This window comes from Mustela lutreola, chromosome 3 (assembly GCF_030435805.1).
Source record: "Mustela lutreola isolate mMusLut2 chromosome 3, mMusLut2.pri, whole genome shotgun sequence".
Lineage (NCBI taxonomy): Eukaryota > Metazoa > Chordata > Mammalia > Carnivora > Mustelidae > Mustela > Mustela lutreola.
This window is the reverse complement of record NC_081292.1, coordinates 193785729-193841768: the sequence shown is the minus strand read 5'-3', so window position 1 is coordinate 193841768 and position 56040 is coordinate 193785729. Positions and strand designations below refer to the sequence as shown.

Here is a 56040-nt window from a genome sequence, read left to right as displayed (position 1 = left end):
GGAGAGAAATATGGTTTTCATTATAGACTTTTGTGTGGAAACTCTGTGGCATATTTGAGGAAATATCTTTAAGTAGTCCCTCCCCCCATTATGTAGGTTATGATCAATTATACCATCTGCTCCTCTAGGTAACTTGGCAGCTGTTAATTGACTAACATTATTCCCTGAGTTTTGCTGTAGCCATGGATGGTTCTAGAACATAAAAACAAGAGATTTGTAAGAATGGCTTTTGTGGCGTGGGGGGTGAGGGGGATGGGTGAAATACGTGATGAGGATAAAGGAGTGCACCTGTTGCAATGAGCGCCGGGCGATGTACGGAAGTGATGAATCACTACATTGTACACCTGAAACTAATATTACACTGTATGTTAACTAACTGGAATTAAAATAAAAACTTCAAAAATAAATAAGTAAATGGGAAGAAAAAAGGATAAATATTGACTAACTGGGAAGAACAAAGTAAATATGTACGTAGTCATAAATCATTTTTGTTTTCCCAGAGGTTTTATGATGTTCTATATATCTGAATGTTTACATGTATTAATGTATACAGCAGAAGCAATTAAGTAATTTAATACCAACAGAATTTATACTTCAAATGACGAAAGAATGGATCATCTCAGTTTGTGGTGAGATACCCAGATGCTTCCTGCTACTCTGTCCAGAACGATGTTAACATTAACCTCAGAGGAGGCCGTTAAGCCAGTCTTGAGCTAGACATGGCAAGCATCATGTTTCTGTCTGTGGAGGAAGGAGGCAAGAATCGTGTGACCTAAAATGTACGAGCCGCAAAGTTAGCGTAGGTTATACAATAATCACTGATGATGTGATAAACTATCATTCAGTCCCCGCGGTCTATGTCCATTTCTCTGAAATAAAGCTAACGAGCAATTACCAGGACAGAGACTCCCGATACCATTCTTAGAACGTTCATGCAGAGACCCCGCAGGCCATTTGTCCGTTTCTTCTTCTTCTATTGGAAGAGGATTTCTATCTTTTCTGAATCAAACTCTTTGAATGGTGTGTTACTGAATTCTTTTTTGCTCCCCTCTCTTTAACCTGACTGGAGTTCAGAAAATTTCTGAAATGTTCATTCTTTTAAACTACAAAAGGGGCTTTTGTGTTATTTGTCGGTTATGCCAACTCCTTAATTCGAAGTAAAAGAAAAAAAGCAAACAGCAAAGCAGCAACCACAAAAAGCCTCCACAATGTACTAAGTTGTCCAGATTTTCATTTTTGGATTATATCCATTAATAGTATTTGGTTTCGGGGAGCCTGGGTGGCTCAGTTGGCTAAGGGTCTAACTCTTGATTTTGGTTCAGGTCATGATCTCAGGGTGGCGAGATGGAACCCCACTTCTGGCTCTGTGCTGGGCATGGAGCCTGCCTAAGATTCTCTTCCTCTCCCTCTCCCTCTGCCTCTCTCCCCATGCACTCCTCTGCAGGCACCCTCTCTTTCTCTTTAAGAAAAAAAAAAAAAATAGTATTTGCTTTCATTAATCTGTAACACTGCATCAAAATCATTACAATACTGAAATATACGGAGTCTTCCAAAACACACCAACTCTTCCAAAATGGAGCTATCTTAAAATAAAATGTGCTTTTTCATGTTACCCAACAATTAGAAAAACCAAGTCCTAGGCAAGTAAATTGCTTATAGTTACATAGACTAACCCAATTCTACAGGGAAATAGCTCCAGGTGTTTTGTCATATTTTTGTTGTTGTTGTTAACTATGGACTTTTTAGGTTTCATCGGTTTACCACTAATGTCCTTTTTCCACTCCAGACACTCAGTCTTTCCTTCTCTTTATGACCTCGACCTTTTAAAAGAGTACTGGTCAGTCATTTTGTAGAGTATCTCCCAATTTGGGTTTCATCTGGGTTTTCTCATGATTAGATGAGGTAATGTAGTTTTGGCAAGAAAATCTCAGACACAATGTGTCCTTTTCAGAGCATCCTATCGGGGCATGATATTGAGATGTGTTATGGCTAGTTGTATAATTTTCTTCCGCCACTGGAGTAAATCACCCTAGACCCATTTATTATTTTTCCATTTCTAGAGGTGAGAAGTCCAGGCAAAGGGCGGCTGGGCTCTCTGCTCAGGGTCTCCCAAGGGTGAAATCAGGGTGTTGGCTGGGCTGCATTCAGATTTGGATCTTGTAGTCCTCTTGTTGGTTCACTTGGGCTGTTGGCAAAATTCAGTTTCTTGGGGCGCCTGGGTGGCTCAGTGGGTTGAGGCCTCTGCTTTCGGCTCGGGTCATGATCCCAGGGTCCTGGGATCGAGCCCCACATCGGGCTCTCTGCTCGGCAGGGAGCCTGCTTCCTCCTCTCTCTCTGCCTGCCTCTCTGCCTACTTGTGGTCTCTGTCTGTCAAATAAATAAATCTTTAAAAAAAAAAAAAAATTCAGTTTCTTGGTTATAGGACAGAACTGTTTCCTGACTGTCTGGCAGCCAGGGATCACTCTCATCTCCTACAGGTTCCTCTCCAGTTCTAACTGATGGCACTTCCATCTATAAGGGCAGGTAAACCTCCTAGATAGTCCCTCTCATACCTCGAGTCTCTGATTTCCAGGCCCAGGTGTAAAAGGCCCTTATGGGACATCAGGGTGGCCTAGTCAGGTAAGCATCTGCCTTCAGTTCAGGTCATGATCCCAGGGTCCTGGGATTGAGTCTCACATCAGGCTCCCTGCTCAGCAGAAGCCTGCGCAGGGAGCTTGCTTCTCCCTCTTCCTGCTGCTCCCCCTGTCTGTGCTCTCCCTCTCTCTGTCAAATAAATAAAATCTTAAAAAAACAAAACAAAACAAAACAAAAAAAACAAAGGTAAGGAGGATGGAAGGAGTGAACAGGAATCTTAGAATTTTGCTCACCACACTAGTGATTATTAATCTTGATTACTTGGTTAAGCTGGTGTCTTCAGGGTTTCTCCACTGCAGAGTTACTATATTTCCACTTAAATTGCGAAGTATCCTGGGAGACATACTTTGAACTATGCAAATAATCTGCTTCTCCTCCAACTTTCCCATATTAATTTTTTAAAAAGTTTTATTTATTTGTTTGTTTATTTATTGACGAGAGTGAGCACGAGTGGTGGGGACGGGTAGAGGGAGAGGAAGAAGCAGACTCCCCGCTGAGCAGGGAGCCAGACTGGGGCTCGATCCCAGGACCCTGAGATCATGACCTGAGCTAAAGGCAGGCATTTTACCGACTGAACCACCCAGGCACCCCTTTCCCATATTGATTTTAACATTCTTCAGTGGAATCGTCCATTCTCCTCCGTGTATGTATGTATTTATGTATTAATTTATTTCTTCGTGGCCTCATGAGAATACATATTTTATTTGAGGGGTTATAATCCATCATTATTTTGTTGTTCAACTTGTTCCAGCTTTAGCCATTGGTAGCCTTTTCAGATTAGTGTCTGTGCCCTTTTGACATGCCCCCCCAACCCTTGAGCACTTACTTCTTCACTTTCTTTTTTTTTTTTTTTTAAAGATTTTATTTATTTATTTGACAGAGAGAAATCACAAGTAGATGGAGAGGCAGGCAGAGAGAGAGAGGGAAGCAGGCTTTCCGCTGAGCAGAGAGCCCGATGCGGGACTCGATCCCAGGACTCTGAGATCATGACCTGAGCCGAAGGCAGCGGCTCAACCCACTGAGCCACCCAGGCGCCCCGACTTCTTCACTTTCTAATACCAAAAGAAGCTGTGGATTCATCTTATCTTTTTTTCCTGCCCCAAACCCAAATAAATCGCTTTTCCAAGGATAACTCCAGTTGTAATCCAAGAGAAGTGGAGGTAAAGTTGCATTCGTATTGACTTCAGATTAGGGCCTCCATAGGTTTGGTGCAGATTAATGAACGTATTAATCGAAATTTGCTTCCAAACAAAGTACTACAAATTTAGTGACTCAACACAGTTTATTATGTTACTACAACTCTGCAGGTCAGAAGTCCGAAAGGGGTTTTACTGGGCTGAAATTAAGCCATCAGCAGGGTTGCATTCGTCTGGAGGCTTCAGGGGATAAATTTCCCTTGTCTTTTCCAGCTTCTAGAAGCTACTACCTGTGTATCTTGACTTGCGCTGATCCCTCCTACATCTTTAAAACCAGCGGGCGCAGTGTCTCCTAATCTCCTCTGACTCTGGTCCTCCCGCCTCGCTCTTATTAGGACACTGCTGATTACATTGTCCCCACCCAGATAATCCAGAATAATCTCCCCAACTCAAGATCCTTAACTTAATCCTATCTACAAAATCTGTTTTGCCATGTTGGGTAATGTGTTCAGGGAATTAAGACATGGACATATTTGGGGGCTACTATGTGGTCCACCACATGAATATATTTAGACTAATATATACGGATTAGTGGGACAACCAGTCCACATTAATCAGGCAAAAGGGGGGGGGAAAAAAGCATACAAACACACACACACATTTTTTTTTTTAAGAGAGGGAGAGAGAGAGAATCTCAATCAAGCTCCATACCCAGGGCGGAACCAACACCCCAGGTATCCAGCACGGGGCTTGATCTCACAACCCCGAGACCATGACCTGAGCTGAAATCAAGAGTCAGACGCTTAACTGACTGAGCCACCCAGGAGCCCCAAGGGAAATATCTTTTATTTTTCTAAATTTTTTTTAAGATTTATTTACTGGACAGAGAGAGACCACAAGTAGGCAGAGAGGCCAAGCGGGGCTGGGGTGAGGGGCGGAACAGGCTCTCTGTGGAGCAGAGAGCCTGATGCGGGGCTTGATCCCAGGACCCTGAGATCATGACCTGAGCCAAAGGCAGAAGCTTTAACCCACTGAGTCACCCAGGCGCCCTGGGAAATAGCTTTTTTTTTTTTTTTGGCCCATATGTTAATAATGATTTTATTTAACTTGTTATTAATGAGGGAACTTAGTAGGTTTTTTAAAATTTTTTTTATTTTTTATAAACATATGATGTATTATTAGCCCCAGGGTACAGGTCTGTGAATCGCCAGGTTTACACACTTGACAGCACTCACCATAGCACATACCCTCCCCAATGTCCATAATCCCACCCCCTTCTCCCAAACCCCCTCCCCCCAGCAACCCTCAGTTTGTTTTGTGAGATTAAGAGTCACTTATGGTTTGTCTCCCTCCCAATCCCATCTTGTTTCATTGATTTTTCTCCTGCCCCCCTATCCCCCCATGATGCATCTCCACCTCCTCATATCAGGGAGATCATATGATAGTTGTCTTTCTCTGATGGACTTATTTCACTAAGCATAATACCCTCTAGTTCCATCCATGTCGTCGCAATTGGCAAGATTTCATTTCTTTTGATGGCTGCATATTATCCCCATTTCAACTGGTAATAATTATAGAGATGACATAGCTGGTAGGTGGTAGAGTCAGGATTTAAATCTGGGGAATTGATTCCAGAACTTTCTCCCTTAACACACAAAGCAGCGTGTACATTGTCACATGGTGTTGCCACTCAGTAAATAGTGTTGGATATAATGATTGCCCCAATCCTTCTCATAGCTTGATCATTTTTCCCAAATTTGGAATATAGTTAAAAAATTATAATCTCGGGGCGCCTGGATGGCTCAGTGGGTTAAAGCCTTTGCCTTCAGCTCAGGTCATGTTCCCAGGGTCCTGGGATCAAGCCCTGCATTAGGCTCTCTGCTCAGCTGGGAGCCTACTTCCCTTCCTCTCTCTCTGCCTATCTTTCTGCCTGTTTGTGATCTCTGTCTGTCAAATAAATAAATAAAATCTTTTAAAAAATTATTATCTCAATGGATTGTAATACGCACAGTGAACAGAACTTTTAGGAACAGCCTCAATGGTGCAAAGACAGTAAATCAAAGTCCTGTTGGGTGCACATACATTAACTAGAACCTGGGATCTCGCCAGCTTAAGTTCATCACTGAGTTCATTGTCTCTTTTATAGCATGACTCAGAAACAGTGTATCTCCCAGCACGGTTGCTCAGAGTCAAGTAGAACTATATACTAGTATCTGGCGATTGCCCCTTGCCACTGGTGATTACTTTCCCGTAACTGAGGAGGACTGCTGTCGATTTAAGTATTTGTTATGATTTGAATGTTTGTGTCCCTTCAAAATTCATATGTTGACATCCTCACACCCAATGTGATGATTTTAGGAGGTAGGGCCTTTGGGAGGTGCTTTATAGGAGGATGGGGCTTTTCATGAATGGGATGAATGCTTCTATGACAGCAAGAGACAGCAGTGTGCAACCTAGAAAGGGCCTTCACCAGACCTGACCACGCTGGCACCTTGACCGTGGATTTCCAGGCTCTGGAGTTGTCAAAAACAAATTCATTTATTAGCTCCCCAGTCTGTGGTATTTTGTGATAGCAACCCAAATGGACTGAAACAACATTATTTTTCCAGTTCTTGGAAGAATCCTGAAAGGAAACTCTTCACTAAGTAAATTTCGGCTGTTGACAAATTCTTAAAAATATATACTATTCATACCTAATCAGAAAGAATGTTTTTGGGGCACCTGGATAGCTCATTCTTTAAGCCTGCCTTTGGCTTGGGTCGTGATCCCAGCGTCCTGGGATCGAGTCCCGCACTGGGCTCGCTGCTCAGTGAGAGGCCTGCTTCTCCTTCTCCCACTGCCCCTGCTTGTGTTCCCTCTCTTGCTGTGTCTTTCTCTGTCAAATTAATAAATAAAATATTTTAAATTAAAAAAAGGATGGGGCGCCTGGGTGGCTCAGTGGGTTAAAGCCTCTGCTTTCGGCTCGGGTCATGATCCCAGGGTCTTGGGATCGAGACCCGCGTCGGGCTCTCTACTTGGCGGGGAGCCTGCTTCCTCCTCTCTCTCTCTCTCTCTGCCTGCTTCTCTGCCTACTTGTGATCTCTGTCTGTCAAATAAATAAATTTTTTTTTTAAAGATTTTATTTATTTATTTGACAGAGAGAAATCACAAGTAGATGGAGAGGCAGGCAGAGAGAGAGAGGGAAGCAGGCTCCCTGCTGAGCAGAGAGCCTGATGCGGGACTCGATCCCAGGACCCTGAGATCATGACCCAAGCCGAAGGCAGCAGCTTAACCCACTGAGCCAGCCAGGCGCCCCTAAATAAATATTTTTTTACAAAAAGAATGTTTTTCACGTTTATGTTATTTGTACATTTGACTGTGTACATGTGTCATTCACAGAAATGTGTAGTTATTCTATTTCAGGACACCCAAGAATAAAACATATGCATATATTTTTTAATATTTTATTTATTTGCCAGAGAGAGGGAGTTCCCACAAGCAGGGGAGCAGCAGGCAGAGGGAGAAGCAGTCTCCCCACTAAGCAGGAAGCCTGATGTGAGGCTTGATCCTGACTCTGGGATCATGACCTGAGCCAAAGGCAGGCGCTTAATGACCAAGCCACCCAGGTGCCCAAGACTCAAATATTTTCATGTTGAAATTTGTAGATATTTCTCAATCAAGTTTACAAAACATATAAATCTAGGGGCACCTGTCTGGCTGAGTCAGTAGAGCATGTGACTCTAGATCTCAGGGTCATGAGTTTGAGTCCCATTTGGGTGTAGAGATTACTTAAAAAAAAACAACATCAAGGGGGAAAAAAAAAAAAATATATATATATATATATATATATATATACTTTATATATATGGAGAAAAATGGATTTAATTTATATCCACATTTGTGCAAGTCTGAAATATAGCTATATTCAACAAGAAGGAACATTATTCAAGATAATTGAAAGTTTTAGGGGCACCTGGGTGGCTCAGTGGGTTAAAGCCTCTGCCTTCGGCTCAGATCATGATCCCAGGGTCCTGGGATCGAGCCCCACATCGGGCTCTCTGCTCAGCAGGGAGCCTGCTTCCCTCCTCTCCTTCTGCCTGCCTCTCTGCCTACTTGTGGTCTCTGTCTGTCAAATAAGTAAACAAAATCTTTAAAAAAAAAAAAAAGATAATTGAAAGTTTTAGAAGATGAAATTTATGAAATGTGACTTATATAGTCCGATAAAATGTACATAGTCTAAAATATAATTTGGAAGTTTTTGTCAGCAAATATATGACTACATGACTAATTTCTACTAAACTGCTAATCGCTTGGAAGTGATTCAGAAATACCAATGTCTATCAATAATTTTAAAGAAATAGAAGATAGTATCTGAAAGGACCAATAAATTATACAGCATTAGGGCTACTAATCAATAAGTGGATTATTTTCTACATTTCTGTATTTTCCAAATTAGTAGAGAGGCAGTTACTCAGCATATGACAAACTAGATAACTTCGGACTCTGCTCTGCATGACTTGCTTATTAGTTTACCCAAGATCAAATTTTAAGACCTTAAGCCATGTTATGAACATAGTTCTAAAGAAGACATAGATATTCATTATTTAGGGGAAAGACAAAGTGCAAAAAATTATCTTTCTCGGGGGGGCGTCTGGGTGGCTCAGTCGGTTCAGCGTCTGCCTTCGGCTTGGGTCATGATCCCAGGATCCTGGGGTAGAGTCCTTTGGCTCCTATGCTGCAAGGAATCTGCTTCTCCCTCTGCCTCTGCACCTGTCCCTGCTCATGCTTGCTTTCTCTCTCTCTCTCTCTCTCTCTCTCAAATAAATAAATACAACCTTTAATTAAAAAAAAAAAAAAAAAGAATTAGCTAGATTCAAATCCCATCTCCACAATTTACTCGCTGTGTGATCCTAAAGAAATTACCCCACTGTGCTTTTGGTTTGCCCATCTGTAATGTGGAGCTAATAACGGAATTTATTTCACTGGGCTGTGATACTTAGAACTGCACCTAATCCATGATGTAGGCTCAGTATATTTTAGTTATCGTTATTGATAGGGGATTGGGATACATTTTGGCAGAGGTGCACAGTGGAACACTAGGTAACTATTTTAAACAGAGCACTCTGTGTACTCTACTTAACCAGAAAGCAATCTCTGCCAACTCAGTGTCTCCTTCCCTCGGGCACCCAAGACAAAATTTGGCTAAACTTAACTTGGCTAAACTTGGTGCATATATATTGAAGGAAAAAGAGCAAATTCTCTGAATTCTGGTAGAAAACGCATTTAGGGGTCTTGGGGAAGGAAGGTAAAAGGCTTTGGAGCATCTGGAGTGCGAGAGCAGAGGAGGACGGCCAACACTTCTGACGTATTAGCTTTGTGAGTGCGTTCAGGGAAGGAACGATGGCCCCAATGGGGAACAGATCTGGTATCTTTTTAGTCACTAACTGCATCCATGTGCTTTCCTGCATCACACAGACAATAATTTCTCAACCATTTATTGTGTGTAATCCTGCTGAGTCAGAGAGTGAGTCAATGCAGCTCTCTGGGAGAGAGGTACTCCCACAGGGACAGGAATGACCTCTTCTGGGCAAACGGGCCAACCTAGGAAAACCTTGCCCAGTGTCCTAATCATAGTATCTTGGAGCCCGGAAAAAATTACTTGTTATTCCCAAGGATGAGCAGTTGACTTGATCTACTCAACCCTGAGTATCAGACCTAATAACTCGAGTTAACATCAGAATGTTCAAATATATAGAGCATGGGGCACCGGGGTGGCTCAGTCTTCCACTCGGGTCATGAATCCAGCCAGGGTCCTGGGATGGAGCCCCACATCAGGCTCCCTGCTTGGTGGGGAACCTGCCTCTCCCTCTCCTTCTGCAGCTCCCCTGTTTGTGTTCTCTTTCGCAAATAAATAAAATCTTAAAATATATAGAGAGGTAGAGCAGGTTGGGTACTGCCCCGGGAATAAAATTGAATCGGCATAGCCCTTGCCTAGTAGCCTTAATCATAAAGCTACTAAGGATATTAGGAGGTGGCTGTTAAAAGCATACAAGCTCCTAATAATCTCTTTGGTGGTTCACCTAGCAGAAAGGTTTCCTACCGTCTTAGAGTGTTTTTCATTTTCCTTCTTAAAACTGCTTTTCTTGTACAGGGACTTAATGAATTAAACCATAAAATATGAATGGAAGAACAAATTCCAATCAGAACGTTCACAGTGGAATAAGGTATGGATTCTCAAGACTCAAATATATTATTAAAAATGGTTAGGCAGGGGCGCCTGGGTGGCTCAGTGGGTTAAGCCACCGCCTTCGGCTCAGGTCATGATCTTAGGGTCCTGGGATCGAGTCCCGCATTGGGCTCTCTGCTCGGCGGGGAGCCTGCTTCCTCCTCTCTCTCTCTCTCTGCCTGCCTCTCTGCCTACTTGTGATCTCTCTCTTTGTCAAATAAATAAATAAATAAATCTTTAAAAAAAAAAAAATGGTTAGGCATCTCTTTTTTGGCCATCAATTGATTGATACTTGGCACCACACGTTCCTAAAACAATTCCCGATTATTGTCCTAATACCCCAGCTTTGAGTGAGAATTGTCCTAGTTTTGCCGAAGGGCAATGCACTGAGTCACAGCGCAGAAAAGGTCGAATCCATGGGAGGACAAGGATAAATTCGAACTGGTAGAAAATGTACCTCAGGAATGTGTGGAAATGCTGTGAGAGGGAAACACTAGGTAGAGCTCTAGAGAGAGCCAGTGAAAGGAGTCAGGAGCACATCTCCTCTTCTGTGGAACAAAAGGTTTCGAGAGATGGACACACGCATTTGGCCAGGAAGGGGGGTAAACACGAGGAGGGCATAGGTCACAGAATGAGGACCCACACAGGAGTTACTGAGGAATAATCGCCATTTCCCAAGGGAATGCTGCTGCCCAGGGACACACTACCCTTCCCTCCTCATTCCCTCTGGGTTTGCAGGTACAAAACAAGCCCCATCCCATGACGGGGTGTGGCTGTTTCATTCCTGCTACTAAGCAAACAATACATTTCCACTTCATGCTTTATGGGAATTGTAGTTTGGGGTTTGGGGAGCTATATAGGAAGGCATATGTTATCCTATTATTTAACTTTATCGGGGCGCCTGGGTGGCTCAGTGGGTTAAAGCCTCTGTCTTCAGTTCGGGTCATGATCTCAGGGTCCTGGGATCGAGCCCTGCATCGGGCAGATCTAGGCAGGGAGCCTGCTTCCTCCTCTCTCTCTCCCTGCCTCTCTGCCTACTTGTGATCTCTGTCTGTCAAATAAATAAATAAAATCTTTAAAAAAAAAAAAAAATCTTTATCTACATAATGTTGTACCTCAGACAAAGACCAGGTTGCTTCTAGTCTTTTATTTTTTTGTTAAGGTTTTTATTTATTTATTTGACACAGTGAGAGAGAGAGAGAGAGAGCGCGAGCAGGGGCAGCAGCAGGCAGAGGAAGAGGAAGAAGCAGACCTTCCACTGAGCAAGGAGCCCAACACAAGGAGCAATCCCAGGACCCTGGGATCACCACCCAAGCCACAGAACCATCCAAGCACCCCTACGTTGCTTCTAGTCCTAAAAAAGAAACAGAAACAGGCCAAATAAATAAATAAATAAAATTGCGGCCTTTATTCTCCTTGACAGGGGCAATTGAGATTAATGAAATTTAGTCACGCTTCATTGCTCCCTTTAGGCTTTCAACATTATCCCAGGACTTTCCAGCAGCAAAGTGGATGCTGCTGTTCTAGAGCAATGGGACAAGGTCACCCTACCCCTAGGAACATGAGGAAAATCCCAAAATCTTGGAAGAGTTTAAAGATCCCAGTTAGCTCATTTCCTGTCCAAGTTTTCCCTTGTGAAAAAAACAAACAAACAAACCCAAAACCTTACTTTTTTTTTTTTTTTTAAGTTTTTATCTATTTATTTGTCAGAGAGCATGAGCACAAGCAGGGGGAGCAGCAGGCAGAGGGAGAAGCAGGCTCCTGGCTGAGCAGGGAGCCTGATGTGAGGTTCAATCCCAGGACCCTGTGACCATGACCTGAGTTGACGGCAGACACTTAACTGACTGAGCCACCCAGGTGTGCTCCAAACCTTTCTTTTTTTAATTCAGAAAAAGAAAACATATTAATAATGTACAGTATATTGTTTGACAGGGAGGTTACTTATCCTGCTGAATAATATATTAAATTTTATAAAGCGGAAATGGAATGGAAGACCTTGGAGAACTAGTTTGGGTCCCATTATGGTACTCAAATTATGATACTACATATGTTCCTTGAGGAACACTACTTTGTTAGGACCTAGTGGTTACCCAATCTATAGCAATCCAAGCTGGACAATCTGTAAGCAACCTACCAGAGACTCATTCCTCCTGTAAACAGCTTTAATCCCACAAAGACATTTCATTTCCATATGCCAGGGTGCTTGAGTTATATTTAAAAGCTTAAAGAATTTGAGCCTGAAGGAAGGGCTTCAGCTCTATCCTATATATGATAAGGGACTTAGCAACTCTATTCTGGATACAAAAGCAGTGGAGCTGTGTATGCGACAATTAGAAAATAGCTACAGATTAACTGGTATATTATAGAAACTTCAACGGAGCTGCCTGAGTGGCTCAGTCAGTTAAGCCTCCAACTCTTGATTTCAGCTCAGGTCATGATATCAGGGTTGTGAGATCGAGCCCCAAGTTGGACTCCATCCTGGGTGTGGAGGCTGCTTGGGATTTTCTTTCTCCCTCTCCCTCTGCCCCGCTCTCTCTCAAAAACAAACAAAATATATAGAGATATATATTCTCTCTCCCTCCCCATCAACCCTGTGCTCTCTCATTCTTGCTCTCCTTCCCCCTCTCTAAAAAATAGTGTGTGTATATATATATATATTTACATATAATATTATATTTACATATAATAATAATTTTAAAAATAAATCAATAAAAAAATTTTATAGTTGTTAATGGTCTCTCTTCTTTTCTCTCTGTGTCTCCTTCTTCGTCGCTGTGGTACAGATAAAGGGCCTGTGGCAGAAACTAATTGTCCCCCAGTATCTACCCTTGCAGTGCTTTTAATTCTTTGACACTCCTCCCATGGGATGTAGGTTTTCTCCCCTTGAATCTGGGTGGGCCCTGGCCAGACTGACTTGACCAGTAAAGGATAACACAAGTGAAGCTTTATAACTTCCAAGGTTAAGTATTAAAAACCTTCCTCGCTGGTCTTGCTCTTGGAGCCCTGAGCACTCTGCAAGCACAATTGTCCTGAGACTGTCCTGTGGAATAGGCCACAAGCAGATGCTCTGGAAGACAGTCCCCTCTGAGCCAGTCTTTCTATCATTCCAGCCCAGGAGCCAAACGGGAGAGCGAAGATGCTATCTGGGAACTGGGTCTTCCCACTGACAGCTGCTCCAGGCCGCAGCTGTCTGAGTCAGCCTCCAGGACCGGAGCCATCCAGCTGGGGTTCTGGCCTCCCAGAGATGACTCACTCCCGTCTCTGCTGTGTCCTTTCTGTATCTTGAATCATCTCCTGAGTGTAATAAGACGGTTGCTGTTTTACACCATTACGTTTGGGGTTAGTTTCTTACACAGCAAAAACAAAACTAGAGCACTTCTCTTAGAATCTCTGTTTCGGTTAGTTGGGTAGATGACTATGTGACTAGAAGGTCCATTTCCCAGCTTCCTCTCTTGCAGGTGAGTGTGGCTGTAATTCTTATCTATGATATTCGAGTGGAAGTGACGTAATTTCCGAGTCATGTCAATACAATGTTTAGAGCTTGTTCCCTCTTTCCTCTGGCTCACGAACGTCTTGCTGGCCGAGACGGTGATATTTGGAGCAGCTCTCTAGGATACATAGATGTTCTGGATGGTGATCACGGATTGGATTCCCCAGGTAGCGGACTCTGAGAAGAGTGTAATGTACATTTATTAATGAGTTCCCTGGAGGTCGACACTGTAAGGGAGGGAAAGAAAGCAGGAATGAGCAGAGGGAAAGCTAATCTGCGATTGCAGCCCCGACGACAATCTCAGCCAACCTCACAGAGAGCTTAGAGCTCAGACAGTCTTCCAGAGCTGTCGCCCAGTGGGTCTAGAAGGTCAGGTCTATGTATTCCCACATGGATCAGGCATTGTATGCGGGTCATCCTACCACATGCTTTTGCTGTTATAGTTATCTATTATTACAGAACAAAATAACCCAAAACAACAAACACTTAGCATCTCGGTCTCTGTGTGTCGGGAATCTAGAAGTGTACGGGTTTGAGTCATCTCAACGGAACTGGGGTCAAAGGAGTCAGCTCGCTCACATGGTCCTTAGCACCTGGCCCTTTTCCGAGGCTGCTTATGTGTCCTCACAACATCCCAAGTGGTGATCCGAGAGGGAGAGAATCTGAGAACGTCCAAGATGGAAGCCAATCTTAAAAAACCCAGTAGGGACATCCCTAATGATTACAAGTGAACCAGTAAGTCCAGCCCACACTCCAAGAGAGGGGATTACATAAGGGCAGGAGTACCAGCGGGCAACCATCACGCGGGCCATCTTAGAGGCTGCCTACCACGCGTAACATACACAGAATTTTGTATCCTGCTATATTTAGTTTTCATCAGCCTATATATTTTGGTTTGCCACATAGTCTTCATTTAAACAATGTGTTTAAAAATTATAAAAGCAAAATATTCTTGCTGTGAAAACTCAAATGTTCAAATGATAGAGGTATAAAATCCTGTTCTTTATCCTCACTTTAGCTGAACTACCCAGAGGTCACATTTTTTTTTTCTGCTGAACTTCTTTTTACCTATAGGTAAACATATATATAGGTACAGATACGTATTATTGCCGCTTAATGTTCTTAATGGGGGCGCCTGGGTGGCTTGGTTGGTTGGACATCTGCCTTTGGCTCAGGTCATGATCCCAGAGTCCCGGGATGGAGCCCTAGCAGGAGTCGGCTTCTTCCTCTCCCTCTCCTTCTGCCTGCTGCTTTCCCTGCTTGTGCTCTCTCACTCTAATAAATAAAATCTTTTTAAAAAATTAAAGTTCTTAATGTATCTTGCAGTTCTTTCCATAACAGCAAGTGGAGATCTAGCTCAGGCTTTCAACCATGTGTATATTTTATACCAAAAATATTTTATGTCCTCCATTGAGGGACATTTAATTTTTTTTCATTTTATTTGATGACCAATGTGAATGTGCATTCTACTTAAGTCTTTGCAAATTCCTGCTGGTAACCTTTGCGGTAAATTCCTGGAAGTGGAATTGTTTGGTCTAAGAAATGAGCATTTAAAATTTTGATGGGGGCGCCTTCGGCTCAGGTCATGATCCCAGGATCCTTGGATCGAGCCCCACATCGGGCTCTCTGCTCGGCAGGGAGCCTGCTTCCTCCTCTCTCTCTCTGCCTGCCTCTCTGCCTACTTGTGATCTCTGTCAAATGAATAAATAAAATTTTAATGGGGTGGCACCTGGCTGGCTCAGTCACTGCAGCATGGGACTCTTGATCTCAGGACCGAGTTCGAGCCCCATGTTGGGTGTAGAGATTATTTAAAAATAAAATCTTTAAAAATGTTTTTGGGACATGTGGGTGGCTCATTCGGTTGAGAGGCCAACTCTTGATTTCAGCTCAGGTCATGATCTTGGGCTCCTGAGATCAAGCCCAGCGTTGGGTTCTGTGCTCTGCAGGGAGTCTGCTTGAGGATTCCTTCTCTCCCTCTGCCTCTCCCCCTCGCACTCTGTCAAAAAACAAACAAACAAACAAACAAAACCTTAAAAAATAAATAAGAATAAAGTTTTGATGGATATCATACAGTGTATGAGTTTATCTGTTTCTCCAGATAATGACTAACCCTGGGTATTACCAAGCTTTAAAATTTTGTCAGGTTCAGTCATGGCCACCACTCTATTATGTATACCTGTATTCAAATGTTGACATTACTATAATTGACGTTTACAGGATCTTTTACTACACTGTTATCTTCTTGAGGACACAAACCGAAGTGCATTTCTCCTAGTATTATAGTTGGCACGCAGTACTCTGCAAATGTTTCATAAATCTCAAAGCTGAATTTAAGGCTTTGAGATGTCACTGAACCAGGAGTCAGAAGAGCTGGTTCAACCCAAAAAACCTGCCCCTAATTTTTCTCTAATTCTCTCTGGCTTCCATTTCCACAACTACAAAATGTACATGTAACACTAGATTTCTTGGGGCACCCGGCTACCTTAGTCAGTACAATGACTTTTTTTTTTTTTTTTAAACATTTTATTTATTTGAGAGAGAGAGAGACCGCGAAAAAGAGAACACAAGCAGAGCGAGTGGGAGAGGGAGCAGCAGGCTTCCTGCTTAGCAGGGAGCCTGTTGTGGGGCTCCATCCCAGGACCCTAGGACCATGACCCAAGCTGAAAGCAGACGCCTAACGAATGAGCCACCCATGCGCCCCGAGTATCTGGCTCTTGATCTCAGTTCAGGTCTTGATCTCAGGGTTATGAGTTCAAGCCTCATGTGGGGCTCCAACAGCACAGAGCCTACTTAACAAACAAAACAAACAATACAAACAAACTAGGTTTCTTTCTACAGTCCTTTCAGACCTCAAATTATATGCTTCTAAGGACATTAATTTTTTAAATTATTTTTATTAACATATAATGTATTACTTGCCCCAGGGGTACAGGTCTGTGAATCGTCAGGCTTACACACTTCACAGCACTCATCGTATCACATACCCTCCCCAACGTCCATTACCCCACCCCCCTCTCCCTACCACCCCCCATGCCTGGCAACCCTGTTTGTTTTGTGAGATTAAGAGTCTCTTATGGTTTGTCTCCCTCCTGATCCCATATTGTTTCATTTTTTCCTTCCCTAGCCCCCAATCCTTCCACTCTGCCTCTCAAATTCCTCGTATCAGGGAGATCATATAATTGTCTTTGTCTTTCTCTGATTGACTTATTTCGCTCAGGATAATACCCTCTAGTTCCATCCACATTGTTGCAAATGGCAAGATTTCATTTCTTTTGATGGCTGCATAGTATTCCATTGTGTATATATACCACATCTTCTTTATCCATTCATCTGTTGATGGACATCTAGGCTCTTTCCATAGTTTGGCTATTGTGGACATTGCTGCTATAAACACTTGGTTGTACATGCCCTGTGAAGGACATTAATGTTTTTCATCTTGTTAACTCTTTACATACCACATAAAAATTCAATACTGTAAACTAATCACTAGTCCTAAACCACACACTCACCACTTTTCAGTACCAACATATGCTTTCCAGTGTAGGTTATTTTCCAAATATTAAGATATCAAAGATTTTGAATGTCATAGGCAAATCAATCTTTAGAATTTTTCAGTAGTAAAATCTACAAACACTTCCAAGTAAAAGGTATTTGGTTTCAAGATCCTTATTCTCTTAGAATCTGGACCTGAGTTCTAGTCATAGTTTTCTCATTGTCTCTTGGGGCTAAATTAAACAAGCAAGCTAATTGAAGTACAATTCAATTACTAAGATATTTTAAAGTCTCCGTTATTAAAAAATTATTAGGGAGTTATCAGCTACCTTCTTCATTATTAAATGGTGGCCATATATACATACACAACTTTTTGTTCAAATAGATCTTTATCAGGTTATTTTCCTTAGAACCCAAGAGACTCAGTAAATCTTCCTACAACCAGTAAAAGTGCCATCAAAATAAGCACAGAATTCTGCTTAATAAATTTTCACAGCTTTGGTGGATGTACATATATATAGTAGCAGTGTTTTGTTGATTAGGTTGACCTTGAATAAGTTATTAACTCCTTGGAGCCTTAAGAAAGGAATGCATTTCATTTAGAAAATTAAAAGCTGGAGGTTTTATTAGGCATGACTTTCCCTCACAACCATAGTTTGAGTTTTTTTTACTTCATTCATTTAGAATGGGGACTTTTAATTTTAAGATCAAGAACTCCCTTGGGGGTACCTCCCTTGTTCAGTCAGTAGAGTGACTGCTGAGCTCTTCTGAGTTTGAGCCCCATGTTGGGTACAGAGCTTAGTTTAAAAAAACAGTAACAAAACTCCCATGGATGGTTCCCTGCAACCCCCTGAACGTTAGAAAAATTTTGAATACACATTTCCCTATAATGATGGTCTCGTTCCTGAGCACATTGAACACGTACTGTGTCAGGATGTAAGCTAAGAGTTTCATAGGTTTTCTGACCTAATCCTCGTAATAACAGTATGGGGTAGAGGTAAATACAATTATTCTATTTGAAGATTATCGAAGAAATAATCTTCACATTTTTCTTAGTAACCTTTCCAAAGTTCTGACCCGGCAAGAAGTGGTGTTTAAATAACTCAGCAACAAACAATAACAAATGACTGTATACTGGGTATTACTAAGAGGGCATCATACTTTTTATTAATGTATTTGTTATAATACAACTCATAATAAAATTGGGAAGCATTTTGTATAGAGCTTAGGTTTTAAAATCTTCTTGCACATCTACTCAATTTTCATAGCTGTCCGAGAGGTTTCTATTTGAGGCAACATGGGACAATCAAATATCTCTGATTAAACTCCCTTGCCTTTGTCTCTAACGCTGCGTGCAGCTTTAGGCAAATTACTTGGTATTTCTTAGGTCTCAATACCTATTGTTTGCAGGGTTTTTGTGAAAATTAGACATAATGTACTTAAAACTTTAGTGATACCTATTTAGGTCCGCGTTAAATGAGAGGGCATTTCCACATTGCCTTCTTCACCCAAAGGAACCTGGCCCTTGAGCTCTGTAACTTTCTCATTGTTTCATTACTTAGAATGAGAATTCTATCAGCCAGGTTATTCTCACCTTTATGTATTTTTCTTCTATTTGGGGGCTCTTCTTCAGAAAGCTTTTTTTCCCCCCTAGAAACCACCTTTAATGTTTATGTTCACAATAACCTTAATATTTAGTTTTATAGGATTAATAAGTGCTTCATTAGACTTTCATGTTTATTTTATGTAAAAACCAGCCAATTTTACTGAGCACTACTTAACCCAGACAAGGTATTCTTTATAGAACTATAAGTTCAACACACGTTGCTTAGATGGCAGCCCAAAGATTCTGAACCATCTTGGTCATATAATCACCTTTTCTCCATTTGAACACAATATTCCCTCACCAACAGGCCTATGAAGTCTACACACATTCACTGAAAATTACCATGTAGAATACAAAACTGGCAGCATATGGCCCCTTGAGGTCAGCTATGGTGCTAAGGGGTAAAGAAAGTAGAGGGGACAGAAAGTTTGTACTGAATTCAAAGAAAGAATTTGTACAATTTCAGGCAACTTAGAATTTTAAGTACTTTAAGCAAAATATACTTCATAATGTATCTCTAATGAAAAAATAAACAGTTTGGAGAAAATTTACAGGTGACAATCTGTACAATTTATCTTTTTGAAGATAAAGCATCAAAGACATACTACTATTTGAAAAATCTTATTGTATCAAGAATATCACATCCTATAATTGGGCTAAGTCTTTAGGGAAAGCAAGAATAAGAGTTATAGAACAAAAGGATTAGGATTCTGACCATAGCTTTTGAAAAACATTTAATATGGCTTTAAATTATCTCCTGATTAATTATAAGATTTTACCTCCATTTTGTTTTGACAACTGAAAATTATAAAAGCTGTTAGTTTTGTCTTCTATTACTGGAGTAATTTAGTGGACCTAAAAATTGCAGATGGTTAATATAATGAATATGGAATATCAACAAAGACCTACATTATATCCCTTAACTCCATCACTCCAGTGGTGCGGGTGTGATAATCTCTTATACAAAGAATTTCACATAAATCACCGTGACATATGAACAGATTCAAGAGAAAACATGAAGATGTACTATCCATTAACCTTCTCATTGCTAATTCTTAGAAATAACAACCCAAGATCTGTATTAATGGAGGGAATTATGTGTAGCAGGTAAGAACAATGAGCTTTGGAGTCAGAGAGAACCACACCAGAGTCCTTAACTATTTTTCTGTGACCTTGGGCAAGCTACCAAATATCCCCAGGCTTCAGTGTCTTCGTCTGTAAAATGAGATAGCGCTACCTCACAGAGTTGTAGCAAGGACACAACAAGATAATGCATGTACAACCAGAGTGCTCAGCACATAGAAAAAGCTGAATAATCATTACCTATCATTATGATTATTATTCGTTATAGCTGTCCAAGATACATATCTGATGTGTGATTATGTTACACATATCTTTTTCTATTTACCCAGCTTGACAGAATGCTCAAATCCCTCCTTGAGCACTAGAAGCCAGTGGGTTCTGATGGAAGCTCTTCTTCTTTCATCCATTTTTACAAACATAAATATCAATGAAAATAAACAAAAACTCTTATTTTAAGAATTTTCTTTTTATGTGTCACAAAGATTGCCAATACTTTTATGTGAAAGAGCATCTGTATACACTGTTTATTGAACAATTTAACGATGTTTACACACAATACATATATGTCTTGGAAACCTCAAAGTTCACTGATAACTGCAGCATCATTTTTCAAATAAGCAAGGTACAACCTTGAGTATTACACCATTCAGATTATTTTTTAAAGAGATAAACCTGTAGGAGATCACTCCAACATAACTGTCCATTAATTATCTGTAAGAAAATGGGGCTCCTGCAGAAGTTTCAGCATATGGATGGTTCCTCTACCGCCTGGGCACCCTCCGTGACAGCTTTGACACATTTGGCCATTGTCTGTGAGGCTCTGCTAATTGAGTCTGAAAGATATTAAGAAAATGTGCATTATTTAAAAAATATTTTATTTATTTATTTGACAGTGAGAGATCACAAGTAGGCAGAGAGGCGGGCAGAGAGAGAGGAAGGGAAGCAGGCTACCGGCTGAGCAGAAAGCCCGATGTGGGGCTTGATCCCAGGACCCTGAGATCATGACCTGAACCGAAGGTAGCGGCTTAACCCACTGAGCCACCCAGGTGCCCCGAAAATGTGCATTTTGATAGCACAATTTTTAAATAAGCACACAGTATAACTTTCTTGTTACACGTATTCAGGAACAACAAAAGACTGTAAAATTCTATGTCAACGGTATCTAATGTGAGAACAACAAATCTAGAAAACATGCTTCTATGCTAAATGGTTTTAGTAAGTACTCCTAGGAATGATTAAATAATTATATGCAGCTGTACAATATGCCAGTATATAACCATTACAATTATTATAGAGAAGTACTAAAGATAGGACAAATATGCACACTGATACAGTTACTGAAAGAAGGATTATAAAATAGTATGTGTACTATAATCCACTGAATCTAAGGGTGCCTGGGTGGCCCAGTCGGCTCAGGTCATGATCCCCAGGTCCTAGAATCTAGCCCCATGTTGGGCTCCCTGCTCAGTAGGGAGTCTGCTTCTCCCTCTGCTTCTGCCCTTTCTCCCCACTCCTATATGTGCGTGAATGCACTCTCTCACTCTCAAATAAAATCTTTAAAAAAATAACAACAAAAAAATAAAATCCACTGAATTCAGTGAATTTTATGGTGTGTAAATGGTATTCCTTTTTTTTAAAAAATAGAGAGAGAGAGAGATCACAAGTAGACAGAGAGGCAGACAGAGAGAAAAGGGGAAGCAGGCTCCCTGCTGAGGTCTTGATCCCAGGACCCTGAGATCATGACCTGAGCCGAAGGCAGAGGCTTTAACCCACTGAGCCACCCAGGCGACCCTGTAAATGGTATTTCAATGAAGCTGTCAACCCCTCCCCCCCCAATAAATAAATAATCATATCTTTTTAAAAAATATATACGTTATATTCCTATATGACAAAATGTTAAGAAAATAAAAGAAGTTATTTCTGGATAAGGGGATCATAGTAACTATTTTTTCCTTGTTGGGCTTAGGTATGTATTCTACAACAAACAAGTTTTATAATATAACTAAAAAAAAACCCCAAATAATCTTAGATTAATAAGCTTAAAAAATTTTTAAATATACCATCTGCTTTCAGATAGAATTTTAAAATCATCTGTCAACCAGCTCAGAACACAGATGTTATATATCAACTGTTATATCACATTATAGCAAATGCAAGATCTTCAGTAAACAAGTTTCAGTAAGTCCACATTCCTTAAAAGCATCCCTAACAATGTCCATCAGAAGCACTCTTTAACATACTTCACATTTAAATGTTTTGATGTTTCTACTGTAATTCTCAGAAAAACCTTCACAGCTGTCACTTAAAAAAAATTCTCCCTAAATTGCTATATGATGACTTTATACACAACAGTAAATTTTATACTAAAAATCTGCTGACATTTCAGAAAGAAAAGAAATTTAGAGTCAAATCAGAAAATATAAATTGCAAAATAAAATCTTTAAAAAAAAAAAAAAGAAAAGAAAATATAAATTACATTACTTCTGATGTTTCAAAGTCTTCAAAAATTAAATAGAAAATATCAAATATTCTCATAAGCAGGTTGGAATCATAATGCTAAATTAGGTGATCTTATTCTCTCCCTCCCTTATATCTGACGTCAACGCTAACACACACATACCTGTCATGTAGAAGTCTTTTATTGTTAGCTGAGGTGGAACAAGCGGATCAGCAAGAAGTTGCTGGTTCACTAGCTGCAAAAAAAGGATTATGAGGTCAATGATGTAACTGAAAACTAACATCAGAGAATATGCTAGTATGAAAACTGAACACAGGCAAATTTTTACCTTGGAGAGCTCATTTGCTTGTTGGAAATAATTGGCTCCTTCGACATCATCATATCGGACAAGATTAGGAGAGACTTCTTCCAGTCTGTTCCTTACTTGATCCAGAGTATCATATGGAAGAGTCATACCTGCAATCTATAAATATGAGGTCCTCAGAATCGACATAAAGCTTTAGTACTTGAAAAAATTCAAATCATACGTAAGTGCTACTACCCTGAAATAATGTGCTACTGTAAGTTCTATTGGTACCCATCTGCATGTACATTAAGTGATTAAGTGGAAAACACAACTGTCAAAAATTCTAATTCATAAGGAACTGTCAGTACATTAGTAATTTCTCTTCAGAAATTAGATTTAGTATGAAATAAATGAATAAAGAGATAATGCTATGCTAAATCTGAATGTTTTTGCTAACCCAATATTGATCATATACAAAGTTTACAGAAAACTATATATTATTTTAAATCTCGTGCTTTTTTTTTAATAATAAAAGAGTTAAAATAAGTGTTTTTAGGAAAAATACAAGTCAAAAATAAAACCACCAATATCTAACACCTATTTTCTGAATACATTTGTCTTAAAGAGGTTACTCAAATTACCTCTGCACATTAGAAGTATGTGCATCTTCCCTGACTCTGAAAATCATTTCGACAAGCTAACAAGGCAAACATCCCATTAGCAGCATCACTTAGAACAAATACCTCAGAGAGGGCTCTTAGAATTTTCCAGTCTTCTCTTGCCAAGCCAGGAGGTGTCACTGCTACTTTAGTCTGCTGGGCTCGGCCCTCAGTATTGACATAAGTAGCTGACTTCTCTGTGTAAGCAGCGCCTGGGAGAATAACATCAGCTATTGGAGCGCCGACGTCACCATGATGTCCTGAGAAAAGATGGAAAATGGCAAACTATATTTTAGCGAAAAAGTGATTAGGTTTCATACATGAACATCGGATATCCTTTTTATTTATTTTTTTTTTTTTTAAAGATTTTATTTATTTATTTGACAGAGAGAAATCACAAGTAGATGGAGAGGCAGGCAGAGAGAGAGAGAGGGAAGCAGGTTCCCTGCTGAGCAGAGAGCCCGATGCGGGATTCGATCCCAGGACTCTGAGATCATGACCTGAGCCGAAGGCAGCGGCTTAACCCACTGAGCCACCCAGGCGCCCCCGGATATCCTTTTTAAATCCCATTAAGAATACAAAAGTGTTGGGGTGGCTCAGGCGTCAAGTGTCTTCCTTTGGCTCAGGTCATGATCCCGGGGTCTTGGGATGGAGCCCTGCGTCAGGCTCCCTGCTCTGCAGAGCAGGGAGCCTGCTTCTCCCTCTCCCACTCCCCTTGCCCATGTTCCCTCCCTCTCTGTCAAAAAAAAAAAAAAAAAAAAAAAGACTTACAAAAGTGTTTACAAAATTGTAACATATAGAACATAAAAAAAAAATTTTGTAATAAAAAGCCCATCGTACCCACAATTTTACTCCCTTCCCAAAGAAAATTACTGATAAGCATTTGCTATCTTCACAGAATTTTTTTTTTTTTTTAAGAGAGAGAGACACAGTGGTAGAAGGAACACAAGCAGGTGAAGTGGGAAAGGGAGTAGCAAAGGGAGTAGCAGGCTCCCCGCTGAGCAGGGAGCCGGATGCAGGGCTTGGGCTCCATCCCAGGACCCTGGGATCATGACCTAAGCTGAAGGCAGAATCTTAATGACTGAGCCACCCAGATGCCCCCCAGATTATCTTTTGTAAATACAGAAATATGTATAATATCATACAAACATGTATCATGGGCAACTAGGTATATTATTTCTCTTGCTGATTACAAAGTGGAAATGCTCAGATGTATGTTAGAGAAATTCAGTAAAAGAGACTGAAATGGTGGAGGAACAAAAAATGTGAAACAGGAATGACAGTGGTAATCCCGAAAAAAACATAAATAGGATATTATAGAAAACAGTATAATGAAAGGTGGATAGTATAATGAAAATTTTAATAGTTTAACAAAACTGTTAGAAGGAAAAGAAAACCTTGAGTTGGATGAAAGAAAGAGCATATATGAAGTCTAATCTCATTTGTATACATTTTCATATATAACAGAAAAATATATGAAGCATACATTTCCAAAACCATCATCAATGATTATTTCTGGAGAGGACTAGGAACCGGATGCAAATTATGCATTTTGCTTTAACTTTATCACACAAAAAGGTACAAAATATTATATAATGCTCTTTATGTGCCACAGCAATAAAAAGCCTATTACAAATTTATGGTGTTTGTATAAAATGAAGTGGAGAGTTATGTAATACTTTTCTCTGTAAAATATCCAGGAATATTCTGGACTCCATTTATTCTAAGGAAATTTGATTATATTTACAATGAGTGAGAGTTCAAGAAAAGGAGTCAAACACAAAACACCTGGAGAAGTACTATCAAATATATTTTTCTTCTTTTTTTCTTTTTTTTTTTTTTTTCAAGATTTTATTTATTTATTTGACAGAGAGAAATTACAAGTAAGCAGAGAGGCAGGCAGAGAGAGGAGGAAGCAGGCTCCCTGCTGAGCGGAGAGCCCGATGCGGGACTCGATCCCAGGACCCTGAGATCATGACCTGAGCCGAAGGCAGCGGCCCAACCCACTGAGCCACCCAGGCGCCCTCTTCTTTTTTTCTTTAAAAGATTTTTTATTTATTTGACAGACAGAGATCACAAGTAGGCAGAGAGGCAGGCAGGGAGAGAGGGAGAAGCAGGCTCCCTGCTAAGCAGAGAGCCTGACGCAAGGCTCGATCCCAGGACCCTGGGATCAGGACCTGACCCAAAGGCAGAAACTTTAACCCACTGAGCCACCCAGGTACCCTGCATTCATTATTTTATTTTATTTAATTAATTAATTTATTTTTAAAAGATTTTATTTATTTATTTGACAGAGAGAAATCACAAGTAGATGAAGAGGCAGGCAGAGAGAGAGAGAGGGAAGCAGGCTCCCTGCTGAGCAGAGAGCCCGATGCGGGACTCGATCCCAGGACTCTGAGATCATGACCCGAGCCGAAGGCAGCGGCTTAACCCACTGAGCCACCCAGGCGCCCTGCATTCATTATTTTAAAACTTTCTACCATTTATGTAAAAGTGCTTTCCTCTGATTATATAATAATGCCAAATAGTCTTTGAAAAGTTGAATGTGTGTGTGTGTGTGTGTGTGTGTGTGTAGCTCCTGAATGGAAAATATTCATTTGACTAAATGTATTGCCATACAGTTTCTAATCTACACAATGTAGGATTCTTTGCTGTGTGTGTGTGTGTGTGTGTGTGTGTGTAACTCCTGATCTACACAATGTAGGATTCTTTGCTGTGTGTGTGTGTGTGTGTGTGTGTGTATAACTCCTGAATGGAAAATATTCATTTGACTAAATGTATTACCATACAGTTTCTAATCTACACAATGTAGGATTCTTTTCTGTTTCTAGTGTCACAGATGCTACTTACCTTGATAAATAATGAAACAATCCTTTGGCAAATCCTGTCGAGTGATACAACCTCCATCTGCTCCCAGGAGAAACAGCACTTTGGGAGGGTTCTTGCGAATTGCTTCCACCCCAGGTTTATAGCCAAGGTCCAAAGCAGCTACTTGGCTTGCAATCCTGTAAAACAATTACGGATTTTTAGCACACCTGCAGTGTTATCGTTATAAAAAAATTAAATGTGACCCTTGAAATGATACTTAATCCCTTTTCTATTCAGTGCTGACAAAGACCTTACCTCATCTTCTTAACCCATTTTAAAATAGATGTCAAAACCAAAAATAGCAGTATTTGAGTTTTAAGGGTGGGAAACAAAGAAAGAAGATGTGCAGAACACGGTCTTCATGAAATATTTACTTATTTGTTATTTATTATTTGGGGGGGAGGAGCAAAGGGACAGGGTGAGAGAGAATCCTAAGCAGGCTGCATGCCCAGCATAGAGCCTGACGCAGGGCTCAATCTCATGACCATGACATTATGACCTGAGCCAAAATCAAGAGTCAGATGCTTAACCAACTAAGCCACTCAGACACTTCACTTCATAAGATAATGGTTAATGGAGTAATTCTGGAAACTTTATGCCAATTGAAATTGTCCTAAATTGATTCTTACAGCAAGATATAAAATATAAGGCAAAAACAGTTATTAGAGCAAAGTCATATGATTTTGAAAACCAAAAGGGAGAAATTAAAACGCTGGTCATAAAACTGTAATTTGAAGAAAAGAGTAAAATTAGTACATACGTGTTCTATGAGCATATATTACTCTTCTAAGTAGAAAATAATCCTTTAAAATGAGGTCTGGAGGCATCTAGTGCCTTAGTCAGTTAAGCGTCTCCCTTTGACTCAGGTCATGATCCTGGTGTTCTGGAATTGAGCCCTGCATCAGGCTCCCTGCTCAGTGGGGGTCTGCTTCTCACTCTGCCCTTCAGCCCACTCATGCTCGCTATCTCTCTCTCTCTCTCTATCTCAAATAAATAAGTAAAATCTTAAGAAAAATAAAAATAAGGGGTGCCTGGGTGGCTCAGTGGGTTAAAGCCTCTGCCTTCGGCTCAGGTTATGATCTCAGGGTCCCGGGATCAAGCCCTGCATCAGGCTCTCTGCTCAGCAGGGAGCCTGCTTCCCTTCCTCTCTCTCTCTGCCTGCCTCTCTGCCTACATGTGATTTCGGTCTGTCAAATAAATAAATAAAATCTTAAAAAAAAATTTAAAAAGGAGTCTGGAATAACTATACTCTTAACTGGGAGTCTGGTGCAGTTTGCTATTGCTAACTTTCTAGAAATAGCCATTCTGAGGACCTACTGTATATAAAGCAAGTTGGTGTTTTACCTATTTGTTAGGAGAAAAGAGCAGGTCAAACCAACTCCTACTAGATGCTGTTACTCTGTCAAACTCTGGATAACATCAAAAGCATAAAATGCTTTTTTAAAAAAAGTAACAACATAGATTTATATAAAGAAAACTGCAAAACAACTTTGAAAGAAATTAAAGAACTTACTAAATGGAAAGACATCCCAAGTTCACGGATGAGAGGACTTAATACTGTTACGATGGCAATACTCCCCAACTGAGCTTACAAATTCAGTATGATCCCATCAAAAATCACAGATGAATAGTTTACAGAAATGGACAAGCTGATCCTAGAATTCATATGGAATGCGAAGAACCCAGAATAGCCAAACCTATCATTTAACAGTGAACAAAACTGGAGGACTCATACTTCCCAATTTCAAAACAAATCCCTCTGCCCCAGTGGTTTTTTTCCCTTAATTTCCCTCAGTTTAAGTCTTGACATGTCTCTCTCAAAGATCTGTGCAGAGACTCACATTAACTTATAAAACAGTCCACCTCATCCTAGAAAACAAATTGAGTATGCTTAAGTCTGCCTTTACAATAAAAGGTATGTCCTGGGGCATCTGGATGGCTCAGTTCATTGAGTGTTGACTCTTGGTTTCATCTCAGGTCATGATCTCAGGTTTGTGGGATCGAGCCCCAGGTCAGGCTATGCTCTCAGCGCGGAGTCTGCTTATCGCTCTCCCTCTGCTTCTCCCCCTGCTCACACACCCTCTCTCTCTCTCTCAAGTAAATGAATAAATAAAATCTTTAAAAAAAGGGGCACCTGGGTGGCTCAGTGGGTTAAAGCCTCTGCCTTCAGCTCAGGTGATGGTCCCAGTATTCTGGGATCGAGCCCCCAAGCGGGTTCTCTGCTCACTGGGAAGCCTGCTTCCCACCCCCCAGCCAGCCTCTCTGCCTACTTGTGATCTCTGTCAAATAAATAAATAAAACCTTTAAAAAAAAAAAAAGTCCTAATAAACTAACATGAACTTTCATAAAAAAGAAATCTTGTAAGAATGAAATGGCAAACAAGGCTAATAAACTAAAAATTGTAACAATGTCATGCTCTCCAGAAAGAAAACTCACAAAATGATGGAACATAGCTTAAGAAATTTTCACTAAACCCAGAAAAAAAAGATATGAGAAAAATTATGAGAGAAGAGCCAAAAGTCTGAAGGCCTATCAACACATAACAAAACAAGTTTCTGCATGAGAGCAAAGAACTAAGTAAAAGTAAAGCAATAACCTTTTCTGAGCTTAAAAGAAAAAAAAAAAAAAATCAAAACATTTCAATTTGATAATGGAGAGTATCTATGATATTCCCAGGTAAAAGTAATGACATCTGAGTGTCACCTACTTAAAATCTGACAGAATTTTAAATTTTAACACCAAAAATAAGAACCCAAAGGGTGAGCAGGCTGACACTGACACATATACAAAGTCAGGTCATCCTCAGTGACAGAACTGAGAATACATTAGATCCTCTCTAAAATAGCGAATGAAAATGGGGCACTTGGGTAGCTTAGTCGTCAAGTGTCTGCCTTCAGCTCAGGTCACAGATGCGAAAGTGAACTAAAAATACATAAAAATTGTGGCTAGAAAGAATCCAGAGGCGATCAATGCAAATAAACTCTACCTAAAAACTATAAAGTTTTAAAAAATGTTTTACATAACGATCTATAAGGCCAAGTTAAACCAATCAAAGAGAAACCTAACACCAAAACTGAAATTAATGTTTAAGAATTTATTCAAGGGCACCTGGGTGGCTCAGTGGTTAAGTGTCTGCCTTTGACTCAGGTCATGACCCCAGGGTTCTGGGACCAAGTCCTGCATTAGGCTTCCTGCTCAGTGGGGAGTTTGCCTCTTCCTGTGCCCCTGCCCCCACTTGTGCTCTTTCTCTCTCAAATAAATAAAATCTTAAAAAAAAAAAATGTATTCGGGGTACCTGGGTGGCTCAATTGTTAAGCGTCCGCCTTTGGCTCAGGACGGAGCCCCCATCAGGCTCCCTGCTCAGCAGGAGGCCTGCTTCTCCCTCTCCCACTCCGGTTTGTGTTCCCTCTCTCACTGTCTCTGTCAAATAAATAAATAAAATCTTTTAAAAAAAAGTATTCAAATACTTGTAAATTTAAAAAATTTGCCTATCACATTTAAAAGTACTTAGCCTCAATCCTTAAATCTGAAAAATAATACTTTTTAAAAAAGATTTTATTTATTTGAGAGAGAGAGGTGGGGAAAGAGGCAGAGGGAGAGGGAGAAACAGACTTTCTACTGAGCAGGGAGCCTAATGAGGGGCTTGATCCCAGGACCCTGGGATCATAACCTGAGCTGAAAGCAGACGCTTAAATGACTGTGCTACCCAGGCACCTCCATAAAAATAATTCTAAAGGTAGAAAGGATTACCGGAAATGGGAAAACTTATTTACTAAGGTAAAACTGTTACAACATTTCTTTTTTTCTTTTTTTTTAAAGATTTTACTTGTCATGGGGTTATGAGCATTGGGGAGGGTATATGCTATGGTGAGTGCTGTGAAGTGTGCAAGCCTGACGATTCACAGATCTGTACCTCTGGGGCTAATAATACATTCTGTTAATAAAAAATAGAAAATTAAAAAAAAAACTTTTTAAAGATTTTATTTGTTAGAGAGATAGAGAAAGAGAAACAAGCAGGGAGCAGCAGGCAGAGGGAGAAACGGGCTCCCCACGAAGCAGGGAGTCCAATGGAGGCCTCAGTCCCAGGACCCGAGGATCATGACCTAAGCCGAAGGCAGATGCTTAACAGACTGAGCCACCCAAGCATCCCTGTTCCATTTCTAAAACAAGTTGGAAATATGCACGGAGAGCTTCAGAAAATGTTTATCCTGTTTACCTTAAGAGCTCTACTTTTAAAAAGCCACTGTAAGAAAATAATCTAAAGTTCATTAAGTATTTGTGTATCATTGCATTACTTATACTTTATAGACTAGTATCAATTTACATGTTAACAAGAATGAAATGACTAAAAAGCTGTACATATTCATGATACTAAATTGCCATTGAAGTTTATATTTATATGAAATTTCTAATTACAAGAAGAAATTTTATCTGGTAATGAAAATTGATAAAAACAGGATAGAAAACTGTTTACATAGTATGATTTCAACTATATAAGAGTATTTACAGAGGAAAAAAAGAACCAGAAGGAAGTAGCAACAGTAATTATCTGTAATTTGTAGAAGAATTTCCATTTCCATATTTTCTTCTCTTTCCAACTTCCTAAAATGAATGTGTGTGTGTATATATATACATATACATATATATATATATATATGTATATATATATATTTTAAAGAGAAGTATACACAGGGGTTGGTGGGAAGGGCAGAAGGAGGGGGAGAAAGAGCTCAAGCAGGCTCCACACCCAGCATGTAGCACAAGTGGGGTTCAATCTCATGACCCCTAAGATCACTGACCTGAGCCAAAATCAAGAGTCAGACAATTAACCAAGTGAGCCACCCAGATGCTCCAATTTTATTATTAATATGGTCAGAAAAAAACTTTCCTTACATTGAATTCTCATGTTAGCTTATATTTTTATCATTCAGTCAGAGGCCTTCTTGCAATTTTTGAACCAAGTGTACCTTAATACAATACAATACAATATAGATTTTCAAGATTTTCTCAGCACTATCCCAAGTATTTTATTTTATTTTTTTAAAGATTTTATTTATTTATTTGAGAGAGAGGGAGAGAACATGAGCAGGGGGAAAGGCAGAGGAAGGAACAGATTCCCTGTCGAGCAGGGAGCCGGACACAGGCTCTATCCCAGAACCCCGGGATCATGACCAACTGAGCCACCCAGGCACCCCTCAAATATTTTAAATATTATCATCTTCGGTTCTTCTCACACAGAAAATAAAGGTATTTCTCACATCTACTACTGAGACATTGCTAAATACTAAGATGTTTGTATATCTAAATGTGACAGTATAACAGTAACACATGTACACGAAATTACTTGAATCTTACAGTATATAGAACAATTACTCAACATACCTATGAAGGATATTCATAACTTTCCAATCACCAGAAACACCACTACTTGTCCGAATCTTTTGAGCAATGTTGGAAACAGCTGCAAGAATTGCTGCGCCATCATTTCTCTGGAGTGCAGAACTGCCTAAAACCACCATTGGTTTTTTAGCTTCATGTAACACCTATTTAAAAATAGAACTTCAATTAAAAATTTTTAAAAATTTGCATCTATAATATGTTGTCCCAAGTTTTAGTTTTAATGCAGAATATCTTTGATTTTTAAAAGTCAACATTTAGACATATATACAACCAGATTTAACTTAAAAAAACACCTCGCCAATGCTACTATGAAATGGCTAAATGAGTTATCAGATCAAATAGATTTTCTAAAAGTAAGTACTGGGAATGAAAGCCTTTCCCAAATATCCTTTGGTCAGATTGATTATGGGTATGTTCCAGAGAAACTGGGCAATGTCCCTACAGAGATTGAGTTGGTACTTTCTAACAGAAAAAGCCACATTCAACTATCATGTCTATAGTCTTCTACCTACTCACCATGCTGTAGACAAGGAGGAACAGGTAGAGAAAGCAATTAGCACTAGCATTGTAACAGAGAATACCTAAAACTTTTAGGGCTCTGCTTTAAATCATAATAACTTCTGAATGCCAAAACCGGAGGGGAGTGCATCCCAAAATCAGAGGAAACTACATTATTTAGTGGAGATTGGAAAAATTAAAAGTAAAGAGGAATTCTTTACCTCGATAAAGAATTTTTTACTTCAATATTCTTCGATAATAACTGGCCCAAATCAAAGAATCCACCTGAGAGTTATGCCTACACACTACAGAGGAGAGTAAACGTCCCTACACACTACAGAGGAGAGTAAACGTCCTCCTAGGGAATTTCCCAAGAAAATGTGAAGAGTTCAGAAAAATGGTTTTCTTTCTTTCTTTAGAAAACATTTTATTTATTTATTTGACACACAGAGAGAGAGAGAGAGAGAGAGAGCGCGCACAAGCAGGGGGAAAGGCAGAGGGAGAGGGAGAAGCAGGCGCTCAACTAAGCAGAGAGCCCCACGCAGGGCTCAATCCCAGGACTCTGGGATCATGACCGGGGCCAAAGGCAGATGCTTAACCAACATGGCCACCTAGGCGCCCCTTGTTAGGAGTTCTTAATGAAGAGACCACCACTTACTAACTGAAAATATTTAGGGGTGCCTGGGTGGCTCAGTGGGTTAAAGCGCCTGCCTTGGACTCAGGTCATGATCCCAGAGTCCTGGGATCGAACCCCATATCGGGCTCTCTGCCCAGCAGGGAGCCTACTTCCACCTCTCCTCTCTCTGCCTGCCTCTCTGCCTACTTGCGATCTCTGCCTGTCAAATAAATAAATAAAATCTTAATAAAAAAAGAAAATACATTTAAATCTAGTATAGAAAAAAACTCCCAAAAAACACCAATCATTTTCTAGGGCATGGAGATGGGAAGAATTAGAAAAGAATACTTTTCATTAAGTTTTTTTTTTTTTTTCTATTTTTAATCACTGCAATGAAAATGTTTTTCCTCTTCAAGACAAAGGAACTGAGCTTAGCTATTTTGTACCACATGATTACACCTAAGGCCACACCACCTTGGAACCATAAGGAGGAGCTCACTCAAACACACGGGAGCAAAGACACTGAAGGAGTAAAGCAGTAAGGAATATCCTTCCTAGATGACATCCTTGGACATTTATCAAACCACCTACCCTCCAAAACTGTTATGTGAAGAATAGAAACCTCTTACATTTTTGAAATAATCAGCATTCCACCACATAGGCACAAAATACTAAAATAAAAAGAATCTTGAATTTTCACAGTGAAAGGTGTACCATGTCCCATAAAAAAGTGACAGAACCCACCACCATTAAGACATATTCTGAAGTTATTAAATTTCAAAGATAAAGAAGCTAGTAAAAAGGTTCAAAAAAGTATCTAGATAGTAAAAAAAAAAAAAAAAATCAGGCCAGGGTTGGGAGAAAATATGACTGACATTAGGCTTCTCCACAGTAACAAAAAAGCAGTGTCTATAAAGTTCAGAGAGGAAAAAAGTGTGACTCTATAACTTTGTATCTGCCAAGGCTCTCTTCAGGAATAAAACGGACATTTTCAAGCAAGAAAGAAATTAAGGAACAGTGTACTTATAAGCTCCTTTGGAAAAGTAAAATAAAAACCTATAAATACCAGACAGCAACGAAGTAAATGTAAATAAAGTACTCGGTAATGAAACTGTCATTAAAAGGACTGGTGAAATTTGAAGAATAACTCTTGTAGTAAGAAAGATTTCCTTTAACTTCAGATTCCTTCAGTTTCACTTCAGCTTGGAGGGTCTTGAACTCACGACCCTGAAATCATGACCTGAGCTAAGATTAAGAGTCGGACACTTAAGGGATTGAGCCACCCAGGCACCTCTTATATCAATTTCTTTTCCGATAATTTCAAGTAAAATTAAATTCTGGTACATAAAAATAGCACATATAATAAGATCTCATTTTTGTCTGCCTATCTATTCATCCATCTTGCTCTATATATGAAGAGAGAAATGATTATGGTGTTTCATCAATATTTGTTTGGGGGCACCTGGGTGGTTCAGTTGGTTAAGCCTCTGCCTTCCGCTCAGGTCATGATCCCAGGACCTGGGATTAAGCCCCTGCATTGAGGTCCGTGCTCTGCAGGGAGCCTGCTTCTCCCTCTGTCTATATGCCCCTCCCCCTGCTTGTGCGCATACTCCGTCAAATAAATAAAATCTTTAATAAAGTAAAAAATAAATTCTTGTTTGGGTTGGTGGAACCTGGGGTAATGTTCTACTTTTTTCCATTTTTCTTTTATTTATGTATTTGAGAGAGAGAGAGATTAAGAGAATGAGTGGGAGGATGAGCCCAGGGAGAAGCAGAGTCCCCGATGAGCAGGGAGCCCGACACAGGACTCGATCCCCGGACCCTGAAATCATGACCTGAGCTGAAGGCAGATGGTCAACCAACTGAGTCACCCAGGCGCCGGCCCCCCATTTTTCTTCTCTAAAGTGGTGTAATTTTTAACAGTAATCATATATTATTATGACAAAAACAGTAACTCTTAAAAATTAAGTAATACTTAGGGGTGCCTGGGTGGCTCAGTGGGTTAAGCCTCTGCCTTCAGCTCAGGTCATGATCTCAGGGTTCTGGGATCAAGTCCTACATCAGGCTCTCTGCTTGGCAGGGAGCCTGCTTCCTCCTCCTCCTCTCTCTCTGCCTACTTGTGATCTTTCTCTGTCAAATAAATAAATGAAATTTAAAAAAAATTAAAAAATAATAATACTTAAAAATCAACAAAAGTGGATACATATCACTTGAGAGCACCTGGCTGAATGGATGGCTACCGAAAGCAATGTCTTGAAGAACTTTGGGAGAATCTCCCAGATGGTCATATCTATAAGTGAGATCCACTGCGCTGCCAATAAGGGCCACTTTTAAGTCATTGTGAAGCCAGCTGAAATAAAAACAACAAAGATTTTAGAGTTAAATTACTAAATTAGCATAGCCACCAGTCTTAACAATGTAGCCTAGAGGCTACATCTATTTATGTTACAAATATTAAAGCACAAAGCAGTCACAGAACATTTGGCCTTCACATACATAATTTATTGTGTACCTTTCAAAATAACACTGTTGTAAAAATGCACACCAAGGTAAGTCAGTGAATTAATTTGCTGTGTAAGAATGCCAACCCTAAGCAAGCTGCAAAAACTTTAATTTTAGAATAAATGATGCGTAATTTTTATCTTACCATATTTACATAGCAGAGTCAATTATCTCCTAATTATCCATTAAGGTGATTTAAATATAGTTAATGAAAATAAACTACATCATTCAAATTTATTCTCTTTTCCAGGGAAGTAAGGATCCAGCTCTTCTAAAACTAGATACAAACATGGTGACTATGTATTCTATTTGAGACAGTGCAGGTTTTCATCTGCCTCCTGTGGCATTAACAATTCCCCCTCTCACTCTCAACAGTGTCATAGTATAGATAATAAATTATACCAGCCTGTTCATATGTGTCTAAGATATGAAAAGATGTAGGTATTCTACATCTGCCCCTACTCTTCAAAGAAATGTTAAAAAAGAAAACTGAGGAGAAATGACACTAACTGCAGCATATGACTTGAGACTGAATCCTGAGCAGGAAAAAAAGTTATAGACAAAATTATGGAAAAACTGGTGCATCTTGAGTTACTTCAAAATAAGAGGACGAAGTATTAAGATCAGCAGCGGGGGAGGGAGGGAATGGACCTGCTAGACACTGCACTCCAATTATCTTTTGGAGTCTCATTCCCACTAACACTATTAGGAATTAGCTATTTTTTAGACTTAAATTATTATATAAAATTTTTAAAACCCTGAATATTACTACTAACCTCTTTCGAATTCTAGCATTAAACAGTGGTGCCTCAAAACGTGGATTTGTACCAACCAGAAGGACAAGATCTGCCTCTTCCACACCAGCAATTGTAGTATTAAGAAGATAGTTGGAACGCAAATCTGTGCTAGAAATACAAAATTAAAAATGCAGGTTTACTTCAAAACTAATACATAATGAAAATCCAGGCAATATTTTCATGTCATCAAGCCCATGGTATTCCCAGACAAAACAATTCCTATGAAGTATTTCCAAATTACATCTAAGTTTCAGATATATTTTTTTGTAAGATTTATTTATGTGAGAGAGGGAGAGAGAAACCATGTGCATGTGAGCAGGGGGAGGGGCAAGGGAGAGTGAGACAAGTACATTCCCTGCTAAGTGGGGAAGCCTACTCACGGCTCCATCCCAGGACCCTGAGATCATGACCTGAGCCGAAATCAAGAGCTGGATGCTTAACCAACTGAGCGACCCAGGCACCATTCAGATACTTATTGATAACTGGGATTCTCCAATAGTTCCTGGGTTGACTTTGGTCTGTGTGAAAAGAAACTGATGGGTAGGGGCGCCTGGGTGGCTCAGTGGGTTAAGCCGCTGCCTTCGGCTCAGGTCATGATCTCGGGGTCCTGGGATCGAGTCCCGCATCGGGCTCTCTGCTCAGCGGGGAGCCTGCTTCCTTCTCTCTCTCTCTGCCTGCCTCTCCGACTACTTGTGATTTCTCTCTGTCAAATAAATAAATAAAATCTTTAAGAAAAAAAAAAAAAAAAAAAGAAACTGATGGGTATGATGGAAAATCCAAGCTGTCAGTCATCACTTACTGATGACACAGACGTACTTATTAATTTAAATTTTTAAAAATTAAAAAAAAAAAAAAAAGATTTTATTTATTTGACAGAGATCACAAGTAGGCAAAGAGGCAGGCAGAGAGAGAGGGAGGAGGAAGCAGGCTCCCTGCTGAGCGGACAGCCCGATGTGGGGCTCGATCCCAGGGCCCTGGGATCATGACCTGAGCCAGAAGGCAGAGGCTTTAACCCACTGAGCCACCCAGGCGCCCCCTATTTACTTATTTATTTAAGTAAACTCTATCACCAATGTGGGATCGAATTTATGACCCCGAGATTAAGAGTCACCCACTCTACCAATTGAGTCGGCCAGGAGCACCAGATTTAATGGTTTATACACAACTTTATAACCACAACAAAGCAGGCCTCGATGCTGGCTTCGTAGTTCTCACCCAGCTCCTGCAGTGGGGAAGACCTCTTCCGTGCACAGGGTGTCAGAGTCCACCCTATTAAGCAAATCTTTGAGAGCTACCAGGGCTTCAGCATCCACCAAGCCACCTGCAATTGCTGCCACATCATTGCCTTGAAAACTCTGCAACTGGAAATGCATAAAAAGGGTATCACCAAAAACATCTATTCAGCAAAGACCACTATTCAGAAAACAAAACAACAGTCATTTTAAAGTATTAAAAAAGCAACAAACTTTAGACTAGAAAGGCTTACACTAACTATTAATCTAGAAGTGACAAACAAAGGTGTCTGTGAGGCCCAATAATAATACCAGGCTTGGCGGGTATAATAATACCGCCAGCGTGGAGGGAAGGTATTTGTTTTAAACTAGAAACAAAGGGGGCTCATGATGAGGTTTGGAGGATGAAGACTGAATTACAGTTAAATTTGACTTCTTCCAAAGTATCTACTACTCCCTCAAGCCCTTTGTGTACATTTCTCTGACTAGAAAGCCACTCCCCCATCTTTGCTCTGGCAAGTCTGCATTCATTCTTAGACTTTGCCTAAATGACCTTATATATTATATAGGAAGGCATCCCTGATATGCTAGCCTGTGCTCTCTCGTATACCATTTCCTGCACAACTACCTGAGCACATGACACCTGACTGACTACAGGTCTTTCCCTACTACAAGACTGTGGGAAGTAGGGACCATGAGTTAGCGGTCTCGACATCCCTACCTCCAGCGTGACTATCTAGCATACGGTTCTTAATATATGTTCGTTAAATGAAAGGCAATCATGACAAGAAAAAATGAAGAGACACACATTCCCCACTTTGCTACAAAGATGTTCCTTGAAAATCACAAATACTATTTATTCTAAACTTCAATTTTTTACCATTCCAGCTACACGAGAGAGTGCATCCTCCCAGGAGGTATAGGTTAAAAGCCCCTTTTCATTTCTGACCATCGGCTCCGTAAGTCTTTGACGTTTTAGCCCATCATAGGCAAATCTAAATAACAGAAATTACACCATTTGTGGAATCCTGCTGAAGAGGCAACTAGTTTTCAAGTTTAAAAATCTAAAAAAAATGCTATTTAAACACTGTACCAGTTATAGTGTCAAAGAGACTGATGAACACTTGGATACAAATAATTATCCCGGTTTTTGGAAGATGAATAAATATTTCATGAACATCATCCAAAACTAAAACATCATCTAAAGAGTTTGAGTTCTTGTAAGCTGTTTTCAGCTAACTGAAATTACAACACAAAAAAATCTGATAGCTGAAGAAGCAAAGTCATTTTTATTTATAAAACCTGAATACTTTTAGATATTTTATCAAAATTATGATGTACAAGCTCTAACTTACATGAGCTTTTCTCTAATGAACAAATTAGAATAGATTAAGTACCTTAATCCACTTCAAAATTGCAGGATGGGTATTTGTCAGTTAATATGAAAGCCAGCAATATACCTAGACTACTGTTAATTTTCTCCAATTCTCCGTATTAACAGTCTAGATTTTTCAATAGTCTATATTTATTAACTAATTTGCAAGTATAAAAACTATTTTAAAATTAAAATTACCATAAAATATACTTCAACTCAAGTGCAAATGTTAAGGAAAACAATGCCGCATATACCTGGTTTTATCAGAGATCCACTCTTCATTGATGTCCTCGTGCATCCTTGGCAAAATCCTCATCACCTCTCCTGTTCTTGTGCTTACCACAATATTACTTCCAACTGCATCCATGACATCAATGGATTCCGTCTTTCTGAGAAAATAAGCAGATGTATTTACTATGCTGATTTTCTGCTATCTGATATATCCAAAACAAAAAATTTTACAATGACTTGCCTTTCTGAATTTCTAAAAATAATGGCACCCAGAGAAATTGCAATAAAATAAAAATATCCTCATATCTGTCTACTTCACACAAATTCCTACTGTAAAAATAAAGCTTTAGGGACACCTAGGCGTCTGACTGTTGATTTCGACTCAGGTCATGACCTCAAGGTAGCGAGATCAAGCCCTGTGTGGCGTGCAAAGTCTGCCCTCCCTATGCTCCTCCCCGCAACTGCACATGCATGAGATTGCAAGCTCTCTCCATAAATAAAATCTTAAAACATAAATAAAGCTTTAGAGACTGTTAACTAATATAAAAGCCAATGGTAAGGGTTCTAAGTGGCCAAATCTGGGAAATATGATTATCAAAATAAATAGCAAGAAGGTAAGATTTCTGGTTATGGCTGATTAAAAAAGCCTGACAAATCCTCCCCTCAAAAAAGCAAAAATAAAGTTGGACAAAATTAGCAAAGACAACCACTTTGGAAATCTAATAAAAAGGGACACACCATCACAAGAAGCTTTTATGCAGGGAAAAACTACTGAACTTCAAGTAAAAAGGCTGGAAATCAGTGGTGATGTGAATTGGGGCCTGTTCTCATCCCCTTCCCCACCACCTTGAACAGGTTCTGCAAGGCTGAGGTAAGCTGTGGAGATGGAAGCTTCTCTGCCTGCATTATGGGAGTCTCAGAAGAAAAACAGAAAAATCTCTACTTACGTCATCTCAGCTATGCACTGTGCCTTATCACCCAAATCCTTTTTATACATATATATATGGTTTAAAACCTAGAACTGTAAAAAACTCCCATATATTCTGGTGGAAGTTTAAAAATGGGAGGGCAATTTAATGATATGTTTCTAGAACCTTAAAAATACACCTGGGGTGCCTGGGTGGCTCAGTGGGTTAAAGCCTCTGAGCCTCAGCTCAGGTCATGGTCCCAGGGTCCTGGGATGGAGCCCCACATCGGGCTCTCTGCTCAGCAGGGAGCCCGATTCCTCCTCTTTCTCTGCCTGCCTCTCTGCCTACTTGTTATCTCTCTCTCTGTGTCAAATAAATAAATAAAATCTTAAAAAATAATAATAATAAAAAAATAAAAACCCTCAAACTTATTGCAACTACCTACTCCATTTCCCGGTTTAGTAAGAAGATTCAGATATACAAGAAAAAAAATTCATTTGTAACAATTTTTTAAAAATATTTTATTATTAATTCACTTGAGAGACAGAGAGAGAGAGAGAGAGAAAGAAAGTGTATAAGCTGCGGGGAGAGGGAGAGAATCTGAAGTGGACTCTTGTGCTGAGCACAGAGCTATATGTGGGGCTTGATTTCATGACTCCGATCATGACCTGAGCCAAAACCAAGAGTTAGATACTTAAGTGACTGAGCTACCTCAGGCATCCCAATAACAATTTATATCACAGGTTTACAACTATACAGAAACAAACTAAATGCCTGATAATAGGAACTAACAAAATAAAGTATGATATATCCACATGGTTGAAAACTTAATATACAATGAGAGGAGATTATAAATCTTAAAAAATCAAGACAATTTTACTCTTTGGAAATACAAGTGACTAAAATAATTATATGGTTAAGTACTTTGGAATTAATTTCCAAGAAAATTGTAATTAATTTGCACAGGTTCATCCTATCCTTTAATCTATCTTACTTTCCAGTAAGAGGATTTAACTTAAAGCAAATACCTAAAAACTTAGCAGACCAAAACAATTAGAATACAGCAAGAACACGAATCTTCAATTTTTTTCAACAGCAGTCAACTAAAGGACAGAAAACAAACTGTCAAAAAACACAACAATGTATACCTTGTTTCCCAAGGGCGGGCAGTAAAAGCATAGGGCTTAGAGGTCAGGGCACCTACAGGGCAGATATCAATGATATTTCCAGAGAGCTCAGACATGAACATCTTTTCAACATATGTGCCAACTTGCATATCATTTCCTCTGCCTGTTGTTCCCAAATCATCTACTCCTGCAATTTCACTTGCAAACCTGCAAGATAAAAATGTACTGTCAAATGGTCAAATCCAGCAAAATTATCTCCTTTCCTAACTATGCTCACAAAGAAATAATTATTATTTTTTTTTTTTAAAGATTTTATTTATTTATTTGACAGAGAGAGAGATTACAAGTAGGCAGAGAGAGAGAGAGGAGGAAGCAGGCTCCCTGCTGAGCAGAGAGCCCGATGCGGGACTCGATCCCAGGACTCTGAGATCATGACCTGAGCCGAAGGCAGCGGCTTAACCCACTGAGCCACCCAGGCGCCCAGAAATAATTATTTTTAAAACACTAAAAAGACATGAATATATTTTCAATGGTGAACATAGTCCTTGAATAAAGAGTTCAATAAATGTTCGCTTGTAAGTTAATTGCAATGTAACACACATACAGAAAATGACACAAATCATGTGTAGCTCAAAAAATTATCACAGAGTTAATGCTTATAGATTTTGATTTGTAAATTCAGCAGAAGCTGATATTCACTGAAAGTGAAAAATTTCATTTTATTGGTTTGTGCAGACAACGATAAAAACATCCCTTTCCTATAACCAAAAAAAGTTGCCCTTTCTTCCAGTGTTGTTATTCCACCAAATTTGTGAGTATTAGGTAAGTATGTGAATGATATTCCAGAAGAGAGGAGGAAAAAATTACCTGATGCAGCGAGTACACTGTATACATCTAGTCATGATGGTCTTTACTAATGGCCCAATGTTCTTGTCCTCCACAGCCCGTTTCCCTTCTAAAAATCGGCTCCTATCACTTCCGAACATCATGGACTGGTCCTTAAGTAGATTAGGAAAATTAGTTTAATGCTGCTAGTAAAATTAAAACTTGAAGCAGCCAAAAACGATTTATGAAGTTAGACTACATACCTGCAGATCACATTCACCTCCCTGGTCACAAATAGGACAGTCCAGTGGGTGATTTGCTAGCAAGAACTCCATCACACCTTCTCTGTATGGATAATTTTAATATATAAAACGATATAAATTTTTGGCACTCAAAATGGTTTGGAAATAGGCTACCTAGATAACCTCCAGAGATGTATCCTTTCACAGAGCATTAATTTTACACTTATTATCAGAAATGCCAATGCAACCATCATTCTAGTATTAGACACATGATCTAAAAAAATGTTTATAGAAATCTATGAATAAAATATCATTATAGAATCTAGAAAATTGTAACTTTTAACAATACAAAATTACCAAAAATTGCTAAATGATCTTCAGAAAACATTCACATTCAAAACAAAAACAAACACACAAATGCACAGCAAAAAACAAGTAACAGTGCCTGTACAGTATAGTAATATGTTACTGAAATAATCTCAGTTCAGTAAGCCCCAGATTCACTATTCATCACAAGTTACTGAAAAAGAGCTTTTAGTGCTAATTCCATTCTAGGCTCAAAACCATAAACACCTGACTTCACCTCCTCAATGTGTACTTACTTCCACTGCTCCCCTGAGCTGAACATGCCAACTTTTTCAGAGCTTGCTACTGAGTTCCTCATCTAGGAGTGGTCTAAATACTGAAATGAGCAATTTTCTGCTCTAAGAAAAGTTACTATGCTAAGTAGCACTAAAGTACCTGGCTTTCTTTGATTTCTCTGAGTTTGTCAGGATATTCCAACCTTTCATTACTGGCATGGCACAAGCAGCTACAACCTGCAATTTCAATGGAAAAATCTTTCAGTTCTCGTATTTATAAGCAACCCAACATATGAAAAGATCAAGTCATCCATCTAAAGAGAAACAAAGTACAGTATTTTTTAAGACATAATTTTCCAGTTTTCATATTCACAATATGATAACCTGACTCTTTCTCTTAGAAAAAAATAAGATATCATACTTCTAAATTCTATTCTCATAGTTAAAGCAACTTTAGACTCTGAAACAGAACATCAAATAACTGTCTTGATTAGCATGTACTACTGAATTAAAACTATATGAGGAAAAATGAATTAAACTGAAAGTGAACCTCTTCATTACAATCCTCCTCTAGTGAAAATGGAACAGCAGAAGAGCTTTCAACATGATGCTTGGCAATTCCGCATCCTAGCTGTGTGTCTTATCACGTGGAAATACTGTTAGGTGTAAGAAGTCACCTTTAATTTCCAAATCTATTACATTTATATAGTGCTTGCATTTATAAAGCACTTTCATCAATGCTTTTCCAGTTTTGAAATGAACAGACTTAACTGCACACAAAAAAATAAATTTCTAGAAACAATTAAACAGGGCTAGGTTTCTCCACTACAGTAATGATTCTAAATAAAGTTTGCTGCAAGATTTAAAGTTTTCTACCTTCTACAGCATGGTGTGGAATTTTAGGTATCAAGTACCTTAGGAGCTTTCTCAATTTCAACCAGGCACATCCTGCAGTTTCCAGCAACAGACAATCTTTCATGATAACAGAACCGAGGGATCTGCATGCCAACCTTCTCACAAGCCTAGAAGACAAAGTAAACATTTTTTTGTATTAGGACAACCTAACCTCATCCCTTTCTTGCCTAAAACACAGAAGAAGAAAAAAGTCATCCCCACCTACCTTATTACACCTATCTATAAATATCTATACCTTCCTTCATTCTTACTCCAATCATGAACAGATTTCCCTCCTTCTTTGTTCTTGATTACTACCCCTATCTACTCTTGAGCTGCTTAAGAATCCTCAGCATACCTATACCTTATGTGGAAGAAACGAAATGAACCAACGTCTCAGACTGTGCTGAAGGTTTGACTCCCCCTTTCCATTCTGAACTGCTGTCTACAAAGACACTCCTTCAAACTCTGTCCCAGTGGTTTCATACTGGGATTTCTTCTTTGCTTGGGTCTCCCCCTTTGGATTAGACTTCAACTCACACTGTCTAGTTGGCTATGATCTGCTTCTATATTGGCTCCATATTCCCTCCCTAGGACTCATACTCCCACTGTCATTGACACTCTCCTCAGTTCCCATTTACCTAGTAAGGGGGATTAGCCCAGCTCTCCTAGTTATCACTCTTTCCTCTTAAGGCCTACAAACCTATTCAAATTTCCCCTGGAGTTAGTTCTTCCATCTTCAGCCCTTACCTTAAAGCAGTTTCCTCAAATGCCAATGTTTCAACTACTTAGCAAAAATGCACTGAGTCTTCCTGTGTGCTAGATACAGAGGGTATAGGAAGTAACAAGCAAGATCTGGTCCCAACCTTTATATGAGCCCACATTCCAGATGATGATTCTATCTAAACCCTCACGTGTAGCCCTGGAGTCCACCACTCCTCTAAGCTTTAGACTTAAATAGGCATGCACATGTGTATGCTCTATAGATAGCTAAAATTCAACCTATTTCTGTCTCCTATGATACATCCCCAAATAAGCTAACAAAGCCAGAAACTACAAAAATTTCCCTGCTCTTCACTGTTCCCAAAGGCCTGTATCTTACTCTCCCTGAATCTATCCTCTTACTTTCATTCCCATTGCTACTATCTATTTTAGGCCTTTCATTTTCTGCTCTACTAATGCAACATACTTCTTCCTTTGTCTCTCACACTAGTCCTGTTATTCTCCAAACCAGCATCCTCTATAGTCACTGTCACACTGCTTAACTGCCATGCAAACCGCTGACAGGTCAAACTCTAAGCTCTGCAGCATGACACATATCTTCTTTCATGACTGGACCTCTCTATCAGAGTAATATGAGATCCTGTTATCTTCTACATATACCTTCTGTCCCAACAATACCAACCATTTGAAGCTTTTGTCCAAATATAAACACTTACTTAGCCTTTAAAATCTCCTCAGGGATCATCTGAGATACCCCTAACATCTCTTTCTATCACCTCCTGTACCTGGCAAAAATACTCTCCACCGCATGTCTGTGCTTGGCAGATAGACTAGAAATGACTGCTAACATGAATAAAGAGCATTTCAGCTTTCGATAACTCGCAGATGGAATGAAGCATCACTTCTCCATGACCAACTCTGTTAGTTCTGAAGGAATCTGGAAAAATTACATATTCCAGGCATAAATTCAAGAACAGACTACCTTTCATTTACCTGCTTTATAGGACACATTCTTGGAAATATTACTAAAAATTGATAAGTTACATGAAGTGAAAAGCATCAAGCAGGTTCACAACAAAGATTACCTTTTTCCCAAACTTACCCATATTAATTTATAATTTATATTTGGTAACTTCAAATTTCTAGTAGGTATTTACTTGGAAAACAGAAGTCAAACAATTTACTATACTAAGAAAGTCAGAAACAGATAAATGATAGCTCACTTTGAAATGCCAAGATTTTAAATCCAATTTATTTTCATATAATTTTACTATCTACAGTTCTTTTATGAGCATTTATCAAGGAATCTTAAAATTTTTAGAAGTAGATAAATGGTATAAAGGGAGCAAATTGACAGTCCTTAAAAACCAGAACATATGCAAAAATAAAGAATTAGAACATATACCTACTTGGAGGACGGTAGTTCCTGGTTCCACCATAACAGACTGACCATCAACAAATACTTCAATTAAGTTGCTTGCTGCTGTGGCAGTTGTTCGAACTGACCATGAAAAATATTGAGATGAGAAATAAATTAACAGTTAAATTTATTATAGCAAAGGATAGTGGATTAACTCTAACCTACAAGCCTAAATATTTTCCTCATTTTATACTATTCCCTTCTACTTCTCTAGATGCAAACCTATGAAATAAAGAATTAGACAAAAGCTTTTCCAATCCTGAATACCAGCTAGAATATGGCTATCCACTTTTAGTGGTAGTTTAACTTGAAACTTAATACCACTAAAAATATGTTCATGGAAATACCATTTTTCAAAAGCAGCATAACTGATTTTTCCATTCTGGCACTGATAGGCAGTTCCTACTACTTTCTATTTCATGACACCTTCTATAAACTATTTAGTTGTATTTTAAAAATTACTCTAGGGGTGCCTGGGTGGCTTAGTCAGTTAAGTGGCCTACTCTTGGATTTTAGCTCAGGTCATGATCTCAGGATTGTGAGATCGACCCCTGTGTCAGGCTTCCTGCTCAGTGGGGAGTCTACTTCAAATTCTTTCCCTTTGCCCCTCACCCTGCTTGTGTGCTCTTTCTCTCTAAAATATATAAATAAATCTTAAAATCATTTTATTCGACTAGGATCATTTATTTCTATTTTTCTTAAATTACAGTTTAGGGTCTTTCAAGAAACATTCCATAAACCAATGAATTTACAGAGATAAAAGGCTAGTACCCACAAGTGCAAAAAAAAAAAAAATACTCACCACATCCTTTGGAAGACTTATTAGAAAGGCCTACTAAGGCCCTTCTTAGAGGTATCCTTAACATATTGCTAAGAATAAAACAAAGAAGAGTTATATTATCATAGGAAAAAATAAAACCCTAATCACAAACTTTTTGGTAATAGTTCATAGGTTTTAAACACTTCACAAACATTATTACATTGAACATTCATGAGCCCTGATTTTTCCCCTCAAATTCTAGAGATGAGAATACCCAGTCTCAGGAGATAACTGAGTACAATCAATTGCCCAAGTACAATCCCAAAGAGCTAAGAAGGAGTGGCTAGTGTAAAAATCTATGTAAAGGGCAGTTCTGTGTTGTTTCTAACTATCAACAGATGACCAAATATAAAACACTATGGAGTAAAATAAACTCAAAGAACAACAGTGAACTTAGCATTAATACTCTGTAAAATGACGTCTACCTTCCTGCCTTTGTTTCCTGCCAATACTCACTCTAACTTTCTATGTGCTATGCAGTGATCTCCTAAATGCTCCTGAGATTCTGAGCTGGCTCACAAGTTCAAGCCTTTTAAGCATCTGGAGTGCCATTTTCTGTGCTTAGTACATTTATCTTGCGGATTTGCAATTATATGTCTGTTCTACCCTCACCGAATTATGAACTGCTTAAATTTTTCCATCTTTAGGGCCTATTTCCAAGGCTGGTACATAGTCAGCTCTAAAACAGTGGTTTTCGACCAGGGACAGTTTTGCTTCCCATGGAACACGTGTCAACATTTGGACACTGCTGTCACAACTGGGGGAAAGCTACTGGCCTCTACTCGGTAGAGGCCAGGGTTCTGTTAAACATCCTACAATGCACAGGACAGTCTCCTATAATAAACATTTGCTAAATTACTAAAAGAAATGGCAGTGAATTACATAAATAACACCAATTAAAGATATACACAAGCAAAGAGAAAAGCTATCTGAACTTTTAGAGTTTTTATCCATTCACTTGGTCATAAGATCTAAGCACTGAGCTTTTTGTCTATTCACTCGATCAAATGGACTAAGCATCTGAATTATAATTTTTCACTTAGAAAGTCTAAAAAAAGGAAATTATGGGATCAGAATGTCTCAACATAATGACTTTCAAAGGCAGAAAGTGGAAGACAGTCCATACACCTAAGATTTAAGTATGAAGTTTCAGTTACCTATTACAGAAGAGGTATAACAGAAAATGTCATTAAATCAGACTTTAGTTAATTCATAACATTCATTAATTCAGAACTTGTGATTCTAAATTTGCAGACATGAAGTCTATTAACCACAAGTGAGTGATTTTTGGTAAATTGAGTTTCTGCTTCTCTATCTATTGATAAGGAAGAAAAGAATACTTCCTAGGCTATGCATTAGTAGTAGTAGTTCAATACATGTCAATTAAATCTAAATTCAGTTCAGACAGTACTAGCAGTTTCAAAATCCTCTCCCCCCCCCAAAAAAAAATAAAATAAAATAAAAACCCTCTTCCTTTGTACTACCCCTGTACCATCAGCACACACTGTGTATACAGCTTTAGTATTCCACCTACTAAATTACAAGTTGGTCGTCAATTTTAGTACCTACTGAACTGTAAGCTCCTTGAAGAAAAATGGTGTAATTTGGTCATTTCCCTTTTCTGAAGACCTAGCCCTTGAAAAAAATAACCACCAAACAATCTTATCGCCAAGTTCCAAAATGAGTAGCATCTGTCTTACTAAATTCTATTGATGATATAAAGATAAATCTGAATTTGCTGAATCAGTGCAATGACAGACTGAAAATCAACAATCAATATTTCATACAACAATGTAAACAATTTCTATTATTTTGTCTCCAATACAATCTAAAAGTATTGTCCACTTTAGCTAGGAAATCAACCAGAACTAGGCTGTCTCTTGAAAATCCAGCATCAAAGGGAAGAGTCCATAGCTCCAACAGAAGACAGCTATACAAAATTTCAATTCGTACTTTACACATATTTATCTATCACAAAGGAATGGAAATAGTCATCTTTAAATGGGAAAATGTTAATGACCAAACAGTTCTAAAACCAGAAGGGACACTTTTTAGTGTGAGAACCGTACTATTCCACATTCCCCACCGTACATCCTGCATCCATGCACTTCTCTCCCTCCAAGGTATACCACTCTACTGTATGCTACCATCATCTATCCTGGACTATTACGATAGCCCACCTACAGGTCTCCCAGCTTCCACACTGTCCCCACAGCTTCTCCCCTCTCCCCACAGGCTGTGGCCTCAGACCGAAATGCTTTTCCTTCAGATCTTTCTGACTTCTTGCCCTTGAAATTTGGGATTAACAGACATTCCTCAGGGAGGCTTTCCTTGCTCAGCCTATCTTAAAATTTCCTAACTACTCCCCAGTCATATCACCCATTTCATTCTTCTTCGTGGCCTCATTTCTCGTTTATAATAGAAGTTCAAACTTCCACTTCCCTGGAATTAAAAAGGGCAGGTGCTCTGACAGCCCTGTAACACCCTGCTTAACGATGCACATGCAATTCGGTGGAAAAAAGAACACTCTCCAAGGAAACAACTTGGGTGTTTATTCATCAGGAACAGTTCAAGCTACATTTGCAATGTCCTCAAATCGTTCTGGAGCAGAGCCGTGTCCGACCTACGGATCCCATCTAATGGATCCCCATTAGATCCCAACATAGCTAAACAACGTAGCTAGGTCATTAGCAGTGCGACCTTGGGCAAACTTCTTAAACATCAATTTCTTCAGTTTCCCCACCAGGGAAAAGAATAAAAAATCCTGCCCAATGCACTCAATGGAAAAAACAAAACAACAACAGAGAGGTGTGGATGGTTGCTAAGGCAATAGGGGCCAAACAGTGTACTGTACCAAGGACATCCTAACTTGGGGGGAAATGCTCAGTCTTTAGGCCTAAGTCACTTGACATACGTCCTCTCCCAGGGAACAAAACGGCCTCCGCTCCACAAAGGGGAATGTCCTGCATTTCCCCTGCAGAATGAAGGTCACCCACAAGCCTGCCACCGGTCCAGCGCTCCCAGGGCCTCCAGGTTCTCCACTTGGTTTCCGCTCCAAGAAACCGGAGACCACGGCCAACAGCCCTCACCTGCCGGCCCTAGGGGCTTCCGGGAGAGGCGGGGTGGGACGTGATGTCCAGTCAAGGACAAGAGTAGAATAAGTCACCTGGGCCAAAGTCTCGTCAAAAAATCAACTCCTATGGCAAGAGGAATGTCAGTCTTCTCACGCTATTCACTGCCTCACCTTCTCCTCGGAGCCGCCGAAGCCGCTCCACAGAATTGTCTGTACCGCAACAGCCCCCTCAAAGGCCAGATTGCTTACTCAATATGGCGGCCTCGGCTCAGCTCGCCCGCCGGGCCTGGAGAACGGCAAGCCAGGAGGGACTAGAAACCCCGGATTCGACAATTTCCGTTCAGCAAGAGTTCGGCAATTTCCGTCGCCCGCACAGGGGGCGGGGCGGAGGGCGAGCCGCCTAGAGCGAGCGGGGGCGGAGGGCGGGGAGACAGTTTGGAACCGCAGTTCCGCCGGAAGTAGCTATGCGCCTGAGGCCGAGCGTCTTCGGTCATCTCCGGCGCTTCGAGGGGCGGTTCCTGTAGTGTTCCGGAGCCGCGGAGGTACTAACTTAAGAAATATCCCTTTTATTAGTTTATTTGCAAACACAAAGAGGCCCGCAGACAATCGGTGGGCCGTTCAGTTCAGAGCCCCCGAATTTTTCGTGGAGGAATGAGGCTCTTAACGTACTTTGACCTTTAACCTTCGACCCGGTGCGGCAGCGGGAAACGCCTCCGTCTCTATATAAGGCTTTTTCCGGCCTTTTGCGGCCCTTTTTTTTTCTTCCTCATAGCGCTGGTCCGCGGCTCCCTCCTCTTCTCTTTTCTTTCGTTGCCGCCCGGTTCCTAGGACCAGCCGACGCCATGGGTTTTGGAGACCTGAAAAGCCCCGCCGGCCTCCAGGTGCTCAACGACTACCTCGCGGACAAGAGCTACATCGAGGGGTGAGGACGGGCCCGGGATGGGGTCGGGCCACGTGGCGCGGCCTCTGCCGCCGCTGGGGGCTAAGGCGGCCGGGCTGCGAGCGGCGAGGAGTTAAACGTGCTTGCCTTCCCCGGACGTGATGCCCCCAGGTTATCCCGCGAGCACTCGGGTTGTGGAAGCAAGCCTGTAGGTCTTCGTGAGATGCTGCAAACTTTGAGGTCCACGAAGTGGCGGGGATCCCCAGGGTGGGGCGGAACACCAAATGCATGGTCCCTGATCTTGAGCTTATTTTTAAAAAAGTAAGTACAGCAGCTTAGGCTTCCCAGTACCAAATGGGCCATTTCGCAGTAACTAGTTGGACAGAGGTGCCGTTCGTCATTTATTTGCTGGTGGTGGTGGATGTCCTCTTAAAGGCGTGTGCCATTTCGGTCTCCTCGGCAGGTATGTGCCGTCACAAGCAGACGTGGCAGTATTCGAAGCAGTCTCCGGCCCCCCGCCTGCCGACTTGTATCATGCCCTCCGTTGGTATAATCACATCAAGTCTTACGAGAAGGAAAAGGCCAGGTAAAATCACCTTTGTCTTTATCTGGAGAAGAGAACGTTTTCTCCGCTTAAGCGCAGGGTTTTCACATGACAGCATTGGACCCAGGCTACGTTAGTTTTGTTTGGGATATTGTGAGCTTAATTATCCTTGGGACTTGAGAAGGCCGAGAGACTGAAGACCTCCCGTTTTTTCACAGAACAGGTAGCACATGGACAGCAGCAGTTCAACTTTTCCCCACAGTGCCCTGACAGTGTGCCTGGACCCTGACCTGGGGGGCCCACCTCTGGGGTGAGAGGGTGGCTCTTCCACTCAGTCCTTGGCCATTCTTCTGAAACTGCCAGCAAGGGTGGAAGTTTGGGGAAGTGGACTCCCGTTCACTAAGAATGGAGCTGAGCATACTTAATGAAATCTCAAAAAGAAATATTCATACAGAAAGAGTAAATCATAGTGAGTATCCAATGTAACGTCTCACGTGCTCCTCATGCTTGTTGGGTGAGGAGTTAAACGTGAAAAATATTTGCCTGGGAGTATTTAAGGGTAAATTCTTAGTACAAAAGGGATCTGTTGGTAAAGAGTGATGGAAACACATTCTCATGTGCTGTTCAAAAAAGAGCATACTGACCTAGCGGTGGTTGAACTTAAATTTTTTTTTTCAAGCCTTCCAGGAGTGAAGAAAGCTTTGGGCAAGTATGGCCCTGCCAATGTGGAAGACACCACAGGAAGTGGAGCTACAGATAGTAAAGATGATGATGACATTGATCTCTTTGGATCTGATGATGAGGAGGTATGGCTCAAATTAATATGTGTATCAGTGAGCTTAATCATAGGCTCTGTGGTGAAATTGCCTGGATTTGAATTCTGGTTTCACCACTTTATTACCTGACTTTTTAAGTTCTCACTGGTTACATGATGAATAAAATCAAATCACCATCTTTCGGCTGAGCCCCTGATGGATTTGCTTTTTTCTGATGAAGCTGGTCTTTGTTGTGATGGTTCCACTAGCTATAAGCTGAGGCACAACCAACTTTGTGAAATGTACTTAATTTTTTTTTTTTATAGGAAAGCGAGGAAGCAAAGAGGCTAAGAGAGGAACGCCTTGCACAGTATGAGTCAAAGAAAGCCAAAAGTAGGTCATTTTATAATTTGTGCTGCTTTAACTTTATTTCAGAATAATGTGAGTGATCTTTTTTGAAGTTTGATTTCTAAAGTAATTGCCTCTGCATTTGTTGACGAGGTCCGTATTTAAAAACCTGTATAGGTGGTTCTTCCTAAAACTTCCACAGCTACTGGTCTGCAGCTGTTCTTCCGGTAGCAGTTGTGGCATTCCTCTGTGGGACAGAAACTGTTATACAATTAAAACACCTCTTTCTTAGCACAACAGAAAGTGGGCATGTGAGTAACAAACACAAGATGTATTCTGTAGTTCTGTTTGGCTGAGAAAATGATCCATTAGGAAACAGATTAAGATTTCACAGGTGTTAGCAGTGTCTGGATAATGCTGGCTGTTCCTTTCCTTAGAACCTGCACTTGTTGCCAAGTCTTCCATACTACTAGATGTGAAACCCTGGGATGATGAGACGGATATGGCAAAACTAGAGGAGTGTGTCCGAAGCATTCAGGCAGATGGCTTGGTCTGGGGCTCTTGTGAGTTCAATTTTTGCTTTTTGAAAGTGGCATCTGAAAGTTGCCACTTAACAATGTTTGTCAATCAGTAGGACTGTGCTAACTAAGACTTTTCTTGTTCTTTTCAGCTAAACTAGTTCCAGTGGGATATGGAATTAAAAAACTTCAAATACAGTGTGTAGTGGAAGATGATAAAGTTGGAACAGATATGCTGGAGGAGCGGATCACTGCGTTTGAGGACTATGTGCAGTCCATGGACGTGGCTGCTTTTAATAAGATCTAAAAACTACATCATAGATCATTGCCCTTAAATAAAAGCTTAAAAGACAACTGTTGGCTCTAGACTCTTACATAGGGTGGTTTCCATTTTGAGGGAAGAAATTCAGTGGACAGTACAATCCATAAAAATAAATTTGGGTGTCAGCATTGTTAGATATTTATCCCAACAAAGAGGAAAATATTTATCACAAATAACTATGAATACAGGTAGGTGTTGAGTAGATTTTATAAACAGATTCATGGAAATAGACTCAGTATAGTTTCTGTACCCAATGCACAAGGATACGTACCACTTGTACCACAGCATTTCAAGTTTCGTATTTGCTTTTTTTTTTAAAGATTTTTCTTGGCAGAGACACAGCAAGAGAGGAAACACAAACCGGGGGCAGTGGGAGAGGAAGAAGCAGGCTTCCAGCTGAGCAGGGAGCCCGATGTGGGGCTCCATCCCAGGACCCTGGGATCATGACCTGAGCCAAAGGCAGACACTTAAGCAGCTGAGCCACTCAGCACCCCCCCCCCCCATATTTGCTTTGTTTTCAAAAGAAATCAGATAAGCTCCGCTTACGGAAATTTTGGATTAAGAATTTTCAACTAGATTTTTAGCCCTGTAGATTTATAATGGTTCAGACCTTGGGCTTTTAGCAAGGAGTAACAAGGTAACCTGGACTGGTTTTCTGCAATGGAAATGTTCAGAGTACCTTGATGAGAAATGGGTCAATACATGTAAAGTGCTTAAGATAACTGGACACAGTGAATGTCCTTTATTTACTGGACTAGTTCATGAAACACTGGACAAAAAGGGAGTTGAGTGTTGAGATTGACCAATGGCTAATGAAGTAATTTGTTGTCACCTATGGTCTTCCAAGTTGGGGGTTACTCCAGGATGAAAAATCATGAAAATCCCACTAGAGGGTCCTATGGGTGGCTCAGTGGTTAAGCGTCTGCCTTTGGTCCCCTTTGGGATCCTGGGGTCCTGGGATCTAGCCCTGCATCCATCTCCCATTACCCCTGCTTGTGTTCCCTCTCCTGCTGTCTCAAAATATTTTAAAAAAAATTTTTTCTTAGGGTTGCCTGGGTGGCTCAGTGGGTTAAGCCGCTGCCTTCAGCTCAGGTCGAGTCCTGCATCAGGCTCTCTGCTCAGCGTGGAGCCTGCTTCCCTCTTTCTCTGCCTGCCTCTGTCTACTTGTGATCTCTCTCTGTCCAATAAAATCTTAAAAAAAAATTTTTTTTTCTTAAAAAAACATCCATCTTGAAAGCAATCTATGAAATGGGGTGTGCAATCTTACTAAAGGACACCTAACCCAGAGGAGGGAAGTTAGGTCACAGAAAGGATTCCCCAAATTTGATAAAACCATTGGGGCTTCTGGGTGGCTCAGTTGGGCCTCTGCCTTCAGCTCAGGACTTAATGGTTTGGGAGGAGGCTCTGGGATGGAGCCCCTGCATCAGGCTCGCTGCTCAATGGGGAGTGTGCATCTCTTGGTGGCCCTCACACTGCCTGTGGGCTTCTCGCAAATAAAACCTGGGAAAAAGAAAAAAAAAATCACAAGTAAGGGGGAGGGGCAGAGGGGAAAGTAGACTTCCTACTAAGCTGGGAGCCCCACTTGGGGTTCAGTCCCAGAACCCTGAGATGACCTGAGCAGAAGGTAGATGCTAACCAACTGAGCCACCCAGGTGCCCTGATGGAGAGAGCTTGGTTTGTGTTTTGGGGAATGCGATTTTTGAGTAGCACTGTGTCATGGAAAGGTTATAAGGTAGTTGGTTCCCAGGCTATGGTTCATAAACCTGGCTAGGGTGTGGAGGTGGGGACTGAGTGGGACATTTTACTTGGATTTGGATATCAGAACCTATTGGTGAAGAGACTTCAATAATGGGTTTGCTGCAGGTAAGTAGGCAAAGCCAGCTTTTTGGTTTTTTGAGTAGGTCCACACCAAAGTGTGGAGCCCAACAAAAATCTTGAACTCAAGATCCTGAGATCAAGGCCTGAGCTGAAATCAAGAGTCAAATGCTTAACCAGCTTAGCCATCCAGGCGCTCCAGGAATTACTGACTTCTAAAAGTCTTATTTTGTGGTTTCTAATCTGTAGACCAAAGAGATCAAATGATTTGTTTGAAGTCAGAATTTTCCTAGCCAAACCAGACAGTACTATTTTTTTCCTCTCAATCTGACTTTGTTTATATGGGAGAGTACCTTAAATGTGGGAAATTGTTTAAATCTGAGATAAAACTTATTTAATTGGTGTATGTATGTACTTATAACTATGATCATCTTAATTAAGCAGTATTTCCAACGTAAGAAATTTTCCAGTTGTCAGCGTCGTGAAAGCCGGCAGAGGGCAGCACTTCATTTTCTGTAGAACAGAGCAGCGGGGTTCTGGAAATGTTGCCATGGAAAGATGGAGATGTAGCAACTAGTGAATAGCAGCCCCAAATTACTCACAATGATCGACATGTTAAAGGGATTGAGCACCAGATAGCTGGAAGTATTAACAAAAATGATAAAAACTGTTGATTAAAAATGTGGTTCAAAGTAAAAGGAGCTAAAAAATTTAGAATGGTCATTTCAAGCCACAGCTGTCTTATAAATCTTAAAATGATAAATGAAGCACATGACTTTAAAAATCTTGATTCTACAGCCTCCTCTAAATATATTTAGTGGTGTATTTTCATTTTATATTTAAAAAATTGATAAAACAGTAACATTGTACAAAACGAGAGGTTATACAGTGAAGTCTCTGTGTCTTCCCCGCCTCTCTTCCCCCTTGCTCAGGCTTCCCGTTTAGCTCCATAAAAGCAACCATTATCAACAGGTTCTCAGCAATTTCCAGACCTAGTGTGAGCACATGCATGAAGTAATTGTAGCATACAATTCAAACTGTTCTGCACCTTTTACTTTGTCCTTAAAAATAGACTAGGATGTCTTGGAAATTATATCTTGAATATTCCATGGCAGTACTTATAAAGCTTTCTCGTATTCTAACAGTTACATAATCCATTGTCTCATATCTTATTTAACCAGTCTATTGGAGCTTTAGATTGCTTTCAGTTTTCTGCTGTTATAAACAATGCTCACATTTGCTTGTGAGCCTGTATCCCAAATAACCTGTTTTTGAACCGATGGGCTCAGAAGGCATGAGTAGATATGAAGAAAGAGAGATTTTTGGTTTGCTTCTGACTTTGGAGTATTAACAAAAGATAAAAGAGGCCAGGTTTTTTCTTTTTCTTTTTCTTTTTTTTTTTTGGTATGCCCATAAATGATTACAGTAACTCAGACTGTACTTATTTTTCATTATTTAGCATCCCTCACACAAGGGTGAGAACAGTGTGGGAATTAAACATGATTCATTCAGTATCACCATATTAGAAGCTATAAAAATACAAAAGAAGAGTTAAGAAAATTACAATAGGGAGGTGGCTTGAACACACATAAAATTGTTAAAAATTAGTCATTTTTGTGATTAAGCAAGTAATCCAAAAGTTCAGAAGGTTTGGGAAGGCTAGAATTGAAGAAAAAT

General features: G+C 40.1%; 2 protein-coding genes and 2 non-coding genes across 6 annotated transcripts; 3 read left to right on the top strand and 1 right to left on the bottom strand.

Annotated features, from left to right (window-relative positions):
* Positions 1-18098: 18098 nt before the first annotated feature.
* On the bottom strand, positions 18099-49509 carry NDUFS1 (NADH:ubiquinone oxidoreductase core subunit S1). 3 transcript variants are annotated; one of them, XM_059168287.1, is made up of 19 exons: positions 49353-49509; positions 46091-46158; positions 45278-45369; positions 43166-43273; positions 42412-42488; positions 41692-41773; positions 41471-41601; positions 40625-40810; positions 38592-38726; positions 37843-37957; positions 36946-37091; positions 35710-35838; positions 34652-34781; positions 31300-31460; positions 25900-26054; positions 23134-23309; positions 22433-22567; positions 22267-22339; positions 18099-20479 (listed from the first exon to the last, which is right to left on the bottom strand). In XM_059168287.1, exons 2-19 carry the CDS (start codon positions 46152-46154, stop codon positions 20388-20390), a joined length of 2187 nt encoding a protein of 728 aa, XP_059024270.1. In that variant the 5' UTR covers positions 46155-46158; positions 49353-49509; the 3' UTR covers positions 18099-20387. The 3 variants fall into 3 exon arrangements, with proteins under 3 accessions (XP_059024270.1, XP_059024271.1, XP_059024272.1); XM_059168288.1 differs by having other exon boundaries at positions 49275-49483; XM_059168289.1 differs by having other exon boundaries at positions 49431-49451.
* A 217-nt stretch (positions 49510-49726) lies between these two features.
* On the top strand, positions 49727-52580 carry EEF1B2 (eukaryotic translation elongation factor 1 beta 2). Its single transcript, XM_059168290.1, has 6 exons — positions 49727-50103; positions 50525-50647; positions 51285-51411; positions 51687-51753; positions 52146-52271; positions 52379-52580. The coding sequence occupies exons 1-6, from the start codon at positions 50024-50026 to the stop codon at positions 52531-52533; spliced, it is 678 nt and encodes a 225-aa protein (XP_059024273.1). The 5' UTR covers positions 49727-50023; the 3' UTR covers positions 52534-52580.
* Positions 51526-51604, top strand: LOC131828438 (small nucleolar RNA SNORD51). Its single transcript, XR_009352444.1, has one exon. It is a non-coding gene; the product is annotated as a small nucleolar RNA SNORD51 (small nucleolar RNA).
* Positions 51903-52036, top strand: LOC131828440 (small nucleolar RNA SNORA41). Its single transcript, XR_009352446.1, has one exon. It is a non-coding gene; the product is annotated as a small nucleolar RNA SNORA41 (small nucleolar RNA).
* Positions 52581-56040: the final 3460 nt, after the last annotated feature.

Excerpts from the sequence above, each read along its gene's own strand:
- NDUFS1 (XM_059168287.1), bottom strand. The coding sequence starts at position 46,154 with ATGTTAAGGATACCTCTAAGAAGGGCCTTAGTAGGCCTTTCTAATAAG. Across the intron at positions 41,602-41,691 it reads GAGGTGAATGTGATCTGCAG|GACCAGTCCATGATGTTCGG; the intron begins GTATGTAGTCTA and ends AATCTACTTAAG. Across the intron at positions 22,340-22,432 it reads AAGCAAATGAGCTCTCCAAG|CTAGTGAACCAGCAACTTCT; the intron begins GTAAAAATTTGC and ends CTTTTTTTGCAG.
- EEF1B2 (XM_059168290.1), top strand. The coding sequence starts at position 50,024 with ATGGGTTTTGGAGACCTGAAAAGCCCCGCCGGCCTCCAGGTGCTCAAC. Across the intron at positions 50,104-50,524 it reads GACAAGAGCTACATCGAGGG|GTATGTGCCGTCACAAGCAG; the intron begins GTGAGGACGGGC and ends TCTCCTCGGCAG. Across the intron at positions 51,754-52,145 it reads TGAGTCAAAGAAAGCCAAAA|AACCTGCACTTGTTGCCAAG; the intron begins GTAGGTCATTTT and ends TCCTTTCCTTAG.